We start from the raw sequence: 72,089 nt of genomic DNA, 5'->3' as shown, positions 1-72,089 counted from the left end.
CGGGAGGTCCGATGAGACAGAGACGATGGCCGAATTCCGCTTCGAGGTCATCGGCGTCGTGGGGGCCGGCGAAGGGGAGTGGTTGAGGCACATGTTCGACCACGACAACCCTGCGCACGGGTCCCCACTAGTAGAAAAAGGGTCAAATGTCAAGCACATTAGTGCCGGTTTGCTTTTGAGCCGACACTAATGTGTGCATTAGTGCTGGTTCCAACGGCTAGCCAGCCGCTTTCATTAGTACCGGTTCATGACCGACCTTTAGCACCGGTTCATGCCACGGACCGGTACTAAAGTGAGTGGTGGCAGGATGTTGTCAGTCCGGGGCCCCTCCAGCACCTTTAGTACCGGTTCATGGCACAAACCGGTGCTAAACGTCGTCCTACATAAGCCCTTCGTCCACCCGAGCTCGCTCTGTTCTTCCCCTTTCCCCTCTCCTCTCTGTTCTTCCCCTCCTCCTCTCGAGCTCATCACACATTTTGCCCAAAATTTGTCAAGATTTGAAGGCCCCCATCCATTCAAATGATCACAAAGGTTAGCAACTTTGTCCTTTCATCTCTCATTGCTAGATTAGCTCTTGCAATGCTTTGTATAGTGATTAATTTATGAGTTTAGTAATTTGGTAGAAAATATATGTGCTAGTATTTGATTTATATGCAATTTGTGGTCAAAACTAACACTTAGTTTGCATATGTAGGTGTGGTTTACTTAGTGCCTTCTAAATCTCCGTCGTAACCACAGTCGATCGCCCGCACCGTTCCGTCGCCGGCACCACCTTGTGGTGAGCCTCTTGTTCATGAATGTTTTACATTACCAAATTGATGTTTGTGTGATTTGGATATATAGTTACTCGTATAATTATCTTACCCGTACGTTGTTTGTTATACATAGTGCCATGGTTTTGATATCCGTCCCCGTCGGCCCTCGTCCTTGTTATGGTTCGGATGTGGTATATTCTCTTTTAAAACTAGTTGTTGCATTTCGTGTTTATGACAAATTATGCCCATCAAGTTGACATAGACATTTTTGTCTAGGAGGTTTGTGAACCGGAAATTCCAACCGACCCTATTGTCGAGAGGTTAAATTTAGTTGAAAGAGAAAACGAGTATTTGAAAGAAAAATTGAAAAGAATTGAGGGGGAGAAGATGGAATTGGAGTTGCATGTTGCCGATGTCGTCGATGATCACAAGATCAAGATGGAGAAAATGCGCTTAAAGATTAGAAAGATTAGAAAATATGCCATTGGTAGTGAGGCTTGGTATCATTATGCTGTTGGATCAATTGTTACCTTAGTTGCGATCTTGATCGCATTTGTTGTTGCATTTAAATTCTTTAGTTAGAGAGTTATTTGTTTGTTGCATTTAAGTCTTGTATGAACTTTATGTATTTACTTTATGTATGAACTTGTATTAATTTGGTCTATTCGGTGTTGTGTAATGAAGATGAGCCGACAATGGATGTACGATGACCGATGCTCTCCCGAGTTCATTAATGGCGTGCAAACTTTTCTGCTTGCGGCTGAGGCAAACAAGCGGGCGGATGGTTTTATGCCTTGTCCATGTTTAGTCTGTAAGAATGGTCACAATTACTCTACGTCAAGAACCATTCACGTCCACCTGTTTAAGTCCGGTTTCATGCCCCACTATAATGTTTGGACCAAGCACGGAGAAAGAGGGGTTATGATGGAAGACAATGAAGAAGAAGAGGACGACGACAACTATCCTGGCCATGGGTTCCCTGAATATGATGATACAACAATGGGGGAAGAAGCTGAGCCGACAATGCGGGAAGAAGCTGAAGAAGAGGCATCAGATGAGCCCGCTGATGATCTAGGTCGGGCCATTGCCGATGCAAAGAGAAACTGCGCAAGTGATTTGGAGAAGAAGAAGTTGCAGCGCATGTTAGAGGATCACAAGAAATTGTTGTACCCGAATTGCGAAGCTGACAAGAAAAAGTTGGGCACCACACTGGAATTGCTGCAATGGAAGGCAGAGAATGGTGTATCTGACAAGGGATTTGGAAAGTTGCTGGTAATGATAAAGAATATGCTTCCAAAGGACAACGAATTGCCCGAGAGTACGTACGAAGCAAAGAAGGCTGTCTGCCCTCTAGGGTTAGAGGTGCAGAAGATACATGCATGCCCTAATGACTGCATCCTCTACCGCGTTGAGTACGAGGATTTGAACGCTTGCCCGGTATGCGGTGCATTGCGCTATAAGATCAGGCGCGATGACCCTGGTGATGTCGAGGGCGAGCGCCCCAGGAAGAAGATTCCTGCCAAGGTGATGTGGTATGCTCCTATAATACCACGGTTGAAACGTTTGTTCCAAAACAAAGAGCATGCCAAGGCGATGCGATGGCACAGAGAAGACCGTAAGAAAGACAGAAAGTTGAGAGTACCCGCTGACGGGTCGCAGTGGAGAAAAATTGAGAGAAAGTACGGGAAGGAGTTTGCAGATGACGCAAGGAACGTATGGTTTGGTCTAAGCGCAGATGGCATTAATCCTTTTGGGGAGCAGAGCAGCAACCATAGCACCTGGCCTGTGACTCTATGTTTGTATAACCTTCCTCCTTGGTTGTGCATGAAGTGGAAGTTCATTATGATGCCAGTGCTCATCCAAGGCCCTAAGCAACCCGGCAACGACATTGATGTGTACCTAAGGCCATTAGTTGAAGAACTCTTACAGCTGTGGAATGGAACAGGTGTACGTGCGTGGGATGAGCACATGGGGGAAGAATTTGACCTAAAGGCCTTGCTGTTCGTGACCATCAATGATTGGCCTGCTCTCAATAACCTTTCAGGACAGACAAACAAGGGATACTGCGCATGCACGCACTGTTTGGATGATACCGACAATATATATTTGGACAATTGTAGGAAGAATGTGTACCTAGGACATCGCCGATTTCTTCCGAGCAGGCATCCCGTAAGAAAGAAAGGCAAGCATTTCAAAGGTGAGGCGGATCACCGGACGAAGCCTCGCCACCGTACTGGTGCTGATGTAGATGATATGGTCAAGGATTTGAAGGTAGTCTTTGGAAAGGGTCCTGGCGGACAACCTGTTCCAAATGACGCTGACGGACGCGCACCCATGTGGAAGAAGAAATCTATATTTTGGGACTTGCCCTATTGGAAAGATCTAGAGGTCCGCTCTGCAATCGACGTGATGCACGTGACGAAGAATCTTTGCGTGACCCTGCTTGGCTTCTTGGGTGTGTATGGGAAGACAAAAGATACACCTGAGGCACGGGAGGACCAGCAACGTATGCATGGAAAAGACGGCATACATCAGGGTCATGCCAGCTACGCTCTTACCAAAGAAGAGAAGGAAATCTTCTTTGAATGCCTGCTCAGTATTAAGGTACGGTCTGGCTTCTCGTCGAATATAAAGGGAATAATAAACATGGCAGAGAAAAAGTTCCAGAACCTAAAGTCTCATGACTGCCACGTGATTATGACGCAACTGCTTCCGGTTGCATTGAGGGGGCTTCTACCGGATAACGTTCGATTAGCCATTGTGAAGCTATGTGCATTCCACAATGCAATCTCTCAGAAGGTAATCGATCCAGAAATCATACCAAGGTTAGAGAATGATTTGGTGCAATGTCTTGTCAGTTTCGAGTTGGTGTTCCCACCATCCTTCTTCAACATCATGATGCACATCCTAGTTCACCTATGCAAAGAGATTAGCGTTTTGGGTCCTGTATTTCTACACAATATGTTCCCCTTTGAGAGGTTCATGGGAGTCTTAAAGAAATATGTTCATAACCGTGCTAGGCCAGAAGGAAGCATCTCCAAGGGCCATGAAAATGAGGAGGTCATTGAGTTTTGTATTGACTTTATTCCTGACCTTAAGCCGATTGGTGTTCCTGAATCGCGGCATAAGGGCAGAATGGATGGACAAGGCACGCTAGGAGGGAATCAAAAAATATGTATGGACGGACATTCTCTCACTGAAGCACACTACACAGTTATACAGAATTCCGCCTTGGTGGCTCCGTATATGGATGAACACAAGAATTTTCTACGTTCCAAACACCCGGAGCGGTCTGATGACTGGATTACACGTGAACAAACCAGGAGTTTCGCCGGCTGGTTGCAGACACGTACCATGCATGACGCCTCTATTGAAGATGACTTGTACTCGCTGTCCCAGTTACCATCTTCGAATATAATGACTTTCAAAGGGTACGAGATAAATGGTAATACATTTTACATGATCGCCCAAGATAAGAAGAGCACCAACCAAAACAGTGGTGTCCGCTTTGATGCAACAACCAAGACGGGAAAGGAAACATATTATGGTTACATAGAGGAGATATGGGAACTTGACTATGGACGTGATTTGAAGGTCCCTTTGTTTCGGTACAAATGGGTCAATATGACACGATATGGGGTAACGGAAGACCCGCGGTATGGAATGACAACAGTGGATCTCAACAATCTTGCGTATGCAGACGAACCATTCGTCCTAGCTAATGATGTGGCACATGTTTTCTATGTGAAGGATATGTCTACCAAGCCGAGAAAAAGAAAAGATAAGGAAGCGAATGCATCATACGATGAGCCAAAGCGCCACATAGTTCTTTCTGGGAAGAGAAACATCGTGGGACTGGATGACAAGACAGACATATCAGAAGATTATGAAAAGTTTGATGAAATTGCTCCATTCACAGTGAATATTGACCCGAGCATCCAGTTAAAAGATGAAGATTTTCCATGGCTACGGCGGAAAGGGACATACACGAAGAAAAAGTTTCACACCCAAAGATCTGGGATGTGATCAGCTTCACTATCATCACTTTCTTCTGTGTTTCACACCCAGGAGGGAATCTCTGTAATAGTTAGGGTAGTTATGTGTTTTGGCATTTGAAACGCAAAGAAATTTTATGTGCAAACAAATTCTTTCATGCATTTACTGATTTTTTCAGCTAAATGACCCTGAAATTGAAAAGCATTTCAAATGAACTCAGAAAAGGTTGAAAGTTGGCATGGTATCATAATTTCACCCACATAGCATGTGCAAAAAAGTAGAGAGGGTTACCGCAAAAACTGGATGCACTTCGTGTATAAAATGGACAATCTCTTTCGAAGTATCAGGGTTTCGGACGAAAACTCATCCGTTACAAAGGGATTTCATTTTTTAAATAACCTAAGCATTACCAAATTGAATATAATGATAAAACACACTAATATTAAACATAAGAAAAAAGAATCACTGAAAATCTATTTTCAAAGTTAAGTTATTCAGAAACTAGTGATTCACACAAATTTCAAATAATTCAAAATGTAAACTATTCAAATTTGTAAACTACCGGCACTAACAGAAAGTTTGTAATTTTTTGTACCTAAAGCAAAAATATTCCCAAAGAAACTCTAAATACAGCAAAAAACAACTCAAAAATAAATAAACCAAAAATAAATAAAGCAAAAAAAAAAAGAAAATAAAAAAGCTCACCTACTGGGCCAGAGCGGCCTGCATACGACTAGAAACCCAACCTGTAGTTGGGCCAGGATGCAGGCCCGGAAGCCCAGTAGGCCCACAGGAAGAGTAGGAGAGGTAGGCCCAGAAGGCCTGCTATTGAGAGGAGCTCAATGCAGTGCCCGCGTCGGGGCTTATAAACTGGTCCTGGCGCTCCTCAACTAGCGAGGTGGGACTAAACTTCTGCGCCCCTCGCCTGGCAGCGCACACCCTTTAGTACCGGGTGGTGGCACCAACCGGTACTATAGGGTGGGCCTTTAGTACCGGTTGGTGCCACCATCCGGTACTAAAGGTGGGCGCTTCCCGCCGCTTGGCCTGGCCAAAATCGACCTTTAGTACCGGTTGGTGGCTCCAATCGGTACTGAAGGACCATCCTATATAAGAAACACTTACGAAAATTTCGTCAGTTTCCTCCCACTTCTCTCTGCTTCATCGCCGCCGCCCCGTCCCGCGCCGTCGCCGCCGCCGTCGCGCCGTCCCCGTCGACTCCGCGCCGCCCCCGTCCTCGTCGCGCCGTCCGCATTGCCGGCCCGTCCCCATCTCCTCACCGGCCCGCGTCCCCGTCCCCGCACCGGCCCGCGTCGCCGTCGCCTCGACCTCGCCCGCGCTGTGAGCCTCTGTCCCCCCTCTCCTCTCCCTCCAAGCGATGCCGCCGCAAGCGCCGCCGGCGCCGTCGCCTTGGCTCGCCGTCGCCGTCGCCTCCACACACAACACATACACACACATACACACACACACACACCATACACACACATACACAATTTTTGTTCTGTTTTTAGTTTTTAGTTTTTCTGTTATTAGTTATTAGTTTTTTCAGTTTTTTCTGTATTAATGTTATAGAAATGTTAGTTATATAGAAATGTTAGTTATATATAGAAATGTTAGTTTTTCCTGTATTAATGTTATAGAAATGTTTGTTACATAGAAATGTTAAAGAAAAATTAGTTATACAATTTTAGTTATAGAAATGTTAGAAATGTTAGTTTTAGATATGGTCGATGTTTTTTTAGTTTATTATATTTTTAGTTATAAAATTTAGAATTTGCATATAAGAAATCACAATCCAATCATTTAAAAAATGTTACTTTACTTTTGCGGCATATAGTATTTGTTGTCGATGATGCCTGACCCGCATCCTCGCCGTCGACCCGTTCGCGACGACGTCCTGCTTCAGAGGACCCATGTCCGGGATTGGGCTCCGCCGGGCTGGCACTGGGAGGTGCTACCTGGAGGGGCGCGACGCTTGGTGAGGAACCTGGCCTCGGGTCCCGTCGTCGACCCTGATCTCCTTTGGTGGCGTTCGCGTGGGCCACATTCGGTGCAGAGGGAGCCGGCCCCGCCGGAGGTGGTGCGTCGTCGTGTCAGGGAGGAGGACGAGCACGTCCATCGCTACATGGCTGCTATGGACGTCAGGTTCTCCAATACCTGGCAAGTTCTTTGGGCAGATGACCGGAGATATGATCCTGTGATGGTTCCTTGTCTTTGGGTGTCCACCGCCCGCGCCCCAGGAACCGCGAGTGGCCTAGATTCTTCTATAGTATTCGATCTTTATTAGCTACCTAGCCAGTGATGTATTCGAGATTATATATTATTTGAGACGATGTATTCGAGATTATATATTATTCGAGACGATGTATTCGAGATTATATATTATTCGAGACGATGTATTTGAGATTATATATTATTCGAGACGATGCATATTATGTACTATATGATTCAGTTTTTCCTTATTGATTGCATCCATGCATTGTAATTTGAATACTAAATTATTTTATATTTCTTCTATATTAGTTAAATAAAAGTTATGGCGGACAATACCGGCAGAGAGGGAGAAGAGGCCCTGTTCGAGATCATATGCAGCCCTAGCAGGCCAGATGATCTGAATGAAGCAAATGACGGCTCCCAATATCTGAACAATACCGGGGAGGGTGATGATAAGATATTCGATCTCGACGACCGAGCTGATGAAGTCATGAACTATGATTATGATTATGATGACGCAGATAATGATTATGATGACGAATACAATGTTGATCTTGAAATAACAAAGACTACCGGTGAGGTATATTTATATAAGCAGGCATCTAGTGATCATCACATGTTTTTTTATTTGAAGATATATTAACGAATCGATCTTTCTTCTTTCAGCCCTCCGGATCGAGCAAATCTGCTTCTACAGACAGCAGGACAAAGCGCGGCCCGAGCAAAAAGTTGAAGGAGGGTGTAAAGTACAACATCGATTCCATCAAAGCTAGTGGCGAACCCCTCACGCCTAAGAACATTGTGAGCAAGTTCGTTCGTCAGTGCGGAGTTCTTGTGAAGGACCAACTCCCGATCTCCATTCAAGAATGGAAAGAGCCAAAAATTAAACGCCCAGATGTTACTTGGGTCAACGACAGAGCAAAACAAAAGCTTTGGGAATCTCTGATGGAACATTTCACCCTACCAGATTATTTCACGGATGCAGATGTGCAGAAAGTCAAGGACGCTGCTCTTAAGAAGATGACAATTGCATTCAACACCCACAAGAAAACTGTATGGGCCAACTACCTCGCTGCAGAAAGGAAGACTCCAGAATTCAAGGGAACACTGGAGAAGCAAAGAGAACACTGGCCCGCTTTCGTGAAATTCAAGGAATCAGAATTATCTAAGGAACGGTCGAGAAAAAATAAGGCCAATGCCGCAAAAAAGACGCAGTTCCATAGGCTGGGTCCAGGTGGCTACGCGGTGGCAATGCCTAAGTGGGATAAGTCTGAGCAAGAGATGGAGGATGCAGGGGTCACTCCGGTTACTAGGAGCTGGCCCCCCAGGTGCAGAACTTGGTTCTATGCGCATGGGGGGGCGTTGGACCCGAAGACAGGCCTGGTTTCGAAGAAGGCAAGTCTAAAAGGAGCAGAACAAAAGTTACTTGACGTAATAGAAGATGGTCGAAAGGGGGTGTTCACGCCCAACAGAGAGAACGACGAGCTTACGCGCGCCCTGGGAAATCCTGAACACCAGGGAAGAACACGAGGCAAGGGTGTTATTCCCTGGTATGAGGGCTTTTCGGAATGGAACGACGACTACAGGACCCGTGCAAGAAAGAAGATGGAGGAGGAGAAGAAGAGGAAGCTGGAGGAGGAGCAGAGGAAGCAGGACGCGGAACGCCTTCAAGGCCTAGAAGCAAGGCACGCAGACTTGACACTCAAATTCCAGCAGCAGCAGCACCAGATCGACTCACTTAGCCAGGAAAGGGGGTCTCAGCAGCGGCAGCAGCAAGCGGATGATCATCCAGCATTGGATAGCACCGTCCCATCCATGCCGAGAAGCAGCGTTGGTTCCGCCCCGGGCGACGCACTGCTGGATACATACCCTGTGGATGACATCATAGAGAACACTAACTGTGAGCTACACTTCAAAATGAAGAACATATCCATGAAGGTGGCGAACGCCGTTGCTTTTACAATTACCCCCGAAGCAACCTTCCATTGCGCCCCGATTCCAGCGGGCTATGCTCGTGTCTTGGTTGATGAGGTGGTGGGCCCATATTCGGGGCTAGAGCTTGACATTCCTGGAGGTGACGATGAGCAAACACTGGGAGAGGCCATACATCGTTTCATCCTATGGAAAAAGGATTGCATCATCTTTCGAAGTCCACCGACACCGTGTCTGCCGACTCCTCCTCGAAGTCCGCCACCGTGTTAGCAGACTCCCGCTCCTCCAAGTCCACGAACGCGTGAGCAGACTCCTGCTTCAAGTCCGGCACAACGTCAGGCCACTCCTCCTGTTTCAAGTCTGACACCGTGTCAGGCCACACCTCCTGCTTCAAGTCCGGCACAGCGTCAGGCCACACCTCCTGCTTCAAGTCCGACACTGTGTCAGGCCACACCTCCTGCTTCAAGTCCGGCACAGCGTCAGGCCACTCCTCCTGCTCCAACTAAGCCACGTCAGCCGTCTCCGCCGCCTAAGCAATCGCAGAAGAGACACGCCGCAGCTATGGTGCGTAGCGGTACGAGTCGAGGTAGTACAGAAAGTACAGGCGGAGACAAGCGATATAAATATGGTCCAAGCAGCCTCGCTCCTCTTCCTCAGAGGCCTTACGACATGACCGAGGAGCAAAACGATGCAATAGTGCGGGCCGAAGTGGACGCTCATTTTCGACCGAAACGGGCAACGCCGCCGAGGGAGAAAGTGCCTGAGGAAAAGATTGACCACTTCATTCGTATGGCTAGACCACCAACTCCCAAGCCTGTTGACTCAGACTATGAGCGCAAAATCAGGAAGGCACATCGAGCACGACTACAGAAAGAAGCGAGCTTGAGCTCGAGCCAACAAGCAGCTGTCAAAAAATGCGGGAAAACCGTTCCCCAGCTGGGAGAACAGGCGGCGCAATCGACCCCCCCGCTTGTTGTGCCAACAACACATGAGAGTACGCACGCCCAATATTATTGTGGGCAAACCGTTTACGTTCCCGAGCTGGGCGATGTGGTAATAACCGAGGAGCATATAATGCAGGCTAAAATGCTCAAGATCACTGTTGGACAACTCCTTGATATCGAGCCCATGTCTCCGCTTAGAGAGGAGGAAATAAAACGGAAATATGTCCAGGGCCAACCTTTGGTCGAGCCCGAGGAGGTCAAAAACCTCCCAACGAGAATGTATGAATTGCATGATTGATACATGAAAATTACCAAGATTTCCAATCGAGAGTCCCTCATGGTGCAAGTCGAGGAAGATCATTATTTCCATAAGAAAGCTCTGGCCGTTAAGTATTCAGAACTATTTCAGTTATTCAATCAAGATGCACTCGACAAATCTATCTTCAGTTTCTATTGTCTGTAAGTGATTTCTTTCTGTAATTTAAGTCTCAATCTAGCTCTAGTGCTCATTGATTGATCATTAATTACCTGTAATTATATATCCTCACTATATATTCTTTTCTGTGGTATTATGCAGGATGAAGATGTATGAAATGAAAAAAGCTGGACGCTATGGCATTGGGTTCATTGACCCAAATACCGTTAATGAATACACATGGAAATTGGAATGGTGTAGACAAGATGTAGAGAAAAACATGGTAGAGTTCTTGAAGCGCCTCAATAGCAATGAAGATATACTACTTCCTTACAACTTCGAGTGAGTCACACTGTCTTGTACTACAAATTCTGTTTTTGCTTACTAGCTACATGTTAATAAGTGTATAGGGTTTAGGGTTATAGTTGATTAGTGTTATGCACATGCCCACTTAATTTATACATGCAAACGTATGCGCATGCAACTTCCACTGGATCTTGTTAGACATAAAAGTTGACGAAGGAAAAGTTGAAGTACTGGACTCACTACTTAAAAAAAATAGTGACTACAACATCGTGAAGGGGATAGTCGACAGGTTATTTCAATCATTATTAACTATATCTCGGTCTATTTAGTTCGTCATTTTCTGTTATGAACTATTTTTAGTAACTCCTTTATTAATTTTCTTTGCCGGCGGGTAGGGCTTGGACAAAGTACATCAAGGTGACTCCAGGAAAATGGCGACAAAAGCTATGTTGGTATCGACCCAAGGTAAGTAATTAAGTAGTACTAGCTAGCTAGCTACCATCTCTTTAATTCTTGTTTCAATACCATTAATTAATTAACATGCTTGATTAATTATTATCTGATTAAATTTTATTGTCGTAAAGGCCCTGAAGCAGCCGCCGGGGACTGAAGTGTGTGCATACTACGTTTGCGAGAACATTCGCATGATGGCGTCCGAAAGGAGCAGATCTGATAGACAAGACTGGGTACGTTTGCCAGAACACTATTCACAAATCTTACATGATTGTCGATATCTAGTCACACAACTAATACACATGCATATTGATTTCCTTCTTAACAGTTCAAAGAGGTGCGGGACAAGCTCCTATCAGAGGAGCGCATACGAGCACTTCAAGAGGAAATAGCGGGATTTTTGCTCGACCAGGTCATAGATCCCAAAGGAGAATATTATTACCCGCTACCGCCCCATGAACCACTTGTCATCGTGCTTTGAAGGCACCAAGGCAACATGTAGGAGAAATTGTATATATATACATGTGTATGTGTGAATAATTAATGGTGGTTGTGAGACATTCGATTATATATATATGATCAGTTCTATGAGAAAATCTATTTATATATATGCATAACATGTACAATATCTAGTATCGTAAAATACCAGCAAACAAAAAAGAATTAAATGGAAAACACAAAATTAATGGAAAAATAAAAATTAAAACCAAACCCCCCCCCAAACATTTAGTACCAGTTGGTGCTACCAACCGGTACTAATGGTCTACCAGCACCTGGGCCTGGCTCGTGCCACGTGATGGCAGTTTAGCGCCGGTTCGTGCTGAACCGGTACTAAAGGGGGGGCTTTAGTCTCCACTCCATAGTGCCGGTTGCAGAACCGGCACTAAAGGCCCTTACGAACCGGTGATAAAGGCCTGTTCTGCACTAGTGCCCGGTGCTTGGTGAAGAGCAGCGACCTCACGCAAGTTGAACATATGGCCACCAACAACGACCGCCTCGTCATCCACTGCCACCTCCGACTGATCAAGACGACCACCACAAGGTTGCCACCTACCACAGAGCCGCCGACCGCCATCGCCGTCCCACCTTCCGACGGGTTGAAACACCATCTCAAGGTGCCCGCCAGACTCCCGAAATCGTGGGAGAAAGGGTGGATGAAGAGACGAGGGATGCAGCTCCACTGTTGATCCTCAGGTACAAGCTAAGAATAACTGCGGAGATGATCCTAAAGAAAATGCGGAGATGGGTTTGAACTTTTGATCGGTGAAGCAAGTGGATCCTTACCTAGTAGTAGTATTAGTTCTTTGGGAGAAGCTAGCAAACATGTTCGTATGTTGCAACAGGAGAAAAAAATCGATGCATTTTGTCTAATAAGTATGGTAAGTCCCCACATTTTCACTGCCTCTATTTCAACACCGCAGGGGAGCACTAATATAGTGTAAAAACTTAATATGCAATATAGTGTAATTTACTTAATTGTAAGCTAGGGAGCTTCCCAATTAAGTACCTTGGACTGCCGATTTCCCACAGGAAACTCGCCATTTCCGAGTGGGAGCCTTTGTATGGTAAAGTGGCTAATAGGGTTAGCCCGTGGCGAGGGAGATTCATGTCTTCGGCGGCTAGATTGATTCTGGTCAATTCTAGTTTGTCATCCCTTCCACTCTTTATCATGGGTATGTTTCTGCTGGCGGATGGGGTTCACGCGAAATTTGACACCCCGCATTCCAAATTCTTTTGGGAAGGAGCTGAAACGAAAAATAAATACCATCTGTTAAAATGGGCTGCAGTGTGCCGACCTAAGAAATTCGGCGGTTTGGGGACTACTAACTCCAAGCTCATGAACGTAGCCTTGCTTACCAAATGGTGGTGGAAGTTAGCAACTAACGAATCGGGTCTATGGGCGGACTTGCTTCGTGCTAAATACTTCCCGGACTGGAATGTTTTTAATGCCAAGGCCTCGGGTTCACTGTTTTGGAATGGGATCCAGGCGGTTAGACCGGCTTTTGCGCTTGGGGCGAGGTTCGACGTGAAGAATGGCCTGTCCACGAGGTTCTGGTTAGACACGTGGTTGCGAGTCAGGCCTCTCAGGAGTTCCCGCAGCTATACAACGTGGCCTCGGACACGAATGTACTGGTGGGAGAGGCCTTGCGCTCATCGCCGCCAGCGATCCATTTTTTGAGGCCGTTGAACACGGCTGAGCTGGCGAGTTGGGACTCGCTTCAGTCTCAAATTGGACCGCTTGCCCTGAGTCAGGACGCTGACGTTGTGTCCTGGGACTTGTCGGCGTCCCGTAAGTTCTCGGTCAAGTCCTTGTATAGCAAGTTGACTGAGGGTAATGCCTTAGATATATCTAGGGGTCTATGGAAGGCTAGGATCCCGTTAAAGATTAAAATCTTTCTTTGGCAAATGTTTCGCAATAGACTTCCAACGGCTGACAACGTGGCTAAGCGTAACGGGCCTTCTGATGGGTCCTGTGTGGTGTGTGAATCGTTAGAGGATGCGAATCATGCATTATTTCAGTGCGCACTTGCTCGTTTTGCCTGGAGTGCGGTGTGAGAGGTGTTTCAACAAAACTGGAACCCGCGATCGGGGGCTGAGTTGTTGTCGGTGTTGCAATTGCAGAGGGGTGCCAAGGCCAGGATCTTGTGGAGCTGCGTGGGAGCATTGTTATGGTCCTTATGGACAGTGAGAAACAAAATGACCATCGAGCACAAGTTCCCGGCTAACCCGACTGATGTTATTTTCAAATGCCATCTTTTTCTACAGAGTTGGACACCGTTGGGGAAACAATGCGATGCCAATCTTATGAGGAGCACAATGGAGAAGATTGCCAGTAGTATCACGAGACTTCGTCAAGCGACTTGAGCTTCTTTGGGCGACTTTCTTTTTGGCTTATTAGCGAGTTTGTTAGTTGGTCGGCAGGGGCCTGCCCTATGAACTTTGGTCTGTAATATGCGTGGTCGATGTGGCCTGTTGAGACTTTCGGCTATGTGGTGTGTGCGTTGTAGAATTCGGTGTTGTGGCCTTCGTGGCTTTATTAATTTAAAGCCGGACGCGTCTAGCGTCTTCATTCTAAAAAAAGTTCGTAATTCGACTTGCATGCCACTAGCTAAAAAAGAGTATACCCTGATGACGGGTATCCGCAATGGGGCAAGGAGTAGCAACTGAATAATGTATGGACAGACATTGGGACAACATGCATGCAACCATCCTATTCCAACATATAATTACTGGACCATACACATATACAGTTACTAGTAATAAACTAATAATTACTTGACTAAACATAAGGTACGCATGTGCGTGGGGCTGCGCAAGTGAATTCAAGCAATTAGATCGGCAAGGAGAAGCAAGATGGCGAGGCTAAACCACATGGCCTCCGCAGAGGTGACGGCAGATATAGACACATTGGGAAGTGTTAGTTGCAGTTGGGCTGTTGGCCGGGGCAGGCGACACTAGGAGTAGTTAGGCATGACATCAATCGTGACCTTCATGCCACACATGCAATGGCGAGGGAAGTTACGGATGAAATAGCGGGTGCTGTGATAATGAGGGGTATGACATGATTCCAGAGCTGAGGGTGGCTTTTTATGGTTGGCGAACATGTTTCGGGACTAATATTGTACTAATACTAAAATAATTTTTACTACTCATCCTCCAAAATGAATATGCAAAACGTGAAGCCTGAATACATACAACATACGATATAATTACTTGACTATACATGTACACCACGTATGCTTGATAGTAAACAGTGACTTCTATGTTTTTTTAGAGATGCACTCAAGCCATCAGACTGGCAACGGCAAGCAAGACGGCGAGGCCAAACCCTGTGGCCTCCATAGAGGTGGCGGCTGAGACAGGAGCTGGCGGGGGAGCGTTGCTTGCACTGGGGCCGCTGGCCGGGGCCGGCGAGGAAGAGGACGAGCTTGGCACGACATCGATCTTGACCTTCATTCCCCCGGCGCAGTGGCCCGGGAAGCCGCAGAGGAAGTAGCGGGTGCCGGTGGCAGTGAGCGAGACAACATCATTCCCGGAGTTCAGGGTGGCGATGGGGCTAGCAGTGCTGCAGGAGTCGTAGTCGGCCTTGCTGACCTCGAGGACGTCGTGTGCCTGAGGAGAGTATTTGAAGATGATTTGGTCGCTGGGGTGAAAGTTCCTGGAAGACGCCCAGGTGCCGTAGTTGGTGCTGAGGTCCCATGCACCACCTGGCTCGCCGACGTTGTAGATTGCCGCCGATGCGGTGCTCAGGATGGCCATCGCGGCCACGGCGAGGAGAATGGTTCTCATGACAGTCATTGCGGTTGGAACTGAAAGGAGAGCTAGCAGAGGAGATTGTAAGACAGGTGCTGTGTTGATCCTTTGAGCGGAGATTGTGTTTGCTTCTCTAGGTGTCTGTGTCGGGTCCTATATATACAATACAGGCTATGCCCAGCTGGGTTGAAGAAACGTGTGCGGTAGGTGGAAGGCTGGAAGCGTAGAATAGACTACATATATCTGAATTTTGGACTTTGAATGTTTATGTGGGAACACAAGCAAGCTAGGCAGCATGCACCTACTACTTGGTCATCATAGTCAAACACGTATAGATATATAATAGATAATAGATCGACGGAAGATCTGAAGACCGGGCCTACTGACTGCTTCACGCATTGCCTTTTCTTTTCTTCAGTATCGACGCGGTCTACGCGATGTAGACTATCACAATCCATGTCCCTGCTCACGTACATCAAGGGTTCGTCGATCAGCATTCAACTCGAACTTCTCTTCTCTCAAAAAAGAAAAACTTTTAACTTCGTTTATTCAATATTTCATCATTACTACCTGAATATCACTTTAGAACTAATTATGTTACAACCTTTAGTGATTTCTTTTACACCTTTCAAGTTTCAACGACAAAAGAAGTCACGACCTCCAATTTAGAAGGAGAACGATGAACAAAATTCCAATGTTCAAATCAAGAAGTAAAGCTTTCATAACATATACAGTTAAGTTAACACGTTTTAAATTACATCCACACACACAAAAAAACACGTTTAGAATTGGTAGAATGGAGCTATCAGCTGGCATGTTGAGCCCTGCAATTGAGCCACAGTGCATCATCCTGGATTGCAAAATAACGTCATCGAGTGAAATAATATAGTGCGATGCATTATTAAACTGAATTAAAGTTTACAAATATCCACTATATCTTGGCGGGAATATCTCTCCTACCATTTGGCATGACTGGTGAGCTATCTCAAAAACAATGAACAATAAAATCTCTCCTCACACGCAAACTTGTAATTAAAGTTTCATCACTTTGTGGTTCTTTGAGTAATTCATTCACATGCGGATCCTCTCCTTCGGTCATTGTTGATGGAAAACCTAGATATATCATGGTGACGAGGACTACTTTTGATACTAGTGCTGGATAGATTTCTCCGGTCTAATTTCCAGCTTTCTAATACATGAGTTGCACGCTACAACTAATTAAATTACTGCTTCAGTGTTACAAAAAAGTTACAACATTGTTCCAACAAAACAAGTCACAACTATCAACATAGAAAGCAAGTGATATGTATTGCTTAAAAGACGAGCATCAAAATCAAGAATTAAAGCGTTCATACCACATACAATTAGGAATTTAAAACTGGTAAAAATGGAGCTTCCAGCCTGCAATCAAGTAAATTTTATCTAAAACGAAAGGCCATGTTTATCTTGGCCGCAATGGTAGAAATTCGTTTGGATCTTGGCCTCTATATCCTCCATGTAACCTATTCAAGGCACGATCCTAATAAAGGCATGCAACAGGCCTCCGACGGCAGGCCCGTACCACGCACCTGTGTAGAGTGTTCGGCTGCACAGGGCCTCCAAATCAGTAGGACCCCCATTTTCTACTATGTGATAAAAAAGCTCTTATTTATATATTCCCTAAAAAAAATCTCTTTTTAATATAGGTATATAGTTTAACATTATAGTGACCAAATGTACCATTTGTACTTCATATTGAATTAGTACATATAATTAAATAATTCCGACAACAACATTTTAGGGTCTCTTTAATATGTCGAATCCACTAATAAAAAATGATTTGTCAACATTTTAGCATCTACGTCAGAAGGTATGTGGATCGTGTTAGTCTACGTCATGTCTTGTAGACCGCGTCGATATTGAAGAAAAAGGAAAAGAACGCGTGAAATGGTCAGCAGGCTAACAGCACAGCCCGGTCTTCACAAACTGAGTCAATTTTGATCAAGTACGTACCAGCTGCATGCCTAGCTTGCTTGTGTTCCCACCTACTACACACAACATTCAAAGTCCCATATCCAGGCACACGCACTCCATTCTACGTTTCCACCAACCGCACATGTTTCTCCGTCCCACCCGGACTGTATTGTCCTTATATATAGGACCGGACACCGCCACCTAGGGAAGCAAACACATTCCCCGCTCAAGGACCAATACATCAGCACCTCCCTTGTAATCTCCTCTGCTAGCTCTCCTTGCAGTTCAAACCTCAATGGCTGTCACGAGAACCATTCTCGCCGTGGCTGTAATGGCCATCCTGAGCACCGCGTCAGCGGCGATCTACAACGTTGGCGAGCCCGGCGGAGCGTGGGACCTCAGCACCAACTACGGCACATGGGCGTCCTCCAGGAACTTCAAAGCCGACGACCAGATCGTCTTCAAGTACTCCCCTCAAGCGCATGATGTCCTCGAGGTCAGCAAGGCCGACTACGACTCCTGCAGCACCGCCAGCCCCATCACCACCCTCAACTCTGGGAATGATATCGTCACCCTCACCGCCTCCGGCACCCGGTACTTCATTTGCGGCTTCCCTGGCCATTGCGCGGGTGGCATGAAGGTCAAGATCGATGTCATGTCTGGCTTCTCGTCACCCGCCCCAGCCAGCGGACCAAGTGCAAGCAATGCTCCCCCGCCGACCCCTGCCTCCGCTGCCACCAATGTGGAGGCCACCGGTTTTGGCCTCGCCGTTTTGCTTGCCGTTGCTGGCCTCATGGCTTGAGTGCATCTCTGCAGCCGCAGGCACATGTGTACTTTGTGTATAGTCAAGTAATTATTACTAGCAACTATATGTGTGTATAGTCAAGTAGTTATGTGTATGTTGGACATATTCAGGTTTTGCGTTTTGCTGATTCATTTTGGAGATTAATAAAAATTCGTTTGGTCTTATACAATATTTGTCTTGACACACGTTCTTGCTAAACCGTGAGAACCAACACTTTCGTAACTTAAACTTGTATTACAGAAATATATACTTAGATTAGACATGTAATTTGTATTGCCCCTGATTGTAAATGAACTGTCCCCAAGAACCAGCTGCCACAAATGGTGGAGAACAATTAGGATGCCCCCAACCCGAAACATACTGGATGAAATTCGGCTGGGCAAAAATCCCGTCCTTTGCTCGTGGAGTGCCATACATGTTCTTGTTTCTAGTGTTGCAAGGGACAGTCACCGTTATCGAGGGAGAGAGAGCCATGGGAGTCGGTGATGGGTGCTTTTCGGGAATGAATTCTTCCCTGAGATCGATGACTATCGACGCCGTGAAGGACCAAAATTTCCCCTGTCCTGGCCCCGTCCACTGTAAAAATACCTTCGACATTAGGTAAAGAACATTCATCAAGATGGTCCCTACTAGCTAACCGCCTATTTTATTTTGAGGGAATAACCGCTTATTTTATTAAAATGTTTTCCCTTTCCCTGCCAGCTTTAACTTTGTTTTGGGCGCCGATCTGCAAGAAACGCGACCGACTGGATAATATGGACCAGCAGGCACCGTGTATAAATCGTCTGCTCTCACCATTTAAACCTCAATTCACCTTGAAGTAAAATGTACAGTGCATGAGGGTTAGTAGAAAATGCTGAAATTTCAAGGCTTACCTAGCAAAAAGATGCTATGAGCATGTACCACAAATAGTCCAAATAGACCATAGACGTCTATCCAACGTTGGTGGGTGTGTCCGGTGTACTTAACTTTCAAGAAAATTTTCATCACTATAATCAAAAGTAGTCCTCGTTGGCGCCATTGTATATCCATCCTTTTATTACATAAAATTTACTTTAATATAATATCCGTTCACTCTTTTTTTAAGCTGTTATTTTGCAATTCAGGATGATGCAATGTCGGTCATTATTTCTCTGCTTAATCCGCGGTCAAAAAAATTTACTTCGTGATTTTAATATAGGACTATTACCTCTTAAGTTGAAAGTTGTGACATGGAATTCATACAACAAGGCTGCCAGTTTTAATAAGAGGAAGTGAGAATTTTTTTTTTCTATAGTGAGAGTTTAAATGCGGCTGGACCTTTGGATCTACTTCTACAAGGTTTGTGAGTTATTATAGTCAACTATGTCTCCTTGGAGCCTAGTCCGCGTCGATACTGAAGCAAAGCAGCACGCAATGGCTGCTATCAGTGGCGGAGTTAGCATTTGACATCAGGGTGGTCCGACCCCCCCAAATTTTTTTACAAGAAATATGACATGTGGACGTTCTAACCAGTTACCAATATCACATAGAAATAGATCATTATTGTCTTACAAACACACTAAAATTCTTGATTAAGTTTAAGTTTTGCATAAAGAAGCATACATAGTGCATACTATATGGATCATAATACATACCTAGAGAAGTTCAAAAAGGCTATGTTTCTGGCCTACGCTTTTGCCTTGCCATCAAAGTATCAATTATATCATCTTCATTCACCTCGGCAAAAGCATCCCTCTCAATGTATGTGACTAGGCAATCACCCAAAAGACTATCACCCATCTTATTTCTCAACTTGTTCTTAACTATACTCACAGCAGAAAATGCTCTCTCAACATTTGTTGTTGCCACCGGTAGAAACAATACCAATTTTAGAAGTAAGTACACCAAATTCAAAGCAGACATACAAGAAAGCAACTCCATATTAATCTCATCAAACCAATTTTCAAGCTCTTGACTAATTTGATCAATGACTCCAAGGAAAACTTCTCATCTCCGGCTTGCTCTTCGGCCACATCTCCCTGCCTTCTTCTTCTTTCCTATCTTCAGAGAAACAATGTCTCCGGCCCTCTTCATTCTTTAACAATTCTGCAATAAAAATTAGTTTCTATCAATAAAGCTAATTGAGACAGAAATGATGTGAAAATTATGCATGTGTTCATCAATTCATGGTAGCATAGTGCAAAAAAGCAAACCCTAAATAAAAAATTAGGGGGTTTCGGTACCTTAAATCGATTTGCACACTTGCTGGCTGCTGCCGCCGGAGACTGGCTACTGAGCGCCTGAGCGGCACCGACGGCCATCGGCTTTGCAGGGAGGCAGAGGGCCGGACTCCGGCGGAGGCAGGGCCGGACGGGCGGCAGGGCCAGGCGACAGGCGGCTCGGGTCAAGGCAGGGGCGGGCGGGCGGCAGGGCCAGGCTAGCGCCGGGCGGGAAGGGGAGGCGGGCTGGGCTCCGCCGCTCCGGCCAGCGACCGGCGAGGCCGCGAGGAACGGCGGCGGTGAGGCGAGGGCCGGATGGCGTCGAGACGAGGGCGCGAGGCGGGTGCAGACCTGCAGTGGATGAGACGAGGGTGTGGCTCCGTTCCGCTGCTGGATCAATCGGTATGTGTTTTGTGCTGATTTTTTTCTGGCCGGTAAAAAATCCATAGGTATATAATAATCTGGCCCTAAATCCCAGGGTGGGCCGCGGCCCACCCTGGCCACCCTGTAGCTCCGCCCCTGGCTGCTATGCCATGAGAACGCTGGTTCCTATTCGGCGCCCTCAGCGCCGAATACAGTGTTAATCGTACAGGGCGCATACCCCCTGGCTACGCGGGCCGGCCCAAATTCTTTCTTTCTATCTAAACTGATGCAAAAAAGAAGTACCAGGGAGGACTCGAACACGCGCGGTAGCGGTTCAGCGTGCCACTTGATAACCACCCCGCAACTCAACGTTTTCTGATCAAGTATATTTTCTTACCTATTGTGTTCCTTCTTTTCTTTTTCTTTCTTCTTTTCTTTTTTCTTTTTTCTTTTGCTTTTTTTACTTTTTCTAATTCGTAATGTTCACCGGATTTCATGAACTTTTTTTCAACTTCGATGAAGTTTTTTCAAAATTTGATGAACTATTTTTCAAATGTAGTGAACTTTTCTTCAAATTGGATGAACTTTTTTCTAATTCGGTGAATTTTTTTGCAAACGCGATGAACTTTTTTCAAATTCGATGAACTCATTTTTAAGTCAATGAACTTTTTCCAAATTCGACGGTTTTTTTAATTTGATGAACTTTTTCAAATTCAATGAACCTTTTTCAAAAAATCGATGAACTATTTTCCAGATTCAGTGAACTTTTTTTGAATTATGATGAACTTTTATTATATTTCGATGAACTTTTTTAAATTATGATGAACTTTGCTAAAATTCGATGAACTTTTTTTCAGATTTGATGAACTTTCTTCAATTTTGATGAACTTAAAAAACCAATGAACTTTTTTCAAATTTGAAAAAAGTTCATTTCTTTAAAAAAATGTTTCCGTTGATTTTTTTAGGAAAGTTCACGTATTTAGGAAAAAGGCAAATAAAACCGTTACATAAAAAGAGAAAAAAAAGAAAAAAAAAGGTTTGGGACGCTTCGCCACACCAGGGGCTTTGCGAGCTGGAGAAAGGATAAAAGAAGGAAAACGAAGTCTGTGAATACAAGTTGTTTGATGGTCTAGTGGTTCATGCACTGATATGCGAAGGGTGAGGTGTTGAGTGTGAATCCGACTCCCTGCAAAAATATCCTTTTTTGTAGTTGATCTACTTGTTCGCTGAGAGGCGCAGCGATCAAGCGAAGGTTTCTGGGCCGGCCCGGTAGACATCTCCTTCAGGCGCCAGGGAGCTGTTCGGGCGCATAAGGCGCCGAACAGGAGCTCTCCATGAGAACGCTTGAAAAGGTCTTAACATCTTCAGTCTATTATTTATTATATACTATCTATCTAGGTGTTTGAGTATATGACCAAGTACGTACTAGCTGCATGCCTAGCCTCGTGTTCCCGCGTACTCCATATTCTACGCTTTCACCTACCGCACGCGTATCTTCAACCCACCTGGCCATGAATTTGTATATATAGGACCCGACACAGACACCTAAAGAAGCAACACAATCTGACCTCAAGGTTCAGTATAGTAGCATCCGACTGTATCTCCTCTGCTAGCTCTCACTGCCGTGCTTCCAGGTCCTACTGCCATGGCCGTCACCAGAACCATTCTCCTTGCCATGGCCGCGATGGCCATCCTGAGCACCGCCTCGGCTGCAATCTACAATGTCGGCGAGCCCGGTAGAGCGTGGGACCTCGGCACCAACTACAGCACATGGGCGTCCTCCAGGAACTTCCAACCCGAGGACTAGATCGTCTTCAAGTACTCCCATGAGGCGCACGATGTCCTCGAGGTCAGCAAGGCCGACTACGACTCATGCAGCACTGCGATCCCCATTGCCACCCTCAACTCCGGGAATGATGTCATCGCCCTTACCGTGACTGGCACCCGCTACTTCATATGCGGCTTCCCTGGCCATTCTGCGGGTGGCATGAAGGTCACGATCGATGTCATGCCAAGCTCCTCCTCTTCATCCCCTAGCCCGGCCAGCGGCCCAAGTGCAAGCAACGCTCCCCCACCGACGCCCGTCTCCGCCACCATCTCTGTGGAGGCTACGGGCTTTGGCCTCGCCATCTTGCTTGCCGTTGCTGGCCTCATGGCTTGAGTTCATTTGTGCAGCTGCACATACATGTATAAAGTCATGTATAGTAAAGTAATTATTACTAGCAAGTATACATGTAGCCAAGTAATTATATGTGTAGATTGTATGTATTCGGGCTTCTTCTTTAATAAAGATTTTTATTGTCTCTCTCATACAACATTTGTCAAGAAACATGTTCATTCTAGAATTTGATAAGCTAGACTTGCATAACTTTGACTTGTACCAGGCAGAGGTTTATACTTAGATAGATATATAATTAGCATGATTGTTTGATTTGTCTCGAAAATATGTATTTGTAGGCTACATTTGAACTTGTAATAAGTGAAGTATTACATATCTAAGTGGAGCACATGTTAACATATATCTCGGGTCTAATATATAAGCTAACATGTGGTAACCTACAATGTGGGCGAGACGGGCGGCGCATGGGACCTCAGCACCAACTACGTCACTTGGGCGTCCTGAGCACCGCGTTTGCGGTAAGCTATAATGTGGGCGAGCTGGGCGGCGCATGGGACCTCACTTACGTTGAAGCCTGTATTTACAAGAAAGTGAGTGGGAGCTCTGTAGTATTTCTGATATTATATGTGGATGACATATTGCTGATTGGAAATGATATAGAATTTATGGATAGCAAAAAAGGATATTTGAATAAGAATTTTTCAATGAAAGACCTCGGTGAAGCTGCTTACATTTTGGGCATCAAGATCTATAGGGATAGATCGAGACGCTTAATAGGACTTTCACAAAGCACATACCTTGACAAAGTTCTCAAGAAGTGCAAAATGGACCAGTCAAAGAAAGGGTTCTTGCCTGTGTTGCAAGGTGTGAAATTGAGTCAGACTCAAAGTCTGACCATGGCAGAAGATAGAGAGGGAATGAAAGTCATTTCCTATGCCTCAGCTATAAGTTCTATAATGTATGACTTGCTGTGTACGTATCAGACCTGATGTGTGCCTTGCCATAAGTTTGGCACGGAGGTACCAAAGTAATTCAGGAGTGGATCACTGGACAGCGGTCAAGAATATTCTGACGTACCTGAAAAGGATCAAGGATATGTTTCTCGTTTATGGATGTGACGAAGAGCTCATCGTAAAGGGTTACGTCGATGCTAGCTTCGACACAGATCCGGATAACTCTAAGTTGCAAACCGGATACATATTTATATTGAATGGTGGAACTGTCAGTTGGTGCAGTTCTATGTGACGGGATCTACATGTGAAGCGGAGTACATAGCTGCTTTGGAAGCAGCGCATGAAGGAGTCTGAATGAAGGAGTTCATATCCGATCTGGGTGTAATACCCAGTACATCGGGTCCAATGACAATCTTTTGTGACAACACTGGAGCAATTGGCTTAGCCAAGGAGTCCAGGTTTCACAAGAGAACAAAACACATCAAGCGACGCTTCAACTCCATTCGTGAAAAGGTCACGGATGGAGACATAGAAATATGCAAAATACATACGGACCTGAATGTAGCATACCCATTGACTAAACCTCTTCCGCGGGCAAAATATGATCAGCGCCAAGACTCCATGGGTGTTAGATTCATTACTATGTAATCTAGATTATTGACAATAGTGCAAGTGGGACACAGTTGGAAATATGCCCTAAAGGCTAATAAAGTGGTTATTATTATATTTCCTCAATCATGATAAATATTTATTATTCATGCTATAATTGTATTGATTGGAAACTTAAATGCATGTGTGAATACATAAGCAAATACCAAGTCCCTAGTAAGCCTCTACTAGACTAGCTCGTTGATCGAAAGATGGTTAAGATTTCCTGACCATAGACATGAGTTGTCATTTGATAACGGGATCACATCATTAGGAGAATGATGTGATGGAAAAGACGCATCCGTTAGCTTAGCAAATGATCGTTCAATTTGTTGCTACTGCTTTCTTAATGTCAAATACATATTCCTTCGACCATGAGATCATGCAACTCCCGGATATCGGAGGAATACCTTGTGTGCTACCAAACGTCACAATGTTACTCGGTGATCATAAAGGTGCTCTACATGTATCTCCGAAGGTGTCTGTTGAGTTGGCGTGAATCGAGATTGGGATTTGTCACTCCGTATGACGGAGAGGTATCTCTGGGCCCTCTCGGTAATATAGCATCACAAGAAGCTTGCAAGCAAAATGACTAGGGAGTTAGTTACAAGATGATGTATTACGGAACGAGTAAAGAGACTTGCAGATAACGAGACTGAACTAGGTATGGAGATACCGACGATCGAATCTCGGGCAAGTAACATACCGACAGACAAATCGAACTACGTACGTTGTCATAAAGGTTCGACCGATAAAGATCTTCATAGAATATGTAGGAACCTATATGGGCATCCAGGTACCGCTATTGGTTATCGATCAGACAAGCGTCTCGGTCATGTCTACATCATTCTCGAACCCATAGGGTCCGCACGCTTAATGTTCGTTGACGATATAGTATAATATGAGTTATGTATGTTGGTGACCGAATGTTGTTCCGTGTCCCGGATAAGATCACGGATATGGGAGCTTCGGAATGGTCTGGAGGTAATTGATATATAGAATGATAGTATCTGGTCTCCGGAAGGGTTTCAGAATGCACCGGATAATTATCGGGTCACCGAAAGGGGTTCCCGAGGCCATGGGAGCATATTGGGCCAAACAGGCCAACGAGGGAGAGCACACCAGCCCACATGGGGCTGGCGCGCCCCCACCTCATGGTAGCCGGCCCTAGGGAAGGAAGGAAGAGGGCCAACCCCCTCTTTCCTTCTCTTCCATGCTGGGAAAGGAAAGGGGGGGGGGCTCCCTCCTGCCTTCCCCCCCACGCGCCTAAGAAGGAAAGGGGGGCGTGGCTAGGGCAGGCACCTAGGGCAGCCGCCGGCCCCCTTGGGGGCGCGCCTAGGCAGCCTCCCCCCTCCACCTATATATATGTGAGGAGAGGAGAGGAAAATACACACCACGAATCCCCAAGCCGTGTGTGGCGTCCCCTCTTCCTCTAGTTCGTCCTCCGTCCTAAACCGTTGAGCTTGGTGAAGCCCTGCGGAACAGTTTCACCACCACCGTCACCACGTCGTCGTGCTGTCGGAACTCATCTACTACTTCGCCTCTCTTGCTAGATCGAGAAGGCAAGGACGTCATCGAGCTGAACGTGGAGGTGCCGTGCGTTCGGTACTTGATCGGAATGGATCGTGAAGGTGTACGACTACATCAACCGCGTTGATAAAGGCTTCCGCTTAGCGATCTACAAGGGTATGTAGATGTTCTCCCCCTCTCGTAGCTATGCATCTCCATGGATAGATCTTGCATGTGCGTAGATTTTTTTATATTTTCCATGGGGCCTAACATCGGCGCCCCGTGAGCTTGCAGGACTCTACGCCGGACCCCGTCTAATCCTTCCCTACCGGCGGACTAGAGGAAAATCGATGCCCGAAAGGTTGACTCAACAAAGAAGTGCCACTGATGCGAGGACTAAAAATCCTAACCCATCGACTAGCCGAAGCTGAGGCACCAGGATTCCCTCCCCGCCACGGGCCGCCAGAGCGATGTTATATTTCTTGTTTGCTGATGTAAGGATGCTATGTTTTGCGCCGAGTGAAAGTAATTTATTTAAATAACAGGTGTGGGCACTTCCGGTTTGGATCCCATGACTCACAATTGCGCCTGCGGTTGAAGCAAGTGGACAACGGAGTAACAACTTGCATGATTTCCCCTCACTCTGCTTTTTATCATCTAGAGTTGGTTCTTTATTTTGAAAAACTATTTTATCATCTTTTCTTCGACTGCCCGTTATCCGCGTGATGTTGGAACACTCTGAACATACACTGGGGCACAGATGGTGACCGATTTAGGTGGCTGTCTGACGCCAAGAACGACTGGGCCGGGCCAATGTTTATGGACATGTTCGTGGTTGCAGCCTGGTCCATCTGGAAAGACAGAAATGGTTTCATATTCAAAAATAGTCCCCACTCACATGCATCCTGGTTGAGGAGGTTTAAAGAGGACTTTTTGGGACGCTGAAGCACAGAGCCAAGCTGAACTTGGAGAGTTCATCTCCACATTTATTCTTAACTTTGCCCTAGTGGCACTTTGTATTCCCTTGTTTAGTGTTTTTCCTTTCCTCTCTCTTTTACCTTTCTTGTTTAGGACTTACTGACACCCCTCCTCCGCATGTAAATATGTGATTTTCTGCCCCCCATGTAACACTCATCGTTTAACTTAATGGAAAAAACTTAATGGAAAAGGGATTGTAGGAAACTCTCCTATAGTCATTCACAGTTACAAAAACTAAAATATTTTTCTAATGAATCCATCAAAATAAATATACAAAAACATGAAAGCATACATATAATTACTCACAGATATATAATTACTACTAGTAATAATTACTTGACTATACATAAAGTATGCATGTGCCTGGGGCTGCGCAAATGAATTCAAGCACTGAGATCGGCAATGAGAAGCAAGATGGTGAGGCTAAACCCATATGGCCTGCACAGAGGTGACTGGCAGAAATAGGCACATGCAGGGAAGTGTTGGTTGCACTTGGGCCATTGGCCGGGGCAGGCAACGACGAGTAGTTAGGCATGACATCGATCTTAACCTTCATGCCACACAAGCAATGGTGAGGGAAGTTACAGATAAAATAGCGGGTGCTGTGATAATGAGGGGGGTGTCGTGGGGAACAACGGCCACCTATGGGACCAAGGGCCCCTTGCTGGTTCAGTAGGGGGATGTCGCGTTGCACAAAGAGCAGAAGAACTGGGACAGCGCGGCAGCGATCACATAGGCAATTTTACCCAGGTTCGGGCCACCGTGAGGCGTAAAACCCTACTCCTGCTTTGGTGGATTGATGGTGAAAAAATGCCGGTGGAGCGTAGTACACTTGGCCGGCAAGGGCGGCAGTGGCTACGCGCGTATGGGTGTGCGTTCTCCAACCTTCCAACAACCCTTTCTACGGTTGCCATGGGCCTCCTTTTACAGAATAAGGGGTTACCACAATGGCAAATCAGTCATTATGCACTGATAAGATAGCAAACAATGCTATCATACCTAACTCTGCAGGCTGACAGAGCGCATTAAATGCGCCGCTCAACGGCACATCGTTGGTTGCCCGGCAAGCCTTGCCAGGCCGTCTCGCCAGCTCCACGCCTGCTCGCTTGACACGTTGCAGGACGGGTGTCATCTGTAGGCATTTCCTGTGGAAAGAGGCTGCCATGTGGCGATCGGCTGCCACTTAATTATCTTGCGGCTTGACACCGCACTGATTGACGACATGGGTCGTGGCAGAGTGGCTGGGTGAGGTGGTTTGGCCTCCGCGAGTCCCGGCAGGCCCTGCTGGGACGTCTTGGACATCCTTTTCCGAGGGCGACCCCGCCCTTGTCGAGCTCATCTGCCCGGCAAGGAAGGCTTTTCTCCTCGTGGCATCTTGTTTCTCTGGCTTGACCTCGGTCCTCTTGATCTGCATGTTGGTCCTCCTAAGATCTTGGTTCCTTGTAATGCCCGTGAATGACTTTAACGCACGGGGTAGAAACTGCCAATTCACTCTTCCCACCACGCCCTTATCCTTAGCCACGTATGCTGCATGCATCGCGTAGGGTAGGTAACGGAGGCGCTGATACGTACGTCTCCAACGTATCTATAATTTTTGATTGTTCCATGCTGTTATATTATCATTCTTGGATGTTTTATAATCATTTGATAGTCATTTTATATCATTTCTTGGTACTAACCTATTGACATAGTGCCAAGTGCCAATTGCTGTTTTTTTGCATGTTTTTTACATCGCAGGAAATCAATATCAAACGGAGTATAAACACCGCGAAACTTTTTGTGGATTTTTTACGGACCAGAAGACATCCAAAGGTCCAGAGCAGCCAGGCGCGCCCAGGTGGTTTGTGCCCACCTCGGTGGCCTCCCGCACCCCCTCTTCGCCCTATAAATTCTCAAACATTCCAAAACCCTTCGGGGTAACCCTAGATCAGAAGTTCCACCGCCGCAAGGCCTCTGTATCCACGAGATCCAATCTAGACCCCGTTCCGGCACCTTGCCGGAGGGGAAATCATCACCGGTGGCCATCTTCATCATCCCTACGACCACCATGATGAGGAGGGAGTAGTCCACCCTCGGGGCTGAGGGTTTGTACCAGTAGCTATGTGTTTAATCTCTCTCTCTCTCTCTCTCTCTCTCTCTCTCTCTCTCGTGTTCTTGAGATGTCACGATCTTGATGTATCGCGGGCTTTGTTAATATAGTCGGATCATATGGTGTTTTCCCCTCTCTATCTTGTTGTGATGAATTGAGTTTTTCCCTTTGAGATTTCGTTGTTATCGGATTGAATACTTTTATGGATTTGAGAACACTCGATATATGTCTTGCAATTGAATACTCGTGGTGACAATGGGGTATCGTATTGATTCACTTGATATATGTTTTTGCATTCAACTCGCGGATTCCCGAGGTGACATTGGGGTAATCTATGCATAGAGATTGATGCACGTTCTTGTCTTTGTTTCTCCGGTAGAAATCTTGGGGCACTCTTTGAAGTTCTTTGTGTTGGATTGAATATTATGATTCTGAATTTGCTTTGGTGTTATTTTAGTACGAACTCTTGGTTAGATCGATCGGAAAGAATAGCTTCGTGTTATTTTAGTACGAACTCTAGGATAGATTGATCGGAAAGAATAGCTTTGAGGTGGTTTCGTACCCTACAAACAATTCCGTCTTATGTTCTCCGCTAGATAGGAACTTTGGAGTGATTCTTCGTTGCACTTTGAGGGATAGTTATGTGATCCAATTATATTAGCATTGTTGAGACACTACTAGGGAAAACCCAAGTAGTAGCGCGGGTTTTGAGGCTATCAGCATCGCGGGCATCCGCGCTACTAATACGGCGCTACAGCTAACTGTTAGTAGTAGCGCGGTCTGTACCCGCGCTGCTACTATTGACTATATCAGCAGGGCTTTTCCGGAACGCGCTACTATTAATTAGTTGTAGTAGTTTCCTAGCCCCGCGCTACTGCTATATCTTTCATCATTTCCCCCCCGCTTCCTACCCATTTCAGTTTCAATAAACTGCAATTTCCAGATACTAGGTACTACTAGATATCAATTTCATAAAGCATTATAGGTACTAGGTAGTACTCCCTCCGTTCCAAATTACTCGTCGTGGTTTCAGTTCAAAGTAATTTGGAACGGAGGGAGTACTAGATAAAAATTTCATATATAGTCAACATGCATCCTCAAGCAGTACTAGGTGATATCGACGACGATCATCATATGTAGTACTAGATGTATCGACGACGATCATCATATGTAGTTCTAGATGATATCGACGACTATCATCATATGTAGTTCTAGATGATATAGCCACACACACATATGTAGTTCTAGATGATATCGACGACGATCATCATCCTCAAGCCTGGGCGGTGGGTGTTCCTGATAGTAATTAGGATGGCCTGTCCAACACGAAGATTCTTGCCAACGAGGAATCTCTTCCACCCAACCGAGTTTAAGTGTGTGCGACCGTCCGTGTCCATGTAGTAAGTACAGGTGGTGACGGAGCCCCTTGCGGTAAGGCGTAGTTCAGCTGAGCCTTCTTCATCACGCTCGATACCACAACTCACAGATAGGCTCTTTGGCAATTTCTGAATAAGAAAAACATATCAATTAATAAATAGCCTCGCACATACTCTTGCAAATATATTTCTGTTAAGTATAGATTTCTACACTATCAAAAGACACAGTACTACACATTTGTACTAAGCATGAATTCTACTAATAAGTATATATGGATTATCTACACTATTAATAGTTCCTTGGATTCTACACTAATAAGGATGTGATCGGACTCTACACTAAAGCATATCATCGACTAGATTCCACACAGCATATCATTGGACTCTACACTAAGCATATCATCGGATAATTTGCATTTGTAAGTATAACATACCATATCATGCCGATCGACCATGGTACTTGTCAGGCGGGTCACGAATGGCACCCTGACAAAGTCATCACGTGGCGGAATTATGTCCCATAGGTTGCACACCTCCTCCTCGCTCAGCCTCATTCTTTGAGCTACGATGGCTTCATGAAGTGGGTCCTCATCATCTTCATCGAGTGGGTCCTCATTATTTTCATCATCTTCGTCATCTTCATCATCTTCCACCAGGTTGATATAAATGACAGCCAGCTTGGGTCTTTCTGCTCTGAAGGAGAAGCTGATCAACTCACCACCAGTAAGACGCATGCGGGCGAGGAAACGGGCCCATCCATCTCCTCCAATCTGCGACATATTGCATCCTTTCTCGACCTCCATAGTGTACGGCCCCCCAGGAGCCTCAAATGTCACAGTGTCTACTGTCATCTTGTTGAATTTCAACCTCACATTGCATGGGACAATCTGTGTAAAAAAAGCAAAATGCACAATGCAGTAATGCCAACACTAAATATAAAATAGTTTTACATTTCATATAATTTCTTACCGCCGCACGATGAAAACTCGGCTGGAAGTAGATGCCGAACAGCTTGCTAGTTGCAAGGCTGCTGGCGCACCTTGACTTGCACAGTCGACATGGCGGTGGTGGTGGTGGCGCCATTTCCCTACAGCAATATGAGCAAAGGATTAATGGTTCTTCTTCAGTTTTATTTTCACAGCATACTAACACCTTCTAGAATAGAACCAACAGCTAGCAGGCAAATGCCAAATCTTGCCTAATAAGATTTGGTTCTTCTTCCGCGAGAAGCAATTTGATTCTTCTTCCACGAGAAGGAATTTGATGGACAACTATAATCCTAAGATCTAGTAACATATAAGATGACAAGATACCACCTACCAAAGCATTTCAGTGGCACCTATTGCCGAAAAAACTTTTCACAAATATCTACCAAATCAGCGTACCAACTACCTAGACATTTCATCTAATTTGGCCCCTATTGCCTAAGATAATTTATTAAAAAAACAAGTGGCAAATTAACTAAATTGGCACCTACATTTTGCAAAAAAAAGCTTATTACAAAAAAACAAAAGCATCTAGCTATCCATGTACAGAAAAAATAACAATAAAATGGTGCGTTTCTTTCCAAGCATCTAGCTAGGTGGTGCCAAATCTTCAGAGCTATCAACTAGCATACTAAATAAACTAAATCAAAATCTTCTATAAATCAACTAAATCAACTAGCCTACTAAATCAACTAGCCTACTAAATCAACTAAATCAAAATGTTCTAAATGAACTAAATCAACTAGCCTACTAAATCAACTAAATCATATCAACGAAATCAAAATGTTGCATACGAACTAGCCTACTAAATCAAAATGTAGCAGGGAGGAGGGGTTGTGGATGGAGGAGGGAGGAGGGAGAAGGAGGGGCGACTTGAGGAGGGAGGAGAGAGTAGGACGGAGGAGGAAGGCGGAGCAAGGAGGGGCCGTCCGGCGGCGAGTGGAGGAAGGACGGAGGTGGAGGGCGGTACCGAGTCCAGCGAGGAGGAGGAGGTGACGGCGGCGCAGAGTGAGGAGGGGTAGGCGATGGCGGCCGGCGGGGAGGACCGGCGCAGGGGGGTTGAGGGGGAGATCGAGTGAGTGTAAGTGTGAGTGGATCGGATAGAGGAGAGTGGGGGGTGGGAGATATAATGGCTTAGCAGTAGCACGCTATAATGACCTAGCAGTAGCGCATTTCACATAGAACACACTACTGCTATGTGTCAGCATGTAAAAATAGACATCAAAAATACATTGATTATCAATGATCTTTTTGTGTACAATCTGATTTTTCAACATGAGTCCTCACCGGTTTAGGAACCGGGGAAGACTCATATTGCGGCCACAAATTTTACACATAGAGTTCAATGAAAACCAAGTGCTTGTGATAGTTTGAGAAGTAACATATTTAAGGTGGTAGAAACCTTCTTCGCGGAGCGAGGTGTGAATAATTTTTTTAGTAAACTTAGCAGTAGCGGGTATTACGGGAATGCGCTACTGCTATGACCTGTAGCAGTAGCGCTCTTCATGTTAACGCGCTGCTGCTAAGACTAGCTTCGCGGCAGGGTCGTGGCAATTATAGCAGTAGCACGGCTTAGAGGAAGCGCGCTACTGCTACCTTTATTTCAGCAGCGTGTTGTGCTGGAGCGCGCTGCTGCCATATAGCAGCATCGCCTTATTTTAAAACACACTGCTGGTAAGATTCTGTGTATAGGCTTTTCCCTAGTAGTGAGAGGTTGCACTAGCGAAAGTACAGACCCTAGGCCTCATTTCCAAGCATTGCAATACTGTTTTTGTGCCCGTTTACTATTAGCTACCTTGCTGTTTTTATTTATTCAGATTATAAAAATATATTTCTACCATCCATATTACACTTTTATCACCATCTCTTCGCTGAACTAGTGCACCTATACAATTTGCCATTGTATTGGGTGTGTTGGGGACACAAGAGATTTCTTGTATTTGGTTGTAGCGTTGTTCGAGAGAGACCATCTTCATCCTACGCCTCCCACGGATTCATAAACCTTAGGTCATCCACTTGAGGGAAAATTGCTACTGTCCTACAAAACTCTGCGCTTGGAGGCCCAACACGAGTTTACAAGAACAAGTTTTGTAGTAGACATCAAGCTCTTTTCTGGCGCCGTTACCGGGGAGGTTAGGTAAGCGGCACCCACACCCCGTCAACGAAGCTCTTTTCTGGCGTCGTTGCGGGGGAGATGAGTGCATGAAGGTATATCTTTAGATCTTGCAATCGAATCTTTTAATTAGTTTCTTGTTTTATCACTAGTTTCATTTATAAAAGAAAACTACAAAAAATGGAATTGAGTTTGCATCATATTATTAATCTTTATAATATCTTTCGTGAAAATGATGGAAAGGAAAATTGTGCTCAATTGATAGAAGAAGAATTCTATAAAATGTTTGACAAAAAAATCATTGCATGATGAGCATGATTGCAATGTTGTTGCTATGAACTCTTTGAATATCAATGATGCTAACGATATGAAAAGCCATAAGCTTGGGGATGCTATATTTGATGTACATGATATTTTTAGTCCCCCAAGATTTGATGTGCAAATTTGTTATAATGATTGCATGCCTCCTATTTATGATGATTATATTGATGATAGTGGGTTTGGAAGAGTGTCAACTCTAGGTAATGATCCCACTATTTTGGAGGGTGTTGAATCTTGTTACAATATTGAAAAAATGGATTTGGATAGGTCATGACTTTATTTAGTGATGAATCCACTATTTTGGAAGAGGTTTCAATTGATTATGACAACAAAGTTGCTATCTATGATGATTATGGTGATGACATGTATGTTATATTGAATAATGATAACCATGAAACTTGTCTTCATGATTTTAATTTTCAATCACATGATAGTTATTTTGTTGAATTTGCTCCCACTACCATTGATGAGAATAAATTTGCTTATGTGGAGAGTAATAAATTTTATATGCTTGTGGATCATAAAAAGAATGCTTTATGTGATAGTTATATTGTTGAATTCATTCATGATGCTACTGATAATTATTATGAGGGAGGAACTTATGCTTGTAGGAATTGCAATAATATCAAGTTTCCTCTCTATGTGTTGAAAATCTAGAAGTTTTGCTTGTTTTGCCTTCCTATGCTAGTTGATTCTTGTTCCCATAAATTGTTTGCTCACAAAATCCCTATGTATAGGAAGTGGGTTAGACTTAAATGTGCTTGCCATGTGATTCATGATGCTGTTGTTATGTTTCAATTCTTATCTTTTATGTGAGCATCATTGAACTCATCATGCCTAGCTAAAAGGCATTAAAGAAAAGCGCTTCTTGATACGTCTCCGTCGTATCTACTTTTCCAAACACTTTTGCCCTTGTTTTGGACTCTAACTTGCATGATTTGAATGGAACTAACCCGGACTAACGCTATTTTCAGCAGACCTTCCATGGTGTTATTTATGTGCAGAAACAAAAGTTCTCGGAATGACTTGAAACTCCACGGAACATATTTTCAGAAAATATAAAAAATACTGGAAGAAGAATCCATGTCAGGGGGCCCTCCACCTGTCCATGAGGGTGGGGGGCGCGCCTGCCCCCCTGGGCGCGCCCCCCTGCCTCGTGGGCCCCCTGACGCTCCACCGCCCTCAACTCCAACTCCATATATTCGTGTTCGGGGAGAAAAAACCAGGGAGAAGGATTCATCACGTTTTACGATACGGAGCCGCCTCCAAGCCCTAAAACCTCTCAGGAGGGCTGATCTGGAGTCCGTTCGGGGCTCCGGAGAGGGGAATCCGTCGCTGTCGTCATCATCAACCATCCTCCCTCACCAATTTCATGATGCTCACCGCCGTGCGTGAGTAATTCCATCGTAGGCTTGCTGGACGGTGATGGGTTGGATGAGATTTATCATGTAATCGAGTTAGTTTGTTTAGGGTTTGATCCCTAGTATCCACTATGTTCTGAGATTGATGTTGCTATGACTTTGCTATGCTTAATGCTTGTCACTAGGGCCCGAGTGCCATGATTTCAGATCTGAACCTATTATGTTTTCATGAATATATGTGAGTTCTTGATCCTATCTTGCAAGTCTATAGTCACCTACTATGTGTTATGATCCGGCAACCCCAAAGTGACAATAATCGGGACCACTCCCGGTGATGACCGTAGTTTGAGGAGTTCATGTATTCACTATCTGTTAATTCTTTGTTCCGGTACTCTATTAAAAGGAGGCCCTAATATCCCTTAGTTTCCATTAGGACCCCGCTGCCACGGGAGGGTAGGACAAAAGATGTCATGCAAGTTCTTTTCCATAAGCACGTATGACTATATTCGGAATACATGCCTACATTACATTGATGAATTGGAGCTAGTTCTGTGTCACCCTATGTTATGATTGTTACATGATAAACCGCATCCGGCATAATTCTCCATCACCGATCCAATGCCAACGAGCTTTTCACATATTGTTCTTCGCTTATTTACTTTTCCGTTGCTACTGTTACAATCACTACAAAATCCAAAAATATTACTTTTGCTACCGTTACCGTTACTTCCATATTACTTTGCTACTAAATACTTTGCTGCAGATACTAAGTTATCCAGGTGTGGTTGAATTGACAACTCAACTGTGAATACTTGAGAATATTCTTTGGCTCCCCTTGTGTTGAATCAATAAATTTGGGTTGAATACTCTACCCTCGAAAACTGTTGCGATCCCCTATACTTGTGGGTTATCAAGACTATTTTCTGGCGCCGTTGCTGGGGAGCATAGCTCTATTCTTCGAGTCACTTGGGATTTATATCTGCTGGTCACTATGAAGAACTTGAAAGACGAGAAAACAAAAATTTATCCCTCAACTACGAGGGGAGGTAAGGAACTGCCATCTAGCTCTGCACTTGATTCACCTTCTGTTTTGAGTAAGCTTGCGACACCTAAACCTGCTTCTGCTATTAATTCTGATATGTCGCATGTTATTGATGATGCCACTCCTGCTATGCATGATACTTATGATGAAACTACTTCTATGCTTGATACTACTGTGCCACTTGGTGAATTTCTTGATGAACAACTTGCTAGGGCTAGAGAGAATGAAATTATTGAAACTGATAATATTGAAGATAGTGATGATGAAGACTCTCCCCCTAATAAATATGAATTGCCTGTTGTGCCTGAGGGTTATGTTCTGGATGAAGAATCTGCTAGAGCCATTCTTGCTTGCAATGATAGAAGTGATCTTAAGAAGTTATTAGCTAAATGGAAGCAACAATCTCTTAATGCTAGAATGAAACATGACCCTGCTTTTGCTACTTCACCTATCTGTGTTACTGATAAGGATTATGAATTCTCTGTTGATCCTGATATAATTACTTTGGTTGAATCTGATCCTTTTTATGGCTATGAATCTGAAACTGTTGTGGCACATCTTACTAAATTAAATGATATAGCCACCCTGTTCACTAATGATGAGAGAACTCACTACCTTTATATCCATAAAATATTTCCGTTCTCATTAAAGGGTGATGCTAAGATATTGTTTAATTCTCTTGATCCTGGTTGTGTCCGTAGTCCCCAGGATATGATTTATTACTTCTCTGCTAAATATTTCCCTGCTCATAAGAAACAAGCTGCTTTAAGGGATATATATAATTTTGTGCAAATTGAAGAAGAGAATCTCCCACAAGCTTGGGGGAGGCTTCTCCAATTACTTAATGCTTTGCCCGATCATCCTCTTAAGAAAAATGAAATACTTGATATCTTTTATAATGGACTAACCGATGCTTCCAGAGATTACCTGGACAGTTGTGCTGGTTCTATTTTCAGGGAAAGAACACGGGATGAAGCTGAAATTCTATTGAATAATATGTTGACAAATGAAAATAATTGGATACTTTCTGAGCCAGCTCCTGAGCCTATTCCTAAACCAACTCCGAAGAAGAGGGGTGTTCTATTTCTCAGTCCTGAAGATATGCAAGAGGCAAAGAAATCTATGAAAGAAAAAGGTATTAAAGCTGAAGATGTTAAGAATTTACCACCTATTGAAGAGATTCATGGTCTTAATTTACCGCATGTTGAAGAAACATATGGTCTTAATCCATCACCTATTGAAGAAACTCATGGTCTTGATAACCCGACACAGGTAGTAAAGGTAAATTCTCTCTATAGATTTGATGAAGGTGATATTCCTCGTTATAAGTCTGCTAGACAATGCTTAGAAGAGTTTGATAATTTTATTGTCAAACAAGAAAACTTCAATGCTTATTTTGGTAGACAATTGAAATATAATTCCGATACGCTTGAATACTTGGGTCATTATATGTCTAGAGTTAAAGGTGAACTTAAACTCATTAGTAAACATGCTTCTATGGTTACCACTCAAGTGGAACAAGTACTTAAAGCTCAAAATGATTCTCTCAATGAATTAAATAGTAAGAATAATGATTATGCTGTTAGAGTGGCTACTAGAACTGGTAAAATGACTCAGGAACCTTTGTATCCTGAAGGCCACCCTAAGAGAATTGAGAAAGATTCTCAGAGAAATAATATAGATGCACCTAGTCCTTCTAAAAAGAAGAAAAAGAAAAATGATAGGACTTTGCATGCTTCTAGTGAACCTATTGCTGAAACACCTGAGAATCCAAATGATATTTCTATTTCTGATGCTGAAACACAATCTGATAATGAACATGAACCAAGTGAAAATACTAATGAAGATGTTCATGATGATGCTCAACCTAGCAATGATAATGATCTAGAAATTGAACCTACTGTTGATCTTGATAACCCACAATCAAAGAATCAATGTTATGGTAAGAGAGACTTTGTTGCTAGGAAACATGGTAAAGAAAGAGAACCTTGGGTTCAGAAACCCTTGCCTTTTCCTCCCAAACCATCCAAGAAAAAGGATGATGAGGATTTTGAGCACTCTGCTGAAATAATTAGACCTATCTTTTTGCGTATGCGTTTGACTGATATGCTCAAAATGAATCCTTATGCTAAGTATATGAAAGAAATTGTCACTAATAAAAGAAAGATACCGGAAGCTGAAATTTCCACCATGCTTGCTAATTATACTTTTAAGGGTGGAATACCAAAGAAACTAGGAGATCCAGGGGTACCAACTATACCATGCTCCATTAAAAGAAACTATGTTAAAACTGCTTTATGTGATCTTGGAGCCGGTGTTAGTGTTATGCCTCTCTCTTTATATCGCAGACTTGATTTGAATAAGTTGACGCCTACGGAAATATCTTTGCAAATGGCTGATAGATCAACTGCTATACCTGCCGGCATTTGTGAGGATGTGCCTGTTGTGGTTGCAAACATTACTATTTTGACGGACTTTGTTATTCTTGATATTCCCGAGGACGATATTATGTCTATTATTCTTGGAAGACCCTTTTTGAATACTGCAGGGGCTGTTATTGATTGCAACAAAGGCAATGTCACTTTTCATGTTAATGGTAATGAGCATACGGTACACTTTCCGAGGAAACAACCTCAAGTTCATAGTATCAACTCTATTGGAAAAATTCCATCGATTATTTTTGGAGGTTTTGAATTTCCTCTTCCTACTGTCAAGAAGAAATATGATATTCTCATTATTGGGGATGTGCATATCCCCGTTGAGGTAACATAGTGTTATTCGAAATTTCTCCGGTTCCATGTTATTCGGAATGAGTTTGTTAACAAGACTTGATCGACCTTGTTAATGGATTCCTTTTGATGAGCATGAGATGGATGAAGTTAGAAAGCACAACCTTCTGTACCCTCCTTTTACTTTCTGTTATTTAGTTGAAATAAAGTAAAAATAGTATTTTTCTGTCTGTTTCCTGAATTATCCGTGCAATATAAAAATACCCCGAGAATAAAAGTTCTCCAAATGCCCTGAAAATGGAATATGATTTTTTCTGGAATATTTGAGAATTTCTGGGACTGAGAACATAGCAGGGGGAGGAAGCACCTGGCCACGAGGGTCCAGGGCGCGCCCACCCCCTGGGCACGCCCCCTGTCTCGTGGGCCCATGGTGGCCCCCTCCACTTATGCCAGCCACCACACACTTCTTCTTCCTCCCAAAAAAATCTCCATCCAGCTCAAGCACGAGTTCTAGCTCATTTTGCTGCTATTTTCGATATCCTTGCTCAAAGCACCTCTCACAAAACTGCTTGGGGAGATTGTTCCTTGGTATGTCACTCCTCCATTGGCCCAATTAGTTTTTGTTCTAGTGCTTTATTCATTGCAAATTTGTGCTGCCTAGGTGACCATGTTCTTGAGCTTGCATGTCAAATTTATATGGTTCCAAGTAGTTCTAATGCATGATATAGGCTCTAGGCACTTGTAGGAGTAGTTGCTATCAATTTTGTTGAGCTTGGTTCACTTTTATTTGAAGTTACTAAAAATTTCAGAAATTTTTCAGAGGAAGAAATATGCTTAGGAAAATATACCAAGGTGGTCCTTCAAGGAAGCAAGGACCCAGGCTCGCAATGCGCGATGCCGATGATGAGCCACCAAGGAACGCTCCAGTGCAGCCTTGTGAATGGCCTTCAGAAGGCTTTATGGATCGAGCGGGAATCAAGGAAGAATTTAACGCGTATTTGCGTAACGCTGATCTTGTGAGCTTCGAGGGAGAAAAGTGCAGCCAGTACCACTATCTCACTAGTTCATTTGTGAGGAGGTTTGAATATTCATCTTCACGTAATTCTCAAACTGTCCTATTTGATCTCTATAAAAAATCTTACACTATGGACTTAGAGGATTTTACCATTGCTTGCAAACTTCCACAATGGGGTAGTACTAGTGAACCTCGCAAATCTGAATTTAGAGAATTTCTTGCTAGTATAACTGTGGGGGAATCTAGAGATATAACACAAGCTACCATAGGGAGCATTCATTTTCCTGCTATACATTATTTTGCTCTCTTCATAGGTAGGTGCATAAATGGTAAGGATGAAGCATGTCACATGTGTGTCCCTGACCTCAGTATTCTTAGGAGTGCTGTGTTAGGAGACAAATCTTATAACTTGGGAGCCATTGTTGCACGTAGGTTGCATCATAATAGATTTAATGGAGATTTCTTTGGTGGAATTTATGCAACCCGCTTAGCTAACTTTCTTGGTGTAGACATACGTGAGGATGATATTGAGTTGCCTCCTACTTATTTAGATTATGAGGCTATGGTTCGTCATCAGTTTATTGGAGAAATGAGCAACCTCTCCAGTACCGACTAATCTTTGACAGACGACGCACCTATCTAGTCGTTCTTCCTGCTCCTGCTTTCTTTGACTTTCAGGCAAAAGGGAGACATTTTATAACCAGAGAGGAGGCATAGGAGTATAAGAGGAGGGCTGAGATAGCTCGCCTCCAAGCTGCAGCACACGATGCAATGGCCGCTGCATCTCAGTACAACCCCAACTACAACTATGGATATCCACCAGGCCATCCGTGGCAATAAACCAACTTAGGCCAAAAGCCTAAACTTGGGGGAGTACGTATTTCTCACCGACATTACATTTATGTTCACGCACCCATTGCTAGATGTCGGTGCTCATACTCTTTCACTGTAATATCCATGCTAGTTTATTTTCTTTTTCTTGCTCTCTTCTTGTGTGTTTAATAAACCTTAAGAAAAACAAAAAAAATTAGTGTAGCTTTAGCTAGTTTACCTTTCTTGCTGTAGTAGTAATAATTAAAAGAAAACCCAAAAAGATTCCCCCTTCTTCTTTTGCTTGTTGGGAGCTTTCCCATGTAAATAGTTTTATTTATTTTATTTTATTTGGGGGTCGATAGGATAAGATCATGATTAAATTGTTGAAGTGGCTCTTATATGCATTGTTGTTGATTTAACCAAGAGCCCATATTGCCTTGTCTTCTCCTGCTTATTGAATGCTCACAGATTCCAGCTTAGTCCAATGCACGTGCACTCTTATTATTTTCACATCGTTCAGTTGTGCAAGTGAAAGGCAGTTATGACGATATATGATGGACTGACTGAGATGAGAGAAGCTGGTATGAACTCGACCTCTCTTGTTTTTGTAAATATGATTAGTTCATCGTTCCTGATTCAGCCTATTATGAATAAACATGTTTGCAATGACAATTAGAAATCATAGTTGCTCGTGCCATGCTTGATTAGCTATGAGTTATAATGGTTTACCTTGCGTGCCAACATGCTATTCAAATGGTTGTGATGTGGTATAGTGGGGTGTTATCCTCCTTTGAATGATTTAAGTGACTCGACTTGGCACATGTTCACACATGTAGTTGAAACAAATCAACATAGCCTTCACGATATTTATGTTCATGGTGGATTATATCCTACTCATGCTTGCACAAAATGTTTATTAATTTTAATGCATGCTCATGACTGTTGTCGCTCTCTAGTTGGTCGCTTCCCAGTCTTTTGCTAGCCTTCACTTGTACTAAGCGGGAATACTGCTTGTGCATCCAATTCCTTAAACCCCAAAGTTATTCCATATGAGTCCACTATACCTTCCTATATGCGGTATCTACCTGCCGTTCCAAGTAAATTTGTATGTGCCAAACTCTAAACCTTCAAATGAAATTCTGTTTTGTATGCTCGAATAGCTCATGTATCAACTAGGGCTGTCCGTATCTTCCATGCTAGGCAGGTTATTCTCAAGAGGAGTGGACTCCGCTCCTCACTCACGAGAAAATGGCTGGTCACCGGGATGCCTAGTCCCATGCTTTATGCAAATAAAATCAAAATAATTGCAAACAAAACTCCCCCTGGGACTGTTGCTAGTTGGAGGCACTCGTTGTTTCGAGCAAGCCATGGATTGATGCTTGTTGGTGGAGGGGGAGTATAAACTTTAACATTCTGTTTGGGAACCGCCTATAATGTGTGTAGCATGGAAGATATCGCCATCTCTTGGTTGTTATGTTGACAATGAAAGTATGCCGCTCAAAATATTATTTATCTCTATTTCAAAAACCGAGCTCTGGCACCTCTACAAATCCCTGCTTCCCTCTGAGAAGGGCCTATCTATTTACTTTTATGTTGAGTCATCACCCTCTTATTAAAAGGCACCAGCTGGAGAGCACTGCTGTCATTTGCATCCATTATTATTAATTTATATTGGGTATGACTATGATTGGATCGCTTTTACCATGAATTACAATGTCTAGTCAGTCCTTGGTCTTTAAAGGTGCTCTGCATTTATGTTTTGCGGTCTCAGAAAGGGCTAGCGAGATACCATCCTGTCATATCATATTATGATTTTTTGAGAAAGTGCTGTCATCCGAGATTTATTATTATTGCTCGCTAGTTAATTATGCCATTGATATGAGTAAACATGAGACCTAAGAGTTATTGTGAATGTGGTTAGTCATAATCTTTGCTGAAGACTTGAATGCTGGCTTTACATAGTTACAACAACAAGAGCAAACAGAGTTTGTAAAAGTTTTTCTTTATCACTTTCAGTATATCAACTGAATTGCTTGAGGACAAGCAAAGGTTTAAGCTTGGGGAGTTGATACGTCTCCGTCGTATCTACTTTTCCAAACACTTTTGCCCTTGTTTTGGACTCTAACTTGCATGATTTGAATGAAACTAACCCGGACTGGCGCTGTTTTCAGCAGACTTTCCATGGTGTTATTTATGTGCAGAAACAAAAGTTCTCGGAATGACATGAAACTCCACGGAACATATTTTTGGAAAATATTAAAAATACTGGAAGAAGAATACACGTCAGGGGGGCCTCCACCTATCCACGAGGGTGGGGGCGTGCCCCCTGCCTCGTGGGCCCCCTGACGCTCCACCAACCTCAAATCCAACTCCATATATTCGTGTTCGGGGAGAAAAAAACTAGGGAGAAGGATTCATCGCGTTTTACAATATGGAGCCGCTGCCAAGCCCTAAAACCTCTCGGGAGGGCTGATCTGGAGTCCGTTCGGGGCTTCGGAGAGGGGAATCCGTCGCCGTCGTCATCATCAACCATCCTCCATCACCAATTTCATGATGCTCAGCGCCGTGCGTGAGTAATTCCATCGTAGGCTTGCTGGACGGTGATGGGTTGGATGAGATTTATCATGTAATCGAGTTAGTTTTGTTAGGGTTTGATCCCTAGTATCCTCTATGTTCTGAGATTGATGTTGCTATGACTTTGCTATGCTTAATGCTTGTCACGAGGGCCCGAGTGCCATGATTTCAGATCTGAACCTATTATGTTTTCATGAATATATGTGAGTTCTTGATCCTATCTTGCATGTCTATAGTCACCTACTATGTGTTATGATCCGGCAACCCCGAAGTGAGAATAATGGGGACCACTCCCGGTGATGACCGTAGTTTGAGGAGTTCATGTATTCACTATGTGTTAATTCTTTGTTCCGGTGCTCTATTAAAAGGAGGCCTTAATATCCCTTAGTTTCCATTAGGACCCCGCTGCCACGGGAGGGTAGGACAAAGGATGTCATGCAATTTCTTTTCCATAAGCACGTATGACTATATTCGGAATACATGCCTACATTACATTGATGAATTGGAGCTAGTTCTGTGTCACCCTATGTTATGATTGTTACATGATGAACCGCATCCGGCATAATTCTCCATCATCGATCCAATGCCTACGAGCTTTTCACATATTGTTCTTCGCTTATTTACTTTTCCGTTGCTACTGTTACTATCACTACAAAACCCAAAAATATTACTTTTGCTACCGTTACCGTTAATTCCATATTACTTTGCTACTAAATACTTTGCTGCAGATACTAAGTTATCCAGGTGTGGTTGAATTGACAACTCAACTGCGAATACTTGAGAATATTCTTTGGCTCTCCTTGTGTCGAATCAATAAATTTGGGTTGAATACTCTACCCTCCAAAACTGTTGCGCCCCATATACTTGTGGGTTATCACTTGTTGCGAGACAACCCAACATTTACCCCTACTATTTTTGTGTGTTAACATGATTAAGCTACTGTAGTAATCATGTTTTATTGCTTTTGTTTCAATAAAATGCCAAGTAAAGCCTTTGGGATAGCGTGGATGATAGTTGACTTGATTCTGTCCAAAAACAAAACCATTTGTGCTCAGTCCAGGAATTTTGAAAGTTCACTGGAATGTGCTTTTGATCTGATTTTTTTACAGGTGATAGATATAAAAAGTCCCTACGTTGTCCTAATTTTTCAGAATTTTTGGAGTAGCAGAAGTATGGTTGGAGTACAAATTACTACACACTGTTCTGTTTTTGAATAATTCTGTTTTCAATGCATACTGTGCTTGTTTCCTAGTTTCTATGGCTTATATTGCTCAATGTAAATTGTGGAAATGATATGCTACAGTAGGCATTGTGTGGAAATAATTATGAATCTTGTCTTTGACAGTACCAAAGTGAAATAGTTTGCTCTTTATCATACTAACCTATCTCACGAAGTTCCATTAAGTTTTGTGTGATTGAAGTTTTCGAGTTTTAGGTGAGATGTCGATAGGAGAATAAGGAGTGACAAGACCCTAAGCTTGGGGATGACCAAGGCACCGCAAGGTAATATTCAAGGAAGATCCAAGCAACTAAGCTTGGGGATGCCCCGTAAGGCGTCCCCTTTTTCGTCTCCAACATTATCGGTAACCTTACTTGAGGCTATATTTTTATTCGTCACATGATATGTGTTTTGCTTGGAGCGTCAATTTATTTTGTTAGGATTTGCTTGCTGTTATTTAGAATAATGTCCTGCATCTTTTATTTAAATAAGAGTGGCATTGATGGCCTTTACTATGCTTATTTTACAAGTCTACATGTTGCTGTTTGAAAACAGAAAGTTTACCGCTGTTGCAAAAATTCCCTAGAAACGTCAGAATGTGATAAAATGTTGAAACTTTTTGCAAAATAAGCTCTGATAAGTTTTCTACACTGTGGTAAATTTTCATAATCTTTGGAGTTTAATAAGTATTTATAGTCTTGCATTCTTTACAGACTGTACTGTTTTGGCAGATTGCTGTTATGTTGGCATTGGTTGCATATGTTTGCTTATTTAATGATTCTATTTGAGGATAGGAGTATTAAATACGCAGAGGTATTTAGTATGCAATGTTGAATAATAATTTTGGTTATTTGCTACAGTAGAGAATGATAAGGTTTTGCATTGATTTATACTAACATATCTCATGAGTTCTTGTTCAGTTTTGTGTGGATGAAGTTTTTGAGATTTAGGAAAACCGTGATATGAGAGGAATTAAGGAGACACAAAAGTTCAAGCTTGGGGATGCCCAAGGCACCCCAAGATAATATTTTAAGAAGTCTCAAGCATCTAAGCTTGGGGATGCCCCGGTAGGCATCCCACCTTTCTTCTTCAACAATTATCGGTTAGTATCGGTTGAGCCTAAGTTTTTGCTTCTTCACATGATGTGTGCTATTCTTAGAATGTCATTTTATTTTGTTTTTGCTTGCTGTTTTAATAAATTACTTAGATCTGAAAGTTTTAAAATAAGAGAGAGTCCTCACATAGCTACCTATTTACTTAACTACTCGCTTGATCTTCACTTATATCTTTTTGGAGTAGCTTGTCATTTGCTCTAGTGCTTCACTTATATCTTTTTAAGCACGGTGTGCTTTAGTATTTTTGAAGAAATTCTCTCTTGCTTCACTTAAATTAATTTGAGAGAAAGAAATATTATGCTCATGATCTTCACTTATATTTGTTTGAGCTTATCAAAAGCAACACATGAAAATTAGTCCCAAAGTGATAGATATCCAAGAAGGATATAATAAAAACTTTCATGAAGATCATTGGACAAAATAAACTGGATTCCTTGTACTAGTTTTGAGATATGATGATGTGATATGTGAATCATGTTGATGAGTAATTATGCTTTAGTAAGAATATTGGTGTTAAGGTTTGTGATTCCCTATGCAAGCACGAAAGTCAATAGTCATGCAATGAACTTACATCCTACTTGTTGTGCATTATTCGGTGTTAATTATGCTTAATGCTCGCTTATGAGATTATTTGTTTCTTGGTTGGTCACTTCTCAATCTTTTGCTAGCCTTCATTTTGCACTAAGTATGATCACTACTTGTGTATCCAAAATCCTTCAAACCAGTTTTGCCACATGAGTCCACTATATCTACCTATATGCAGTATTCTTTTGTCACTCTAAGCAAATTGGTATGTGCCATCTCTAATTTTCAAAATAAAATTCTATTTTGTGTGCTCGTATTGCTCACGAGGCGGTGAGGGGTGGCCGATATTTTACATGCTAGATGTGTTATTCTCACAATGAGTGTTTATTCACTTGTCATTACGCGAGAGTAAGGCAAAGGTATTAGGGATGCCCAGTCCCGAAATAGAAATGAATTTACTTTATGTTGTCAAATAATAAATTCCTTGGAAAGTGTTGGTATGGAGGGAAACCGTGGATTCGGCTAGCCCTGGAAAGTGAAAGTATGGTGGAAAAAGGAATAAACTTTAATTTCTGTTTGGGAACCGCCTATGATATATCTAGCATGAAAAGTGTGGGAAACTCTAAGTCGTTTTCGTTGGTGGGAAAAGTATGCCTCCCAAAATGTTTTTATCTCTAAGTTTTTCGCTTTGAGCTCTGGCACCTCTACAAATCCCTACTTCCCTCCGTGAAGGGCCTTTCTTTTACTTTATGCAATATTTATTTTTCATTTGAGTCTCCATCTTCTCTTATAAAGCACCAACTAGGAGGCACGATGATCGTACTTGAGCATTGGGTGTAGCTAATATGCGAGTGTGTTTCATGAATGGATCAATGATTGAGCATGATGGGCTAGGGATAACTTATTTTAGCGTTGATATTCTGAAAGACATGATTGCTTGTTGATATGCTTGAGTATTTAAGTCTCATGTCAAAACTAGACTATTGCTTTGAACCATATAAAAGTCCAAATGTCCATGCTATAAAGAAAATAATATGAGATGACATGTTAGGCAGCATTCCACATCAAAAATTCTGTTTTTATCATTTGCCTACTCGAGGACGAGCAGGAATTAAGCTTGGGGATGCTGATACGTCTCCAACGTATCTATAATTTTTGATTGTTCCATGCTGTTATATTATCATTCTTGGATGTTTTATAATCATTTTATAGTCATTTTATATCATTTTTTGGTACTAACCTATTGACATAGTGCCAAGTGCCAGTTGCTGTTTTTTGCATGTTTTTACACCGCAGGAAATCAATATCAAACGGAGTCCAAACACCGCGAAACTTTTTGTGGATTTTTTATGGACCAGAAGACATCCAATGGGCCAGAGCAGCAGCTGGGGGTGCCCCGAGGGGGGCACAACACACCAGGGCACGCCTAGGCCTGAGGGGCCAGGCGCGCCCAGGTGGGTTGAGCCAACATCGGTGGCCTCCCGCACCCACTCTTCGCCCAGGTGGGTTGAGCCAACTTTTACAAACTCTGTTTGCTCTTGTTGTTGTAAATATGTAAAGCCAGCATTCAAGTTTTCAGCAAAGATTATGATTAACCATATTCACAATAACACTTAGGTCTCATGTTTACTCATATCAATGGCATAATCAACTAGCGAGCAATAATAATAAATCTCGGATGACAACACTTTCTCAAAACAATCATAATATGATATAACAAGATGGTATCTCGCTAGCCCTTTCTGAGACCGCAAAACATAAATGAAGAGCACCTTTAAAGATCAAGGACTGACTAGACATTGTAATTCATGGTAAAAGAGATCCATTCACAGTCATACCCAATATAAATTAATAGTAATGAATGCAAATGACAGCAGTGCTCTCTACCTGGTGCTTTTTAATAAGAGGGTGATGACTCAATATAAAAGTAAATAGATAGTCCCTTCGCAGAGGGAAGCATGGATTTGTAGAGGTGCCAGAGCTCGATTTTGAAATAGAGATAAATAATATTTTGAGCGGCATACTTTCATTGTCAACATAACAACCGAGAGATGGCGATATCTTCCATGCTACACACATTATAGGCGGTTCCCAAACAGAATGGTAAAGTTTATACTCCCCCACCACCAACAAGCATCAATCCATGGCTTGCTCGAAACAACGAGTGCCTCCAACTAGCAACAACCCTGGGGGAGTTTTGTTTGCAATTATTTCGATTTGATTTGCTTAGAGCATGGGACTGGGCATCCCGATTACCAGCCATGTTCTCGTGAATGATGAGCAGAGTCCACTCATCTTGAGAATAACCCACCTAGCATGGAAGATATAGACAACCCTAGTTGATACATGAGCTATTCGAGCATACAAAATAGAATTTCATTTGAAGGTTTAGAGTTTGGCACATACAAATTTACTTGGAACGGCAGGTAAATACCGCATATAGGAAGGAATGGTGGACTCGTATGGAATAACTTTGGGGTTTAAGGGATTGGATGCACAAGCAGTATTCCCGCTTAGTACAAGTGAAGGCTAGAAAGAGACTGGGAAGCGACCAACTAGAGAGCAACAACAGTCATGAACATGCATTAAAATTAATTTACACCGAATGCAAGCATGAGTAGGATATAATCCACCATGAACATAAATATCGTAGAGGCTATGTTGATTTTGTTTCAACTACATGCGCGAACATGTGCCAAGTCAAGCCACTCGAATCATTCAAAGGAGGATACCAGCCTACTATACCACATCATAACCATTTTAATAGCATGTTGGCACGGAAGGTAAACCATTATAAACTCCTAGCTAATTAAGCATGGCATAAGCAACTATAATCTCTAATTGTCATTGCAAATATGTTTATCCATAATAGGCTGAATCAGGAACGATGAACTAATCATATTTACAAAAACAAGAGAGGTCGAGTTCATACCTGCTTCTCTTATCTCAATCAGTCCATCTTATATCGTCATTATTGTCTTTCACTTGCACCACCGAACGGTGTGTAAAATAATAATAGTGCACGTGCATTGGACTAAGCTGGAATCTGCAAGCATTCAATAAACCGGAGAAGACAAGGCAATATGGGCTCTTGGTTAAATCAACAATAATGCATATAAGAGCCACTTCACAATTTCATCATGGTCTTCTCCTATCAACCCCCAAAGAAAAGAAAAGAAATAAAACTATTTACATGGGAAAGCTCCCAACACGCAAAAAGAAGAATGAGAAATCTTTTTGGGTTTTCTTTTAATTATTACTACTACAGGCATCAAAAGTAAACTAGCTAAAAGCTACAACTAAATATTTTTTTGTTTTTCTTAAGGTTTTTCAAACACATAAGAAGAAAGCTCGGAAAAGGAAAAATAAACTAGCATGGATAGTACAATGAAAAAGTATGAGCACCGACAACTGGAATGAGTGTGTGAACATGAATGTAATGTCGGTGAGAAATACGTACTCCCCCAAGCTTAGGCTTTTGGCCTAAGTTGGTTTATTGCCACGGCTGGCCTGGCGGATATCCAAAATTGTAACTGGGGTCGTACTGAGATGGAGCCTCGGGTTGCCACTGGTTGGCAATCTCCTCCAGATTCCACTAATAAACAGACTGTCGTGAAGGATCAAATTGTGGTTTCGGCTCTGGCTCTGTAGCTGATGTGGGGTTCCGGTAGGCGTGAGAGGCCTCCAGCGGAACAAGGTACTTGCCTGCAGATAAGTCAAACAAGGAAGGAGCAGGCAAAGTAATAGTCTCAGGATGATTTTTATCAAATAACAGTCTATAGTTGAGCTCCCTTTTCTTGTTCTTAACAATGAAATCATGTGCAACCATACTCTTGTAGTTTAGAAAAACAGTAGGCAGCAACTTTTCTTCTTTCTCATAATGCCTGATAGGTATGTTAAAGTACGCAGCGAGGCACGAGGCGAAGATGCCTCCCTAGATGGAGCCCTTAGTACGGTGAAGATTTAACCGTTTTGCAACAATAGCACCCATACTAAATGTGTCATCACGGAACAAATCATGGCACAAAATAATAATATCAGGGGCACTAAGGTTGCCATAGTTTCCACGACCAATTAAGCATCTACTAGCAAATTTTGCAAAATAACGTAGAACAGGAAAGTGTATGCTAGTAATTCTTGCATCGGAAACCTTCCTCGTTTCCCCAACAGAAATTGTGTCAATAAACCCCTCCACATCGTTACGACGCGGTTCCTCTACGCTGCCCGAAAAGGGCAACTTGGAAACCTCACAAAATTCATAAAGGGGCATCTCCTTGTACTCATCATATAAATAAAAATCCACCGAAGGTGGTGACCTCCTAGAATGGAAATGCAAATTTTGCATGAAGATATTAGTGAGTAGAAGATACTGTTCGCGTTGGTCGCGGAGGAAGTCGGTGAGGCCTGCATTCTCAGCCAACTCCTAAAAATCATCATAAATCCCGGCTGCTCTCAAGAACTCATCACAAGGCCATTCACACGGCCGAACGTCCGCGGTGCGAGAGAGATTATATTTGGGCCTCTCTTCTTCTTCACTTTGCTTATCCTTCGAGCTTCGGCTCAAAGAGCCCCTAAATAATCTCTTCATCATTTTCTGAAAATTTCTGAAATTTTTAGTAACTTCAAAATAAAAGTGAACCAAACTCAACAAGATTGATAGCAACTACTCCCACAAGTGTCTAGAGACTATATCACGCATAAAAAATACTTGGGACCAAATAAATTTGACATGCAAGCTCAAGAATAGGGTCACCTAAGCAGCAAAAATTTGCAATGAATAAAGCACTAGAACAAAACTAATTGGACCATTGGAGGAGTCACATACCGAAGAACAATCCCCCAAAGCAGTTTTGTGAATGGGGCTTTGAGCAAGGAGATCGAAAATTGCAGCAAAATGAGCTAGAACTCGTGCTTGAGCTGGTTGGTGATTTTTTTGGGAGGAAGAAGGAGTGTGTGGGTGCAGGAATGAGTGGAGGGGAGCCACCATGGGCCCACAAGGCAGGGAGCGCGCCCAGGGGGGAAAGAGCGCCCTGGACCCTCGTGGCCAGGTGCTTGCTCCCCCTGATGTGTTCTCAGTGCCAGATATTCTCAAATATTCTAGAAAAACTCATATTTCATTTTCGGGGCATTTGGAGAACTTTTATTTTCGGGGTATTTTTCATTGCACGGATAACTCAGGAAACAGACAGAAAATACTATTTTTGCTTTATTTAATCTAAATAACAGAAAGTAAAAGGAGGGTACAGAGAGTTGTGCTTTCTAACTTCATCCATCTCATGCTCGTCAAAAGGAATCCACTAACAAGGTTGATCAAGTCTTGTTAACAAACTCATTCCGAATCGCATGAAACCGGAGAATTTTCGAATAGCACTAGGTTACCTCAACGGGGATATGCACGTCCCCAATAATAAGAATATCATATTTCTTTTTGATAGTAGGAAGAGGAAATTCAAAACCTCCAATAGTGATAGTTGGAATTTTTCCAATAGAATTGATACTGTGGACTTGAGGTTGTTTCCTCAGAAAGTGTACCGTATGCTCATTACCATTAACATGAAAAGTGACATTGCCTTTGTTGCAATCAATAACAACCCCTGCAGTATTCAAAAAGGGTCTACCAAGGATAATCGACATACTATCATCCTCGGGAATATCAAGAATAACAAAGTCCGTTAAAATAGTAACATTTGCAACCACAACAGGCACATCCTCACAAATACCGATAGGTATAGCAGTTGATTTATCGGCCATTTGCAAAGATATTTCAGTAGGTGTCAACTTATTCAAATCAAGTCTACGATATAAAGAGAGAGGCGTAACACTAACACCGGCTCCAAGATCACATGAAGCAGTTTTAACATAGTTTCTTTTAATGGAGCATGGTATAGTTGGTACTCCTGGATCTCCTAGTTTCTTTGGTATTCCACCCTTAAAGGTATAATTAGCAAGCATGGTGGAAATTTCAGCATCAGGTATCTTTCTCTTATTTGTAACAATTTCTTTCATATACTTAGCATAAGGATTCATTTTAAGCATATCAGTCAAACGCATATGCAAAAAGTTAGGTCTAATCATTTCAGCAAAGCGCTCAAAATCCTCATCATCCTTTTTCTTGGATGGTTTAGGAGGAAAAGGCATGGGTTTCTGAACCCATGGTTCTCTTTCTTTACCGTGCTTCCTAGCAACAAAGTCTCTCTTATCATAACGTTGATTCTTTGATTGTGGGTTATCAAGATCAACAGCAGGTTCAATTTCTACATCATTGTTATTGCTAGGTTGAGCATCAACATGAACATCATCATTAACATTATCACTAGGTTCATGTTCATTACCAGATTGTGTTTCAGCATCAGAAATAGAAATATCATTGGGATTGTCAGGTGTGTCAGCAACAGGTTCACTAGAATCATGCAAAGTCCTATCATTTTTCTTTTTCTTCCTCTTAGAAGGACCAGGTGTATCAACATTAGTTCTCTGAGAATCCTGCTCAATTCTCTTAGGGTGGCCCTCAAGATACAAAGGTTCCTGAGTCCTTTTACCCGTCCTAGTCGCAACTCTAACAGCATAATCATTGTTCTTACTATTTAATTCATTGAACAAATCATTCTGAGCTTTAAGTACTTGTTCTACTTGAGTGGTAACCATAGAAGCATGTTTACTAATGAGCTTAAGTTCACCTTTAACTCTAGACATATAATCATTCAAGTGTTCAATCATATAAGCATTGCGCTTTAGTTCTCTACCAAAATAAGCATTGAAGTCTTCTTGCTTAACCATAAAATTGTCAAACTCATCTAAGCATTGGCTAGCAAACTTAGTAGGCGGAATTTCAGCTTTATCATATCTATAGAGAGAATTTACCTTTACTACCTGTGTCGGTTTATCAAGACCATGTGTTTCTTGAACAGGCGGTAAATTAAGACCATGTATTTCTTTAACATGAGGTAAATTCTTAACATCTTCAGTTTTAATACCTTTTTCTTTCATAGATTTCTTTGCCTCTTGCATATCTTCAGGACTGAGAAATAGAGTACCCCTTTTCTTCGGAGTTGGCATAGGAGTTGGTTCGGGAAGTGTCCAATTGTTTTCATTAGTCAACATATTATTCAACATCAATTCAGCTCGATCGACTGTTCTTTCCCTGAAAACACAACCAGCACAACTATCCAGGTGGTCTCTGGAAGCATCGGTTAGTCCATTATAAAAGATATCAAGTATTTCATTTTTCTTGAGAGGATGATCAGGCAAAGCATTAAGTAATTGGAGCAGCCTCCCCCAAGCTTGTGGGAGACTCTCTTCTTCAATTTGCAAAAAATTATATATTTCCCTTAAAGCAGCTTGTTTCTTATGAGCGGGGAAATATTTAGCAGAGAAGTAATAAATCATATCCTAGGGACTACGCACACAACCAGGATCAAGAGAATTAAACCATGCCTTAGCATCACCCTTTAATGAGAACGGAAATAACTTAAGGATATAATAGCAGCGAGTTTTCTCATCATTAGTGAATAGGGTGGCTATATCATTTAGTTTAGTAAGATGTGCCACAACAGTTTCAGATTCATAGCCATAAAAAGGATCAGATTCAACCAAGGTAATTATGTCAGGGTCAACAGAGAAATCATAATCCTTATCAGTAACAAAGATAGGTGAAGTAGCAAAAGCAGGGTCATATTTCATTCTAGCATTAAGAGACTTTTCTTTAAGCTTAGCTAATAATTTCTTAAGATCAGATCTATCGTTGCAAGCAAGGAAATCTCTAGCAGTTTCTTCATCCATAACACAACCCTCAGGCACAACAGGAAATTCATATTTAGGGGGAGAATCTTCATCATCACTTTCATCAATATTATCAGTTTCAGTAATTTCATTCTCTCTAGCCCTAGCAAGTTGTTCATCAAGAAATTCACCTAGTGGCACAGTAGTATCAAGCATAGAAGTAGTTTCATCATAAGTATCATGCATAGCAGAAGTGGCATCATCAATAACATGCGACATATCAGAATTAATAGCACAAGCAGGTTTAGGTGTCGCAAGTTTACTCAAAACAGAAGGAGAATCAAGTGCAGAGCTAGATGACAGTTCCTTACCTCCCCTCGTAGTTGAGGGATAAATCTTGGTTTTATCGTCTTTCAAGTTCCTCATAGTGACCAGCAGATATAAATCCCAAGTGACTCAAAGAATAGAGCTATGCTCCCCGGCAACGGCGCCAGAAAATAGTCTTCATAACCCACAAGTATAGGGGATCGCAACAGTTTTCGAGGGTAGAGTATTCAACCCAAATTTATTGATTCGACACAAGGGGAGCCAAAGAATATTCTCAAGTATTAGTAGCTGAGTTGTCAATTCAACCACACCTGGAAACTTAATATCTGCAGCAAAGTGTTTAGTAGCAAAGTAATATGATAGTATTGGTAACGGTAGCAAAAGTAATATTTTTGGGTTTTGTAGTGATTGTAACAATAGCAATGGAAAAATAAATAAGCGAAGAACAATATGTGAAAAGCTCGTAGGCATTGGATCGGTGATGGATAATTATGTCGGATGTGGTTCATCATGTAACAGTTATAACATAGGGTGACACAGAACTAGCTCCAATTCATCAACGTAATGTCGGCATGTATTCCGAATATAGTCATACGTGCTTATGGAAAAGAACTTGCATGACATCTTTGTCCTACCCTCCCATGGCAGCGGGGTCCTATTGGAAACTAACGGATATTAAGGCCTCATTTTAATAGAGTACCGGAACAAAGCATTAACACTTAGTGAATACATGAACTCCTCAAACTACGGTCATCACCGAGAGTGGTCCCGATTATTGTCACTTCGGGGTTGCCGGATCATAACACATAGTAGGTGACTATTGACTTGCATGATAGGATCAAGAACTCACATATATTCATGAAAACATAATAGGTTCAGATCTGAAATCATGGCACTCGGGCCCTAGTGACAAGCATTAAGCATAGCAAAGTCATAGCAACATCAATCTCAGAACATAATGGATACTAGGGATCAAACCCTAACAAAACTAACTCGATTACATGGTAAATCTCATCCAACCCATCACCGTCCAGCAAGCCTACGATGGAATTACTCATGCACGGCGGTGAGCATCATGAAATTGGTGATGGAGGATGGTTGATGATGATGACAGCGACGGATTCCCCTCTCCGAAGCCCCGAACGGACTCCAGATCAGCCCTCCCGAGAGAGATTAGGGCTTGGCGGCGGCTCTATATCGTAAAACGTGATGAATCCTTCTCTCTGATTATATTCTCCCCGAACGTGAATATATAGGGTTGGAGTTGAGGTCGGTGGAGTTCCAGAGGGCCCACGAGGCAGGAGGCGCGCCCAGGGGGCAGGCGCGCCTCCCACCCTCGTGGATAGGCTGTTGGCCCCCTGGTCTTGATTCTTTCACCAGTATTTTTTATTATTTCCAAAAATAATCTCCGTGGAGTTTCAGGTCATTCCGGGAACTTTTGTTTCTGCACAAAGATAACACCATGGCAATTCTGCTGAAAACAGCGTCAGTCCGTGTTAGTTCCATTCAAATCATGCAAGTTAGAGTACAAAACAAGGGCAAAAGTGTGTGGAAAAGTAGATACGACGGACATGTATCAAGGATATCGAGCCCCAGACCGAAAATGGCCATGATAAAGGGATTGTCTGAAGATCTTGGGCAGGCAGGTGGATGTTCTTGGAATGGAACTGGCAGGCTTCACATTTGGTGACTAGCTCGACCGCATCTTGGAGGGCTATGGGCCAATAGAATCCTTGCCGGAACGCTTTCCCAACTAATGCCCTTGATCCAATGTGGGAGCCGCACATGCGTTTGTGAATCTCAGCGAGCAGTTCATTTCCTTCTTCCCGGCAGATGCACTTCAATTTCACACCGTTGGGCCTCCTTCTGTATAGTGTGTCATCGACAAACTGATACATACAGGCCCTCCTGGCTACTCTTTCAGCTTCATCTTGGTCGCCGGGAAGCTCTCCGGTTTGGAGGAAGTGGACTATGTGCCTTGCCCAAGTTGGAGCCCGAGGCTTGGCAACGAGGTCTAGCGGCACCTCCTCTACTGCGGGGGCACATTCCTCGTTCACGGGGACCATGGGCCCAGCTGGAGGGTGCGGTCCAGCAGGTGGCGAGGAGTTGTTTCCGGCAGGGTCTTTGTCGGGAGCGGACGGCTCTACTGGGAGAGGCTTACCGGAGTCCAACTTTCTCCTTTTGCGGGCCATTGTTGCTGGGGATATGGAGGGCTGAGTGAGATGGAGAACAAAAGTTCCTGGTTCCACAGGAAGCTTCTGCGCAGCACATTCTGACAGATGATCAGCTATGCTATTTTCCGCACGGGGTACGTGCTCTGTTTGCAATCCGTCAAAGCGTTCCTCCAATCTCCTCACTTCCTCGACATATGCCTCCATCAATGGACTTTAGTAATCCTTGTTGACTTGTCTCACCACGAGTTGTGAATCTCCTCGAATGATCAGCTTCTTAATTCTCAATTCTGCGGCAATCCTTAGCCCGGCAAGGAGCCCTTCATACTCTGTTGTATTGTTGGTTGCCTCTTCCTGGGCAAAATGCATTTGGACGACGTACTTCAAGTGCTCCCCGGAGGGGGCAACAAGAAGCACGCCAGCCCCTGCACCTTGTAGGGGAAATACACCATCGAAATACATAATCCATTCTTGGGGCGATTCCTTGTCGGGGACAATTGTCTCTAGTACTTCCTTATCAGGGGTTGGCGTCCATTCTGCAATAAACTCTGCCAATGCCCTACTCTATATAGTTGTCGTGCTCTCAAACTTCAAACCAAAACTCGATAACTCCAAAGCCCACTCCACTATCCTGTCGGTAACCTCAGGGTTTCGGAGTATCCTTTGCAACCGGGAGCGAGTGACAACCGTAATCTCATGGGCTTGGAAGTAGTGGTGCAGTTTACTTGAGGCCATGATGAGACCAAAGATCAACTTTTGCATGCCAGAGTACCTCAATCTAGCCCCCTGCAATAAGGAGCTGACAAAGTACACTGGGCGCTGCACCACTTTCTTCCTTGCCGCATCCTTGGGGTTGCTCTCGATGCCGTGCCCATTACTGTCCCGATCCTTTTCTGGCTCTGCCGGTCCTTGCTCACTCTCTGCTTCATCCAGTTCCCGCTGCGCCACCAAGGCTTCACTAACCGCTTGGTTGGTTGCCGCTAAGTATAGCAGCAACGGCTCTTGTGGTTTGGGAGCAACCAAGGTGGGCACAGAGGACAAGTAGGCCTTCAATTCATGCAAAGCTGCTTCTGCTTCCGGGGTCCACTTCATGGGTCCTGCCTTCTTCAAAATTTTGAAGAACGGCAGGGCGCGCTCGGCAGACTTGGAGATGAATCTGCTTAGCGCGGCAATGCACCCTGTCAGACGCCTTACATCCTTGACAGTCCTTGGTGCTTGGATCTGCTCGATAGCTTTAATCTTGTCAGGGTTGGCTTCGATCCCCCGATTGGACACGAAGAACCCAAGCAGCTTGCCCAAGGGAACGCCAAACACACACTTCTCCGGGTTGAGCTTCAAGTTGATCTTGCGCAGATTAGCAAATGTCTCCTCCAAATCTTGAATAAGGGTGGCTCTATCCTTGGTCTTGACCACAATATCATCCATATAAGCTTCAATGTTTCTGTGCAGCTGTGGCTCGAAACCAATCTGGATTGCCCTTGCAAAAGTGGACCCGGCACTCCTTAATCCAAATGGCATGCGGATAAAACAGTACGTACCACATGGAGTGATGAACGATGTCTTCTCTCCGTCTTCCTTGGACATGAATATTTGGTGATACCCAGAGTATGCATCCAGAAAGGAGAGAAAATCGGAGCCTGAAGTGGAATCCACAATCTGATCGATGCGCGGCAAGGGAAACGGGTCCTTCGGGCAAGCTTTGTTGAGATCTATGAAATCTATGCAAAGCCTCCACTTCCCGTTAGCCTTCCGAACTACCACCGGATTTGCCAACCATGTGCGATGCAGCACTCCCTTGACCAAACCAGCTGCTTCAAGTTTCTTGATCTCTTCCTCAATGAACTGCTGCCTCTCCAAGGCCCGCTTTCGGACTTTCTGCTTGACGGGTTGGGCGTGTGGGCAGACAGCAAGGTGGTGCTCGATTACCTCCCTGGGAACACCGGGGATATCATATGGTTGCTAGGCAAACACATCGATATTCGCCCGTAGGAAGGCAACGAGCGCGCTTTCCTATTTGTCATCAAGGGTGGCGCTGATAGTGAAAGTACCAACAACGCCAGCCAGCCCTATCGGGACCTTCTTTACTTGGGGTGCAGTGACCTTCGATCTCTTGCTGTTGGAGCTCTCCGACAAGTCATCAACAGGCGCAGCGCACTCCGGAGAGGTATGCTTCCCGGATTCCATGCCAGTGTCCTTGCTACCCGTCTTCTTCCCTCTGTCCTCCTTCGCGGGAACTGCTGCTGCCGCTGCCTCTGCCGCGACTGCGTCTCGATACATCTTGTCCACGCAAATGATTGTGTCCTTCTCATCTGATGGGATGGTAATGATCCCCATTGGCCCAAGCATCTTCAAGGTGTTGTAGGCATAGTGGGATGCCGCCATGAATTTGGCCAGGGCTGGGCGTCCAAGGATCCCATTGTACGACAGGGGGAGGTCAACCACATCAAACACAATCTTCTCAGTCCGGTAGTTCAGCTCTCCCCCAAACGTCACCGACAGCGTGATCTTTCCCTTAGGATGACTCCTGCCAGGATTAACTCCTTGAAACGTGCCGGTGGTCTTCAACTCATCCTCTGCTATTTGAAGCTTGTTGATGACTGCTGGGGAAATCAGATTCAACCCGGCCCCGCCGTCCACCAACATCTTTGTGACCTTGAGGTTGCGATTGTTGGAGAGACCAACAATGGCAAACACCCCACCGTAGTGGTACGGTTAGGATGATTCTCTTCGTCAAAGATGATGGGCGTGCATGACCATTTGAGCGGTTTTCGGGCCTCTGGCGCTAGTTCTACGTCATTGACTTCTCGCGCCCACCGTTTGAGCTGGCGGTGAGAGGTGTGCAAAGATGCACCCCCGTCAATGCACAGGGCGTCAGTGGCCTTCTGAAACTCCTGCTCACTGGTTTCCTCTTCATACCCTTCATCGCTCTCATCATCACAGGTTTTCTTCTCTCGACCTCTGGCGGGTTTTCCTTGGTTCGGGAAGGGTTTCCCGGGGCGATTACTTCACCGCCTCGGCCCTTACCGCCAGCGACATTCTGACCCTTTTCGTTGCCACGCTTCTCATATTCTGCTCTCTGTCTCTTAACAAGCTGCTCAACCTGATAACACTCTTGAAGGTCGTGGCCTTTGGTCTGATGGATCTTGCAATACGGCCCATCACCTTTCCCGGCCTTCTCGACAACTGCGGCCTACCGGCAGTCAGCGCACACGGCAGCTTCCTTGCCGGGGAGGCCTTGGCCTTCTTGCCGGTACTAAGTGTACCTGATCCTTCAACCGTCATCACTGTCTTATCCTTCCGCTTCTTACTGCGCTTCTTGCTCTTCTTCTGACTGGCTGATTCATCATCATCCTCTGAATCAATGTTGGTGCAATCTTCCTCTCCAGGCAATTTCCTTCCCTCCTCCATCTGAGCACACTTATCCACCAAGGTATAGAGCTCCTTCACAGTCTTGGGCAACCACACGTTCATCTTGGAACGGATCCGGCGGTGGCGCACATTGGACTGGAAGGCAGCTATCACAGCTGCCGGATGGATATTTGGGATATTCCTATGGACTTTACTAAATCTCCGTAAATACTTACGGAGGGTCTCTCCTTCCTTCTGTTGGAGAAGCTGCAAATCGCTGGGTCATCTTGGCTCTTGATGGCCGCCAGTGAAGGTGCCAATGAATTCATGGCACAGATCAGCCCATGACGAGATGGAGTTCTCCGGCAGGTGCATCAGCCAAGACCTCACATTGGACTTGAGAGCCAAAGGGAAGTAGTTGGCAAAAACCTACTCATCTCTTCACCCGGCAGCCTGAACAGCGATGGTGTAGATGCTCAAAAACTCTGCCGGGTTCAGCCTCCCATCGTACTTCTCGGGTATCTCTAGCTTGAACGTCCGAACGGACGGCCAACGGACTTGCCGTAGCTCACGAGTAAAGGCAGGGCACCCAACCTCGAAAGGTAGGCACCTGCCAATACCGAGTGCAGGCTCGTCGATGTCGGGGCCATCACACCCATTGGTTCAGCAGTGGTCGTTACGGCGTCGCTCGACGACGACGCGCGCGTCTCTCACCCGCCTATCCTCCGGGGCTCGCCGTCGGCCTGGACGTGCTCGAGGGTTAGAAGAGGCCATCGAGACGTCGTCAGGTGCTTGATTCTGCTGTGTCCACGCTGGCTGCCGTGGCAGGGACTGCACCCTGGGGGTGGCCCCTTCCGTACGGCCAGCAGCACGAGCCGTTGTCGTCGTTTGAGGAGGCCGTGGCAGGACAGCTCGCAGTGAGCCCCCAGCCTGGGCGAAACCGAGCAGACTTTGGAGGGTGGCACGCCATTCGTCCATCTGCTCCACCACTGGCGGAAACCTCACCAGCAGCTGAGCCCATGCCATGGCCTCCGTGGCTGTACATGGTATGGGTGATGATGAAGTAGATCGCACCGTCGCCTGGCTCCTGATCGTGCCAGTGGCGGCAGCATCGCGCCCCCGCTGTTGCGGGGCGGACACCTGGATAGTAGGGTGGTGCAGAGAGGGCGCTAGGGGGCCAGCGGCTCCGTCGCGCGCAGCGACTTGGTCGACCTGTCCCGGGGGAGGCGCACGTGCTATGGTCGCTCCTATGATGGGGGCGGCCGGAGGGCGGCGATTCGCCCCAGACCGAGCGCCGTTGCTGCGACTGTGCCCGTCGGCGGGAGGAAGGGGTGCGGATGGAGTAGCCCCTAGCGTGGCCGTCGGTGCGTTGCTGATGTTGTTCTCCTCCGATGTTCCCTGCTCCTGTGTCGGCTACGGGGGAAGCGGTGACGGTGCCGCCTGCGCCGACCACATTCCCCGCAACATCCACGCCCTCGCGTGCCTCCGCAGCATTAGAGACCGCGGTCGGCGGAGCCTTCGAGGTGGATGGATGGGCCGAAGCACCGGATTTCTTCTTGGGCACCATGGTCGATGGCGCCGTCAAAGATGAAGACGGTGATGAAGATGACGCGCTGCGTACTCCTTCAGGTTCGCGCAAGCGATCCCCCTACTTGGCGCACCAAAGATGTCGTGGGGAACCACGGCCACCTATGGGACCAATGGCCCCTTGCTGGTTCGGCAGGGGGGTCGTTGCACAAAAAGCAGAAGAACGTGGGACAGCGCGGCAGCGATCACACATGCAATTTTACCCATGTTTGGGCCGCCGTGAGGCGTAAAACCCTACTCCTGCTTTGGTGGATTGATGGTGGAAAAATGGCGGTGGAGCATAGTACACTTGCCCGGCAAGGGCGGCAGTGGCTACGCGCGTATTGGTGTGTGTTCTCCTACCTTCCAACAACCCTTTCTACGGTTTCCATGGACCTCCTTTTATAGATTAAGGGGTCACCACAATGGCAAATCAGTCATTATGCACTGATAAGATAGCAAACAGTGCCATCATACCGAACTCTGCAGGCTGACAGAGCGCATTAAATGCGCCGCTCAACGTCACATCGTTGGTTGCCCGGCAAGCCCTGCCGGGCCGTCTCGCCAGCTCCACACCTGCTCGCTTGACACGTTGCAGGACGGGTGTCATCTGTAGGCATTTCCTGTAGAAAGAGGCTGTCATGTGGCGATCGGCTGCCACTTAATTATCTTGCGGGTTGACACCGCACTGATTGACGACGTGGGTCGTGGCGGAGTGGTTGTGTGAGGTGGTTTGGCCTCCGAGAGTCCCGGCGGGCCCTGCCGGGACGTCTTGGACGTCCTCTTCTAGGGGCGACCCCGCCCTTGTCGAGCTCGTCTGCCCGGCAAGGGAGGCTTTTCTCTGGCTTGACCACAATCCTCTTGATCTGCATGTTGGTCCTCCTAAGATCTTGGTTCCTTGCACTCTGATTCGGGTTGATGCATCAATCCTGCTCCCGTGTCTGTGCACAGTATGGGCAATAGACCCAGGGTTTGTTGCACCGACAGGGGGTGACATCATTCCGGAGCTGAGGGTGGCTTCTTATGGTTGGTGAACATGTTTCGGGTCAAATATTGTATAATACTAAAAGAATCTTTATTACTCATCCTCCAAAATGAATATGCAAAACGTGAAGCCTGAATACATACAATGTACGATATAATTACTTGACTATACAATGTACACCACAGATGCTTGATAATAATAGTGACTTCTATGTCTTTTTTAGAGACACACTCAAGCCATGAGACCGGCAACGGCAAGCAAGATGGTGAGGCCAAACCCTGTGGCCTCCATAGAGGTGGCGGCTGCGACAGGCGCCGGTGGGGGAGCACTGCTTGCACTGGGGCCGCTGGACGGGGCCGGCGAGGAAGAGGATGATCTTGGCACGACGTCGATCTTGACTTTCATTCCCCCGGCACAGTGGCCCGGGTAGCCGCAGAGGAAGTAGCGGGTGCCGGTGGCAGTGAGGGAGACGACATCATTCCCAGAGTTGAGGGTGGCGATGGGGCTGGTGGCGCTGCAGGAGTCGTAGTCGGCCTTGCTGACCTCGAGGACGTCGTGTGCCTGAGGAGAGTATTTGAAGACGATCTGGTCGTTGGGGTGGAAGTTCCTGGAGGACGCCCAGGTGCCGTAGTTGGTGCTGAGGTCCCATGCACCACCTGGCTCGCCGACGTTGTAGATTGCCGCCGATGTGGTGCTCAGGATGGCCATCGCGGCCACGGCGAGGAGAATGGTTCTCGTGGCAGCCATTGCGGTCGAAACTGAAAGGAGAGCTAGCAGGGGAGATTGTAAGGCAGGTGCAGTGTTGATCTTTCGAGCGGAGATTGGGTTTTCTTCTCTAGGTGTCTGTGTCGGGTCCTATATAAGCAATACTAGCTATGCCCAGGTGGGTTGAAGAAACGTGTCCCGGTAGTTGGAAAGCTGGAAGCGTAGAATAGACTACGTATATCTGAATTTTGGACTTTGAATGTTTACGTGGGAACACAAGCAAGCTAGGCAGCATGCAGCTACTACTTGGTCATCATAGTCAAGCACGTAGTAGATATATAATAGATAATCGATCAACGGAGGATCTGAAGACCGGGCTATGCTGTTGGCCTACCGACTGCTTCACGCGTTGCTTCAGTTTTCTTCAGTATCGACGCGGTCTACGCGACATAGACTATCACAATCCACGTCCCTGCTCACGTACATCAACATTTCTACTCGAAAAACTTTTAACTTCCTTTATTAAATATTTCATCTTTACTATGTGAATTTCACGTTACAAATAATTATGTTACAGCCTTAGTGATTTCTTTTACACCTTTCAAGTTTCAACAACAAAAAAAGTCACAACCTCCAACTTAAAAGGCAAAAGATGAACAAAATTTCCAATATTCCAATCAAGAAGTAAAGCAGTTGAGCCGTACAATTGACCCACACAGTGCATCATCCTGGATTGCAAAATAACATCATCAAGTGAAATAATATTGTGTGATGTATTATTAAACTGAATTAAAGTTTATAAATATCCGCTATGTCTTGCCGGGAATATCTCTCCTCACACGCAAACTTGTAATTAAAATTTCATCACTTTGTTGTGTTTTGAGTAATTCATTCATATGGGGATCCTCTCCATCGGTGATTGTTCACGGAAAACCTAGATATATCATGGTGATGAGGAGTACTTTTCATACTAGTGTTGGATATATTTCTTCGGTCTAATTTCCAGCTTTCATACCACATACAATTATCACAATCAAGAATTAAAGCGTTCATACCACATACAATTATCACATTTAAAACTGGTAAAATGGAGCTTTCAGCCTGCAACCAAGTAAACTTCATCTAAAATGAAAGGCCATATTTATCTTGGCAGCAATCGGTAGAAATTTGTTTTGGATCCCAGGCTCTATATCCTCTATGTAACCTCCTGAAAAATTCTAAAATAAGTTTTGAAGTGGCAAAAAAATCCGAAAACAATTTCACACTCATGCATAGATGTGTTTGACGCATGTGTAAAATTACATATGAGATACTTTAACATTTCATTTAAAAAGGAAACACATGCATTTGAAAATACTTATTTTACTAGAATCAGTCCACAATATGAAAATCTTCCGTTAAAGGTCTCTATGTAGCAAAACCTACATATATTTCTTATGAAACATGAGCAACTATTATTGACCACAGATATTATTATAGTTGACGACGATCACTGTGCTTTTCTTGGACAGACTGTACACTGGTGTGTGGTCCTTTGTGTCCGTGATCCAAATCTAGGCAGGCAACAGGCCTCCGGCGGCACGTTTGTACCGTGCACCTATGCAGAGTGTTCGGCTGCACAGGGCCTCCAAATCAATAGGGCCCCTAATTTTCTATGTAATAGAGTAGTGATAATGACTAATTTAGATCTTATTAATTTAGGTATATAGGTTAATATTATAGTGACCAAATGTAACATCTGTACTTGATATTAAATCAGTACATATAATTAAATCATTCCAAATAAAATATTCTTTATAAAAGTAATGCTTTGGACACTTGGATCTAGATATGTGGATCGTGATAGTCTACGTCATGTCTTCTAGACGGAGTCGATATTGAAGAAAAAGGAAAGGAACGCGTGAAAAGGTCAGCAGGCCAACAGCACAGTCAAGTCTTCCCATCCCCAGTCTATGATGACCAAGCACGTACCAGCTGCATGCGTAGCTTGCTTGTGTTCCCATCTTCACAACATTCAAAGTCCAAAATCAAGCAGGTACACGCACTCGACGCTTGCACCAACCTCACACGTTTCTCCAACTCACCCGGGCATAGCCTATTAGCCTGTACAGTATAAATAGGACCCGACACAGCCGCCTAGGAAGCAAACACATTCTCCGCTCAAGGATCAATACAGCACCTGCCTGATAATCTCCTCTGCAAGCTCTCCTTCCGGTTCCAACTGCAATGGCTGCGAGGAGAACCATTCTTCTCGCCATGGCTTCCATGGCCATCCTAAGCACGGCGTCTGCAGCAATCTACAACGTGGGCGAGCCGGGTGGCGCATGGGACCTCAGCACCAACTACGGCACTTGGGCGTCCTCTAGGAACTTCCAAACAGGCGACCAGATCGTCTTCAAGTACTCCCCTCAGGCACACGACGTCCTCGAGGTCAGCAAGGCCGACTATGACTCATGCAGCACCGCCAGCCCTGTCACCACCTTCAACTCCGGGAATGATGTTGTTACCCTCACCACCACCGGCACCAGCTACTACATATGCGGTTTCCCTGGTCATTGCGCGGGCGGCATGAAGGTTAAGATCGATGTCATGCCAGGCTCCTCCTCATCACCCGCCCCAGCCAGCGGCCCAAGTGCAAGCAACGCTCCCCCGCCGACCCCTGTGTCCGCTGCCACCAATGTGGAGGCCACAGGGTTTGGCCTCGCCGTTTTGCTTGCCGTTGCCGGCCTCATGGCTTGAGTGCATCTCTGCAGTCGCAGGCACATGTGTACTTTGCGTATGTAAAGTAATTATTACTAGCAACTATCTGTGTGTATAGTCAAGTAGTTATGTGTATGTTGGACATATTCAGGTTGTGTGTTTTGCTGATTCATTTCGGAGATTAATAAAAAAATCTTTTGGTCTTATACACCATTTGTCTTGACACACGTTCTTGCTAAACCGTGAGAACCAACACTTTCATAACTTAAACTTGTATTACAGAAATAAATACTTAGATTAAACATGTAATTTGTATTGCCCCTGATTGTAAATGAACTGTCCCCAAGAACCAGCTGCCACAAATGGTGGAGAACAATTAGGATGCCCCCAATCCCAAACATACTGGATCAAATTCGGCTGGGCAAAAATCCCGTCCTTTGCTGGTGGAGTGCCATACATGTTCCTGTTTCTGGTGTTGCAAGCACTACCAGAATAACTGGCGATGCCGATGACCGAACCTATGCCGACGGTCCCCATCGGCATAGATTGTCCTATCCCGACGGCCCAGCCCAAGCCATCGGCATAGAAAAGCCGTCGGCGTATATCCATCTATGCCGAAGGCCCCCGTCGGCATAGTTCGGCCATCGGCGTCACTAGAAATATGCCTACGGCGGCCGTCGGCATAGATAAGCCCGTCGGCATAGAACGTGGGCCCGGCTACCCGGGCGGAAACGGTCTTTTCACTGGCTAACGGCGGCCGTCGGCATAGCCCCCACGTCATCGATCCGCGTCGCCCGACACGTCATCGATCCGCGTCGCTCGCCGGTCCGTGGGGTGGCAAATCTATGCCGACGGCTTGGCCGTCGGCATAGGCCTGGCCCATGGATGTTGCCACGTCATCGATCCCCGCCCTTTGCCACGCCATCGATCCGTGGTCGTGTGCGCAGGTATGCCGACGGTCTTGCCGTCGGCATACCTCTATTTTTTTATTTATATTATTTACTTTTTCCTGTTTTTTTCACAACATAAATGTGCCTTCTGTAACAAAAAAAACATACCCCGATGGTATATCGATTGCCCCCCTCACGGACGTTCCTGCCGCCGTGCCCCACAGCGACGCCGGTGAGGGGGGCACACCCCGGAGCTGCGTGCCGGGTGCCTGCGCCAGCCACCACGCTTCCACAACCGTAGGAGGGCCCAAAGCAACACCTAGCGGCATTGCTACCCCCCCCCCCCCCCCAGGTACACCGTCCCGTCTAACCGGGCCCTCATACATGCGGGGCGGTGTGGTGCCATGTCTGAAGAGGCGGGACGGGGCCCTGGGGGATGACAATGCCACCGGAGCGTCGCACCGGGCCCTCATACATGTGGGGTGGTGTGGTGGCATGTCCGGAGAGGCGGCACGCGTCTCCGGGCTGTGGCCCCCCTCACGGACGGCATTGCTACCCCCCCCCCCCCCGCCCATAGGTACCCCGTCCTGTCTATCCCTGACACAGACGACCGCCGGGTCTAGCCCTTTGACTTTCGCCGGACGTGGCATGTCCATCTATGCCGACGGCTAAGCTCCAGTGGCATTGCTACCCCCACGGGCCCCGTACCGCCTGGTCCCGGTGTCACAGGCGTCGCACCGGGTACCGGGTCCCATACAGACGGTAAACTAAGAATCTAAAAATGTAATAATTGAATTGATTAAAAACTCCGGTATTCATCATTGAAAATGTACTATCACTGTGAACCTTTTAGTGCTCGGGCACCGGGCCGGCTGCCCGGGCACTGAAAAGTTCACAGTAATTGTCCATTTTCTTCATATAAGTCTAATGAATACCGGAGCTTATAACGTATGGACTAGTGAACTATTTAAACAGATCAAATTGCTTTTCCCTCGGCGAGGTGGGACTATTTTTTTTTTTAAAAAGTAGTTGCCATCTATGCCTACGGCATAGGCCTCCTATCTATGCCGACGGCCTGGCCGTCGGCATAGAGCCACCCTTATCCACTCGATGGCCCTCTCGCTGTCAGGTGGGACCACTCCTATGCCGACGGCCTGGCCGTCGGCATAGGGCCACCTTATCCTCGACACCCCGGCCCTCCTCCTCCACTCGTTTCTCTCCTCGCACCCCGATCCAACTCCCTCTCCTCGACACCCAACCGCCGCCGCCACCCTCTCCGCGCCGTCGACGCCCCCCTAGCCGCTCGCCCCGCCACCGGCCGCCGCCATCTCCACCCATCCGCGCCGCGCCGCCGTCATCTCCTACCTACCCGTCCCGTCTCCACCCACCCACCCACCACCGCCGTTGTCTCCACCCACCCGCGCTGCGCTGCCATCGTCCCACCCCCCCCCCCCGCCGGAGTCCCCGGCCTGATCTCCGGTCGCTGCTCCACCCGCTCCGTCGAAGCCCTCCCTAAGGGCGCCCCTGCCCCGACGCCCCCTTCTCCTGGCCCGGCCCCGACCGACCTCCTCCGCCACCGCGCCGACAACCGTCCGCCCGGCGCCGACCACCGTCTGCCAGGCCCCGCCCTTGCCTCGTCCCGGCCCCCTCCGACGTCGCCACCTCCCCCGCCCCTACTGTCCTCCAGCCGCTCCGGTGCTGCTTCCCCTCGGTGAGCTCCCCCGCCCCCCGGTCACTCGCCGGAGTTGTAGCTGATGCCGCTGTTGTGTTAGCTAGATAGACAAAATTAGTGTAGTGCAATTATTTTGTATGTTTAGTGCAATTTTAGTAGATAGATAGAGAAATGTTAAAATTTGGATAGTTGAATGAAACTGATAGATAAGTAGATAAATTTCTAGGTACATCAATGTATGGATAGGTAGGTACATTTTAGTTTTGACCAAAAAAATTAATCAATGCGGTAAAAAATTAATTTGAAGTATCATGATCATCTAAGTTTTTTACTTTATGTTTTGAATAATGTAGAATATATGCATTCTGTCCTACAATTTGAGATGTTGTTGAAATGCTACATGAGATGCGAAGTTCCAAAATTTTTACTCGGTGGAATTTAAAGGGTTTGTGGCGTCACATCTCTCGATATGATATGTAGATAGATGTTTTGTGAAGTAGATAGATAGACAGATGTCAAAATTCGAATCATGGTTAGTGGTTAGTTCATCATGATGATATTGCAAAAAAAAAAATTGAAGACAAAATTTTGATTGACTGAGATGTGATGATCTAAGTTGTTCTTTCGGTGGATTTTGCAGGCTTTGTGGTGTCGCATTTCATCGGAGTGACCGTTGTCCGACGCGCTGGTCCCCCTGAGCATCCCTCTGCTGTTCGACTACTTCCTCTACAGCCGAGGGTGAGCTACAAGTCCATCTCCTCCCTTTTTTCATATCACTAGATTTCATTCTCAAGTCACCTGGCGTAACCTAGGTCTCCCATCTGAAAGGGTTGCATCGATAAATATGCATTCAATTGCATATTTATCACCGCAGCTCTTTCGGATTGTCCAGCGTTTTCCACGGACAGCCCGAGGATGTGTAGATTTGTTATGTTCTCCATGTTCTACCCTGTTCCGAGACAGGATTTCGGCGGCGCCTCCCCATTATTCTCCGGAGCACATTCTCTCGGCTATTTGCCGAGACGTGTATCTGGAGAACAGCGGGGAGGTGCTGCCGAAATTTTGTCTCGGAACGGGGTAGAATGGAGAATGTACTCAATCAACACATCCTCGGGTGGGATTAGGACCCATCTTTACCTATTAGAGATGTAGGTGGATTCAACGCGGTAGAAACTGAAAATTTGATGTGATTAATTTAAGTGAATCCTTAATTATGTTGTGTGGCTTGCAAAAAAGCAGAGGATGGCAGATAATCAGGGGATGTACAGTGGTTTTATCCGTCGGAATCGAGTAACATCAGAGTGGATCGCGAAAACCGATGTGTATTTGAAGGAGATATTCCGTCGTCCAATGAGAATTATCCCACCATGCCCCTGTGCGAGATGTGCCAGAAGTCACCGTAGAAATCAGACGGACATGAGTGAGCACCTTCGCACACACGGATATATGCCAAACTTTGACATGCCGCCGATAAACATAGCCAAGCAGGACCGTGGTAGAGAGGAGTTGATGCGACAACGCATCGATGGATATGAGGACGACGGGGTCCGGGACATACGCCTTCCATTGGTTTGGTCGAAGTTAAATCATCAACCGTCTATGCCGGAGCCGATCTCTTCATTGCGGCTACCCAAGCTACACAAGTATATTATCTGCCTTACCCATGCCAGAAAGAGTACCTAAAGGGTTGGGAAGTTGTGTTCAAGGTGTCGCCACATGGTAAGCTACCGAACCCGAATGAAGATGATTACTACAACATTAATCCCATGACATACGAGGGAGTGTTCTATCAAGACCAACCTGATGATGATGATGTGGTTAGAAACGATGACGCTAGACCATTGGGTGATGATGATGTGGATCCAAACGACGACGATGCACGGAATGATGGTGAGACCATTGTCAATGAAAATGACATACTTATGCTAGAAAAGTTAAACGAAGACGCTGGCGACGAGGAAGAGCCTCCACCTCCGTTAGACAACGAATATGATATGATTGATAGTGATGATGAGACGGACCGAGAAAGAGGTTACAACAGTGATGATTCATATGGTTTCTAGCAGATGTACGTGTCAAGTCTTTTTTTTCTATAGTTTAGGAATATGCCTTTTATGCATTTTTATTAATGTGTTTATTATCATGCCTTTTCCTTCATTTCATTAATTTACTAATTGCTTATTCTCTTTTCAATGCAGGTTCGTGGAACATGGGCAAGGGGAAGGCCGACGGCGTGGGTTTCCTACGCAAGGTCGTTGGCCTGCCTAGTCGGAGTGGTCGAGCATGTAATCCTCCCCCCGGCTACTTGACGATGACTCCTCACAGGGACGTCGAGGGAGAGGTGCCCCTAGAGGAGGAGGGGGCGGGGGGAGAGCCCCTAGAGGGCGAGGTGGTGGGGGGAGAGTCACTACAGGGGGTCGCGGCCAGAAAGAGCGCACCCTCACCGACTTAGGGGTGTTGTCTTCGAGGCCATCCTCTAGTGAGGTACCCTCCTCTAGTGAGGTACCCTCCTCTAGTGAGGTACCCTCCTCTGGTGAGAAGGAGGAGGAGGACGAGGCAGGCGAGGAGGAGGAGGTTCGGGATGGGGCCGAGGAGGAGGTGGAGGAGGAGGACGAGGAGGAGGAGGATGAGGAGGAGGTTGGGGAGGGGGAGGCAGGCGAGGAGGAGGGTGGTGGCGGGGATGATGGTGGTGGCGGGGAGGGGGTTGACAACAAGGGGTGGCTGCGTGGTAACGCAAAGCTATCAAAGCAGGTTCCTGCTACTGAGGAGCAGAAGTGGCTCATTGAGCCCACGGGGAAAGAGTAAGTGCCACTTTATAATAATTTCATTATTTTGCTTGTCACATGCTCATTCCGGTTGTTATTTATTTTGCTTGTCACATGCTAATAGTTCATTCTTTTGCAGCAACTGGATATATTCTAATGGGGTCTGTATTCCCAACGGCCTCATCACCGTCTTGCTGAAGTTACACTGGCCGGGGTTGTACTGTCCGGATCCAGTCAGGCACCCGAACCATCGGGTCTTGGCCACGAGCTGGGAGCACTGGGAAGCGGCCCTCCACGCGGACCATGGGACCCATGCCAAGGCCGTGATCACCACTTTCTGGGTGAGTTCTCTTCAGAAGCACAAGTCCATTCTAGCTTCATGAATGATTTAACTCATGGCTTCTTCCATTCTTGTTTCGTGCATGATTGTAGAAACTCTATCGAGTTCTCCCGGAGCACAGGGCCAGAGCGGACCAGATCGTGCTGCGCCAATGCAAGAAGAAGGCCCACCAGATGCAGTACGAGGTACGCTATGTGGCCATCTCGACATACCATCACGACTATCTTGGTGTGAAGATGACCAAGGAAGACGCGCGGAGGATGGGCATTACCTTGGAGAGGGACGAGTTCTTGAAGGTAAGTATAAAAGATTTTTCATTATGCTTTCATTACCTTGTGGTACATTTCACCGTTTGGTGTTGACATGCCATTATGCTTTCATTATGTAGGTGTTACCAAATTGGTGTTATGGAAAAGACGAGTCCTGGGCGGCATTGGTGGATCTTTGGTGTGATGAGGCTGGAGCCTGGGCGGCTATGAGAGTCAAAAACAAGGCTAACCGAGGGAAGGAGGGAGTACATGCTCAGGGAAACCGAAACCACTATCTCCACAAGGCAGTTAATGTATGACTAACCCCATTAAACATTCTTCTTCTTCTATTTACCATTACTTTCTTATGTATGACTAACCTCTGTTTGGTGGTGCAGGAGGAGAAACTGAAGCGGCCGCTGTCACACATGCAGGCGTGGGAGATCGCCCATACGCGGAAGGACCCCAAGCCTGGCGAGCCCAAGTACTACGGCAAGAAGACCGCGCATAGGAAGAAGGCCTACTCCGATGGGTATCTAGCGTTACATCCTGACACACCTGACCCCATTGCGGCGGATCTGGACGAAAGGGTGGTGGTGGG

At 45.0% G+C, this 72,089-nt stretch overlaps 4 protein-coding genes and 1 pseudogene across 4 annotated transcripts; 3 read left to right on the top strand and 2 right to left on the bottom strand.

Moving 5' to 3' along the window:
- Positions 1–14,575: 14,575 nt before the first annotated feature.
- LOC109733750 (mavicyanin) lies at positions 14,576–15,403 on the bottom strand. The gene has a single exon (XM_020292968.3). It carries the CDS (start codon positions 15,309–15,311, stop codon positions 14,796–14,798), a length of 516 nt encoding a protein of 171 aa, XP_020148557.1. The 5' UTR covers positions 15,312–15,403; the 3' UTR covers positions 14,576–14,795.
- A 2,042-nt stretch (positions 15,404–17,445) lies between these two features.
- LOC109733751 (mavicyanin) lies at positions 17,446–18,171 on the top strand. Its single transcript, XM_020292969.3, has one exon. The coding sequence runs from the start codon at positions 17,515–17,517 to the stop codon at positions 18,019–18,021; it is 507 nt and encodes a 168-aa protein (XP_020148558.1). The 5' UTR covers positions 17,446–17,514; the 3' UTR covers positions 18,022–18,171.
- A 4,041-nt stretch (positions 18,172–22,212) lies between these two features.
- LOC109733752 (mavicyanin-like) lies at positions 22,213–22,728 on the top strand (annotated as a pseudogene).
- Positions 22,729–62,236: 39,508 nt separating this feature from the next.
- Positions 62,237–62,982, bottom strand: LOC109733753 (mavicyanin-like). Its single transcript, XM_020292971.4, has one exon. It carries the CDS (start codon positions 62,913–62,915, stop codon positions 62,400–62,402), a length of 516 nt encoding a protein of 171 aa, XP_020148560.1. The 5' UTR covers positions 62,916–62,982; the 3' UTR covers positions 62,237–62,399.
- A 2,051-nt stretch (positions 62,983–65,033) lies between these two features.
- LOC109733754 (mavicyanin) lies at positions 65,034–65,779 on the top strand. Its single transcript, XM_020292972.3, has one exon. It carries the CDS (start codon positions 65,100–65,102, stop codon positions 65,610–65,612), a length of 513 nt encoding a protein of 170 aa, XP_020148561.1. The 5' UTR covers positions 65,034–65,099; the 3' UTR covers positions 65,613–65,779.
- The last annotated feature ends 6,310 nt before the right edge of the window (positions 65,780–72,089 follow it).

This window comes from Aegilops tauschii, chromosome 2 (genome assembly GCF_002575655.3).
Source record: "Aegilops tauschii subsp. strangulata cultivar AL8/78 chromosome 2, Aet v6.0, whole genome shotgun sequence".
Lineage (NCBI taxonomy): Eukaryota > Viridiplantae > Streptophyta > Magnoliopsida > Poales > Poaceae > Aegilops > Aegilops tauschii.
The sequence above is the reverse complement of the archived record's forward strand: the minus strand, read 5'-3'. Positions and strand labels throughout refer to the sequence as shown.

Excerpts from the sequence above, each read along its gene's own strand:
- LOC109733750 (XM_020292968.3), bottom strand. The coding sequence starts at position 15,311 with ATGACTGTCATGAGAACCATTCTCCTCGCCGTGGCCGCGATGGCCATC.
- LOC109733751 (XM_020292969.3), top strand. The coding sequence starts at position 17,515 with ATGGCTGTCACGAGAACCATTCTCGCCGTGGCTGTAATGGCCATCCTG.
- LOC109733753 (XM_020292971.4), bottom strand. The coding sequence starts at position 62,915 with ATGGCTGCCACGAGAACCATTCTCCTCGCCGTGGCCGCGATGGCCATC.
- LOC109733754 (XM_020292972.3), top strand. The coding sequence starts at position 65,100 with ATGGCTGCGAGGAGAACCATTCTTCTCGCCATGGCTTCCATGGCCATC.